Source organism: Pleurodeles waltl, chromosome 1_1 (genome assembly GCF_031143425.1).
Source record: "Pleurodeles waltl isolate 20211129_DDA chromosome 1_1, aPleWal1.hap1.20221129, whole genome shotgun sequence".
Classification (NCBI taxonomy): Eukaryota; Metazoa; Chordata; class Amphibia; order Caudata; family Salamandridae; genus Pleurodeles; species Pleurodeles waltl.
Genome location: NC_090436.1, coordinates 109,539,246 through 109,611,334, shown reverse-complemented (window position 1 = coordinate 109,611,334; position 72,089 = coordinate 109,539,246).

The window sequence follows — 72,089 nt, the reverse complement described above, 5'->3', positions numbered from 1 at the left end:
TCTACATACACAGACCCACACCCCCATGCACCCACACAACACACAACACCCCCCATCCCCCTCCCCTCACGGATGATTGACTTACCTGGTCTGACGATCCTCCGGGAGGGGACGGGAGCCATGGGGGCAGCTCCGCCGACACCACACCACCAACAGAACACCGCCACGGCGAATCACAGGACGTGATTCGCTGGGCAGTGTTCTGTTGGCGTGGCGGTGGAGGTGGAGCAACCTCCACTTCCCCGCCGCCCGCCAGTATGGCTGTTGGCGGCTCTCCATCCGTAAAGGGACGGAGAGCTGCCAACGGTCATAATAGGCAGAGCGGAAAACCGCCTGCACTGGCGGTCTTCCGCACAGCGGTCCCTCAGCGGTCTTTAGAAAAGACCGCTGAGGTCAAAATGACCCCCTAAGTGTTTTTTTTCATGTGTGTAAGTATTAAGCGTGACTACAGTGGTATTGCATGAGCTTTGCATGTCTCCTAGATAAGTGTTGGCTGCTCATCCACAGGTACCGCTAGAGAACCAGGCTTCTAGGCACCGACTACACTACACTAATAAAGGATAACTGGATCTGGTATAAGGTGTAAGTACTATAGGCACCCACCACACACCAGGCCAGCCTCTTACAAAATGTAGAAGGCTTTAGCTCTATAATGGCATGAAAACTTGTCTAACATAATTTACACCTTAAATAATATAGTGTCACCTGCAATTGATATTATTCAGAATGACAACATAGACAGAGGCAGCTGAGTTCCATCATGCAGCTAAGTTCGACACTGCAGGTTCTCATAACTCGTGCCCTAAGTTAATTGTAACCCGCGCCCTCACCATGCACTGTTAATTACCCCAGATATTACATCATTCATTACATCGTCTATGACATCATTGATAATATCACTGTAACATTTGCAGTAAAATTATTGATGAGAAAACTGTGCATGGCGAGGGCGTAAGTTATAGCTACACTAGGGCACAAGTTATAGATAATTAAAATAGCTCTAACTTTAAACAGATGCAATTTCTAGGGTTTTGTGTGTCTAAAATTTTAACCTAACTATAACGTCACTGTAACCTTTGTTTTTTAGTGAATATATATATATTCTCGTATCGCCCTCTAACCCGTAAACTCACCCACCCCTACACCCTAAGAATGCCCTTCCTACCCAAATACCCTCACCACCCAAAAACCCTTACCAACCCTAAAATCCCTAACCGCCCTAATACCCATACTCACCCTAACCCTAAAAGCCCTTACCTTCCAAATACTCTTATCCACCCCAAACCCTGAATGTACCCTTATCACCCAAATATGCTTACCCACCTTAAACCCTAAAAATACTCTTACCACCCAAGTACCCTTACCCATGCTAAAGCCTAAAAATACCCTTGCCACCCAATACCCTCATCCACCTCTAAACCCTGAGAATACCTTTACCACCCAATACCCTCACCCCCAAGCCCTAAATATACCCTTACCACCCAAATACCTTACCCACCCCACACCCTAAAAAAGTACTTAGAATCCAATACCCTTACCCACACCAAACCTTAACAAGCATTTGCAATGCAATGGGTCTCACATTTGCTCGGGTTAAAGCTATTAGTTTTGTAAACTCCTAACCAGACTTTTCTTGCCACATAAGCTGAAAATGAAAAGTAAAACAGTTTCACATAACTAACAGGACTTTTCTTGCCACATAAACTGAAAATGAAAAGGAAAGCAGTTTCACATAAGCGAGTCAACAGCTGCCATAAGTGCAAAGCAGACACACAAAAGGAACCAGAAGTTCGCTTGCAGTGAAACTTATCAGCAAAAGTGCAATTATCCTTGTAACTGGCAAAAATGCAAGTAGCCATGTAACCGGGTCGTATGTCATTCAAAGCGCTCGACTGCTGCCCAGCGAGATTGCGCATCCTACGAATTAAAGAGAAAAAGTAGTCCAGAAACCATTCAAAAACTAATAGCCTTGTATGTTTTCAGTATTTGGCCGGTGCATTCCAGGAGGGCTAAACACCGGAAAAGGCATGATGTATGCATGTCTTTCACTAATTAAATCAAGCGAATTTTGAAAGGCAAGCCCACGAACCAACCAAACTGATGGGCGTGACATGGCAGTGGTTAAAAGCGCACAGAGAGATTACACAAGGGACAGAGCGCTTTGCCCGCTAGACCGTAAAAACACCCTTTCCCATAGTCATAAGTGTACTTAAGAGTTGGTCTCAGGGTCCAGTATTTAGACCTGGTCCAGGACTTTGAAGTGGAGGAAACTATCAGCCTACCCCACATGTGGTTTTGGTTCTTTACTTCCCATGCCCAGGTGCCAAGTAGTACCAAGTAGTCTGCGGTGAGAAAAGGCAGGTGTCAAGTCCCTTTGTCAGTGTGCTAGAGGGAGCCCTCTAAAATGAGAGTGAGTCAGGGAAAAGCTCACCCCTCCCATCCTGGCAAAATCTAATCCCCCTTTGTCTCACTGTCTGGAAGGAATACACAAAGGTCATGTGCCAAGTTATTCACTGTCATGTGACCCAGTACACAGGCAGCAGGCATCAAATGGTTAGGACAAGAAAATGGCAACTTTACAAAAGTGGCATTTTCAGAATTGTGACTTAAAATCAAAATGTACACTGAAGACTATTTTAAATTACAATTATTTTGAGACCAAACATGACTTACCTGTTCCCACTCAAAAATGATCTCTTATGAAATGTGATACAGTAACTTAATGTTATGCTATGGGAGAGGTAGGCCTCCTAGTAGTGATAACTGAATTTGTGAGTTTTTCCCTTCTAGGAAATGTAGCACTTTAAGTACATGTCCAGCATTTTGATTACAATCCACCCTGCCCTATGGGCTGTCTAGGGCCTACATTGGGGGTGACATATGTACTAAAAAGGGAGTTTAAAGCTTGGCAAGAGAGTTTTTTGCCAAGCTGAATAGGTATTTTTAAAACTGCCAAAAGGCTGAAATGGCAGGCTGGGGGCATGTTTTAAGTGCTACTCAAATGGGTGAACAATAATTGCTGCAGGCCCACTAGTAGCCTCTAATTTTTCAGTCCTTGGTATACGGTATATCACTTTACTAGGGATGTATAAATAGATTAGGTATGCCAATAAGGTATAAACCACTTTTAGGGAGTGAACACAAGCACTTTAGCACTGCTTAGCCGTGATAAAGTGCAATGAATCCCTAGCGTGAAGGCAAAACGTTTGGGGGACAGCCAGCCTAAGGCTAACAGGACTACATTAAGCAATTGAAATCTAGCAGTTTTGAAATAAACTAGTGTTAAGAAGCACTCTGGGGAGAAGCGTCCAGTCTTTAATAGCAGTATCACAGGATGTGCCCTTCTTGGAACTAATAAGCCACTTTAACATATAGGCTCCTTTTCATGGAACTGGACATCTGTGAAGTATTGAGGATGGACAACAAATCCATGTAGAAAGTCATCCTATGGGTTGTGCAGAGTGAATCAAAAATCTTCCACAAAAAAACACATAATATGTGTCTGCTCGTTTCCTTTTGGACACTAATCTAACTTAAAGGTTGTCTAGAGAGGTCACAGTGAGTTCTATCATGTCCTGCTCTCTTTTTGGTTTACCAGTAGTTCATGCTACATTCTTGTAGGCTCCCTTAGAACACTTTTTGTAAGAATAGCCGAAAATATCCTTGTACTGACTTTTCTTTTGTTCACCTATGGATTGCCTACTGTTCCTATGAGACACTACTATGCAATTCATGTGTTTAAAAGAGAAAGCTGCTGGGTGTCGTGCAGTATTTTATTAACCTTCCAAGAATACACTGCTGTCTATAGCATTTTTTTTTCTTGGATCCACAGGATTAGAGCTTTGTGACCTGGTAATCCCACAGATTGTTTTGTGTAATTACCATTCTGGGTAATTACATGATTTAGCAGGTGCGAAACTGCACCTGGGAATGGCACCTGTCGTATATTTTCCACCTTCTAAAAGCAAATGGAAAACGTGAGCGGAAAAGGGAAACACATGCATTAAAGGACCCTTTAAATCCAGGAGCTGTTTATTATTCCCCATTCCAGGCCTTACATTTTGAATAGGGTGGTAATTCTGGGCAGTAGATGTCACAGTAGGCTCGGTATTAGCACCCCATTCTACGGCCAACGCGTAACGAGGACCTATGCGGTCTTAATGTTTTCGAAGACCCGCCCTTGATTCAGACAGATTTTATAAAGGAAACACGAATATACTCTCTTTTTTCTTATGGAGATTTTCTGTCTCCAACACCAACTGTTGTATTTGCCTTACCCTAGTACGATGGGAGCCTTTTAGAGGTCGGTAGCGAACCCTGCTTGCCCCTTGCGACCCCTAGCACTGCATTTGCGACTTCTGATCTCAGATGAGGCAAAATCAGTGCCAGGAACACAGGGGGAGCTCGTCTGTATGGATTTAAGATGGAGCTCCGGTCTCTGTTTTTTCTCACTTTTTTATTACACTGACTTATTCACTATCAGGGTGATAAAAATGGAGTGCATTCAGCTGGAATATGACCCTCCCTGGCAGCAGAGGTAAGTAAACATAGTGCATACGTGTAGGTGAGAGGTGGCTATGCGGGAGAGACCGTGTGTATATGTGATTGTGTGTGTTTGTATAAGCATGTGTATGAGCAAAGGTAAAGGTCAAATGGCTTTTGATGTCACTTCCACTACCCCGGCCTTTTGGTGAATTGACATTCATGCCTAGCACTATATTTATTTGCCGAGTTTATTCTTCGCGGGCTAACGCTGGTTTTATGTGTGCGCTAATTTGTTCGACGTCTACATTGCAAAGGCAATCATTATTTGAGAGATTGAGTAAATTAATGCAGATTTGCAAGCTGTTCCCATTTGTTAAATGTCACCAAAACACATGCAAGTCACTGGCTTTAGCACTTAGCTGCCAGCTGGCTCCGACGAAAGCCGGGGCCAAACGATAGTCTATCAAACAGCATGTATCCAACAGCAGAACCGTTCCAGACCTGCATCAGCAGTGGTTCTTTTAACAAGTCAAGCAAAACAAGAAACCTGCAGGAGTCGTTCCCACCGCAAGCGGCGCACAGTTTACTTTTTCGGAGAATTCGTAATTCTATTGATTCGTAATTGCATTTGCTTGTGCTCTTCGCCAGTTCTGTAAGTCATTTGATCTCATTGGATTTGCTGCTAAAGATTTTCATTTTGACTGATACGTTACATAGTTCCCCATTACTGGTGGCACGGAAATTCAGATGGGCTTGGATAAGAAGTTACTTGGCTTCGTGGGATTGCAAGTTGTTTTTCTCTGGTACACCTCAGTGTGACAGACTGAGAAAAACGTGGGGATCGGCACAAACATTCTGATTACTGTTACCCAGTGAATTGGTACCCATTCTGAATACCTCCACTTCTTCTGTAACCTTTCCAGATGCTCAGAAACACGCCTCTGCCCTCCATTTGTTGAAGAAATCCTCTGTGGACCATTCAGTGCTCGCCAACTACAGACAGATCTCCCTGCTACAATTTCCAGCCAAGGTCTTAAACAGACACCTCAAAGACTACCATCTCCTCCTCAATGACTACCAGCTCCTCAACATCACTCAGGCTGGTTTTAGACGTAGCTGCAGCATGGAAATTGCCTTCATCCCTGCCATGTATTATAATCGCATGACTCTGGACAGAGGAGACACGATGGCCCTCATCCTTCTGGATTTCTACGCATCATTTAATACAGTCTCCCACCCCATCCTCATCCAACACCTACACAACATCAGATTCTAAGGACATGCACTCCAATGGATCTGCTCCTTCCTGACTAGAAGGACCCAGTTAGTCAGTCTGGTATTGTACACCTTGGATGCCCGCAATCTCATCTACAGAGTTCCACAAGGATCCTCCCTGAGTCCGACTCTCTTCAACCCAAACATGGTCCCTGTAGCCAGTATCATCCGCTTTCATGACATCAGCATTCTCTTTTATGCCGATGACATGCAACTAATGACGCTCAGTACCCAGATCAAGTTCAGTCCCTGCATGACTGAAATTGCCCATTGGATGAAGACCCACTGTCTGAAGTTGAACACCAACAAAACTGAAATTGTGATCTTTGGGAAAAGTACATCAACAGAACTAGGACCAACACCCACCTCCACTACCCATGCCAAGAATGTTAGGATCATCATAGACAGCAAACTCAACATGACTCCTCAAGTCAGTGTTGTCATCGCCTCATGCTTCTTTATCCTGAAGATGCTGACAAAGATTTTCAAATGACACCCAATCATAACCTGGAAAACTGTTATGCACCCCCTGTTCACCATCAAGCTGGACTATCGGAACACCCTCTGTTTCAGAATCAACAAAAGACTCACCAGAAAGCTGCAGAATATTCAGAATTCGGTTGCCAGAATCACTGTCAATGCCCCACACTGCATTTACATCACACAATACCTGACGGGTCGCCATTCACAAAGAAGCACAATTCGGGCTCTTCTCCCACACTTTCAAGGCACTATTTAACACTGACCCAGCACAAATGCATCAACTTTCACAAACCTTTCAGACACCTTCTCTTGTCCGGTCTCCTACTTGCACAAATCTCACGCATACAGAAAAACAGGTCTTGCGCTTGAACCTTCTCTTACATCGTTTCTAACGTGTGGAACGAACTACCACTAAACACGAGAGCCTCCACCTCACTTCTTGAATTCTTCAAAAAGCTGAAGACCTGGCCTTTTGAGTAGTCCCAGTAGGCCCTAAGTGTGGCTAGACACACACCTGCTCAGCGCCAGGATATGCTCCCAGGTGATAGTGTGCTCTACAAATATAAATAACATAGGGGGTCATTCTGACCCTGGCGGTCGGAAACGACCAAAGCACAGCCAACAGGCTGGCGGTGCTTTTTTTCCCATTCTGACCGCGGCGGTAAAGCCGCGGTCGGACCGCCGGGGCCGGCGGTTTCCCGCCATTTCTGCCCCGGCGGCGATAATCCGCCAGGGCAGCGCTGCTTGCAGCGCTGCCCTGGGGATTATGACCCCCTTACCGCCAGCCAGTTTCTGGCGGTTTTCACTGCCAGGAAGAGGCTGGCGGTAAGGGGTGTCCAGGGGCCCCTGGGGGCCCCTGCTCTGCTCATGCCACTGGCATGGGCAGTGCAGGGGCCCCCTAACAGGGCCCCGGACAGCTTTTCACTGTCTGTCTAGCAGACAGTGAAAAGCGCGACGGGTGCAACTGCACCCGTCGCACGGCCGCAACACCGCCGGCTCCATTCGGAGCCGGCTCCTGTGTTGCGGCCTCATTCCCGCTGGGCCGGCGGGTGCAAACTTGGTTTGCGCCCGCCGGCCCAGCGGGAATGTCGGAATGGGGGCCGTGTTATTGCAGCCGCCTGGCCGCCGAATGGCGGTTCCTGCCTGGCGGGCGGCGGTAGCCACCCGCCAAGGTTGGAATCACCCCCATAATGTTTAGGAGAAATGGAATGCTGAGGCAGCATGTATAACCTTCAGATCACACCAGATACCAGCAGCGAGTACTTAACTCACTGATTACCAGCACTAACGATTATACAGAGGAATTTATGAAAATATAGAAGATAGATTTTGCTCTTTTGTTTCATAATTTTCAACAACTAATATGTCAATTACAAAGAAAGAAAAATCTGACAACTGTACATCAGGAGTATATGAGCCTGCTTAAGAAAGTCAGGGCCACTTTAAAGCTACAGAAATATCAGAAAACAGAACCTCAAATATTTGAGTTGCTATGTGGTGTACTTCGTTGTATTCCACAATATCAAAAACAGAAATATCTCAACCAGAATATTTTGACGGTAGGTATAATTAGGCAAAGATGGGTTTCCAATTCCTTGATTGTTTGATTTGATTTTGTGTGACACTCCACCCCTCACGGGTCTGGGGTTCCAGAAGGAGCTACTGTTGTATACTGTATATATACACACACACACACACACACAAAGGCAAAAAGTTTGGAGGTGATATACCTATAGATATAGATATATCACCTCCAAACTTTTTGCCTACCTCCTCCTATTTTTCACTGGATTTGTTTTTGTTAGCTGTAGGACTCTGCACTTTACCATTGCTAACCTGTGCTAAAATGTTGACACTCTCTCCTTAAAACATGGTAATATTTGCCTATCACCAAGTGCATATTTAATTTACCACCAAGTCCCCGGTAAAGTGCACAAAATGTGCCCAGGGCCTGTCATTTAAATGCTACTAGTGAGTGCTACAGCTCTGGCGGTACCCCCCATTTAAATAGCCCTTGAACCATGTCTCAGGCCTGCCGTTGCAGAGCCTGTGTGGGCAGTTCTACATTACCATGGTGACCTGGCAAAATAACCCTTTTCCCAGGACCAAAACCTCCTGTTTTAGACATATAAGTCACCCCTAAGTAAGGCCCTGGATAACCCAGAGGGCAAAGTGCAATAAATTTAAAAGGTAGAATATATATAACCATTAAATGTCCTGGTAGTGAAAAAGTCTTAAATTCCTTTTTCACTACTGCAAGGCCTGTCTATCCCATAGAATAACATTGGAGTTGCCTTATGACACTTTTTAAGCGTAATTTCCAAATGGGAGTAGATAATTCTTTCAAGTTTGGTATCTCCGGAATCACAATTGAAAATCCTAAGTTATGGTAAAGTCATCTTTTAAATAGCAATTCTGAATATGCCACTTTTAGAAAGTCAGCCTTTTCTTACTTTAGCCTTTTGGTGCCTGCTGCCTGTCTGTGATCACACGTCTTGGGTGGGTGACAACTGGGCTTTGTGTATTCCCCATATATTCCCTCTAGATAGCCACACACAATGAGAGCTTAGGTGTGACTTGCTGGGGCATCCTGGCAGTATGGGAGGGAGGAGCTGGACCCAGCCTCACTTATGCCTGCACAGGCTGTGTCCTGTCCTCACTCAAAGGGCTGCATACACCCTGTAGTGAGTCTGGATCCATAGCAGGAAATGAGGATATTTGTGCACTTCAAATGCGTGTCTTTGAAGTCTCCCCGATTTCATTGGCCCAACTGGATATAAGTACTGGACCTCAGACACTACCATTTCAGTAAATTTCTGGACCTGTGGATAATCTAACAGGAAGAAGAAATGCTGCGCTGCTGAAGGACCACCACTCTTCTGGACTGCATTCTGATGGACTCTTGCTTTGCTGTTCTGACCTGCTGCCTGCTGTCCTGTGCCTGGATCAGAAGGTCTGGACCTGCATCACTTGAACCTAGAATCCAGAGTGCCTCTAAGGACTAGTTGGCTGGCCTCCTGATCTGAAGTCTCAGGGACATAAACGACTTCCAACCACACAGCTTCCTCAACTGGACTCTGCCATCTGTGAGTCTACTTTGCTAAGTGGGCCCTTGGAAGTGGGCCTAAGGTGCTTGACAGCAGAACTATCACATTGCCTTGGCTGTGTGGCACATCTTTGATGCAGATCCCTGCAATGCCCCACAACCAAGAATTAATTTGGTCCCTGTAGTCAGTTGGCCTGAACTTGTGACTTTGTCCTGGTCCGGTACGACCATATATCCTTAATAGCACTTTGTGCTTCTTGGTGCAATTTTTACTTAAAACTTTGAAATTCAATATCTCTGCTCTACCAATTGGATTTGTGTTGTTTTGGTCTTGTTTTATATATTAAATATTGATCTATTTTTCTAACCTCATGTGGAATCTTTTGGAGTGGTGTTGTCACTCTTTTACAGTTTAAAGTGTGTATAAATACTTTACACACTGCTCTATGGTAAGGGTAACTGCTCTGTGTCAAGCTACCAGAGGGTGAGCAAAGGTTAATTTAGGGTTTATCTGTACCTTAACCTGAAGTCTGTCTTTATACCTGAATCCTAAGGACCATATTTATGGCCTGGTTTGTTTCGCTCTTACAGCACGCAACTTAGAGCAAGAGTGACACAACCCTTTAGTGAGATTTATGAAGCCATGAAGGACGCCTTACATGGCCCTACTGGCTTCATAAATCTTGAGTAGCGTAACGCAGTTCAAATCACTGAGTTAGATTACCAGGGAGGCGTTCACTGGGTGTTGCATGGATGTTCCCATGCAACATCCATTGATTTTGATACATTCCCAGATTTACAAGAACGTATAGTCCTGGGAATGCACCCAAAAGATACACCTCCCCAGGAGAAGTTTAACAAGGAGAAATATGTTCCCCATTTTTAACTCTGCAGCACACATAGAAAGATGGTAATGCCTCTCAGGATTTTGTGTATGAAGGTGCCCCTTCCTGCACAATAACAATCCCGGTTGCAACGAAGGCACTCTTGCACCATGATGTAAGGGTGCCTGCATTGGCGCTAGGCTGCCAAACAGGTGCCAGTGCAGGGGGAAAGGACAGGAATGCGCTGCATTGGATAAATATGGTGCACTCCTGTTCTTTCCGTGTGATGCAGGAAAAAGCCCCAAAAGCCCAAAAGTTTAGACCTAAAATCTAAGGCCCATATTTATGGGCTTTTGGCACAGGACAGTCCAGCAAGTCACCTTGCTGTACTGCCTTGCATAAAGGGAAAGGGTAGAAATGCACCGTATCTGTGGCATACAGCTCATTTCTGTCCTTTCCTACCGTGCTTGCCCCGTTTTGGCAGCCTAGCGCCAAAGTAGGCACCCTTGCACCAAGGTGCAAGGGTGTGTGTGTGTTGCAAGCATTATTGTTTTTGTGAAGGAAGGGGCATTTTGCTTCACAAAAACAATCTTGGGAAGCTTTTTTCCTATTTCTATGTGTGCTACATTTTGTAACACACATAGAAAGAGTTAAAAACAAAAAGAGATATTTCTCCTCATTGTGCCTCCCCTGGAGAGGCATAACGTTTTGGCATATCCCAAGGTTTACAAGGACTTGTAAATCTGTGGATGCGCCAAGATCCATGGGTGTTGCATGGTTACACTGACTGCAATGCCCATGGAACACTTCTCTGGGGCAGAGTAAGGCAACGCAGCAATTTGCACCACCTTGCTTTACTCCAAATCTATTAGGCCAGTCAAAGCCACACAACGTGGCCTCATAGATATGATTTCAAGGTTTGCACCACAATTGCTTCTCAAAAAGGTGATGCAACAGTGGTGCAAAGGGCTCATAAATATGCCCCCAAGTTTAGAGCAAAAGTCTAACTTAGGCCAAAAGTCTACCTTTACTACTTTTTGGTATTTACAAAGAATTCTTTCAGAGCAAACTTAGACTTCATTTCTAAACTTAGGGCCAGATTTAACAGAAAATGACAGTGCGCAAATTTGGCAACATCGCGCACTGTCATTTTCAAAATGCCCAGATGCGCTGTATTTACTAGAATACGGCACACCCCTGTGTTTCCCCCTGTGCCGGTGCTAAATTTGCTGCTGTGCGCCAAGGCAGCAACCCCTGCACCATAGTGCAGTGAAAATCCAGAATATCTGTTAGCGCTATATTCTTAACATACTTATACATACTTGGACAGTACATATATTGTGGAGTTAAAAATATTAAATCTATGCTTACCTACATATAGTTTCATTGGAAATATAGTGGTAGTAATATTCTGCTATCAATGTGAAAAACTCTAGAAATGTGAAAGAACACACTGCTGAGAGTGGTAGTTAAAAAAACAAACATCTAAGAAAGCAATTTGCTTTAGTAAGACTTGAAAGTGCCTTGTGTCACTACCACACCTATGATTGTCGTGGATTCTGGTTGCACTGCTTTTCTAATATTTTCAATGCAGTTCAAACTGTATGGCTTTTTGTTAGACCTGGCATCCTTGGCGTAGTCTCCTCTGTCTTTTTTGCCTCTGCTTCCTATATTTTGACTGTGTGCTGGACTGTGTCCAGGACTTTGTTTTTGCTGGTTTTGGTGCTCTGGGCACTTTACCACTGCTGACATGCTAAAGTGCAAGGACTCCTATGTAAATTACATGTGTAATTGGCTTGTCCATGATTGGCATATTTGATTAACTAGTAAGTCCCTAGTAAAGTGCATTAGAGGTGCCAGGGCCTGTGAATCAAATGCTACTAGTGGGCCTGCAGTTTTGATTGTGCCACCCACATGGGTAGCCCTGTAAACATGGCTCCGACCTGCCACTGCAGTGTCTGTGTGTGCAGTTTTAAACTGCCAGTTCAACCTGGCAAGTGTACCCACTTGCCAGGACTAAACCTTCTATTTCTATACATGTAAGGCACCCCTAATGTAGGCCCTAGGTAGCTCCATGGACAGGGTGCAGTGTAAAGGTGGGACATGTACTGCTGTGTTTTATAGCTCCTAACAATGAAATACTGCCAAATTAGTTTTTCACTGTTGCAAGGCCTACCTCTCTCATAGGTTAACATGGGGGCAGCATTTAAAAAACATTTAAGTGCGGTTTCCCTTTGGGAGCAGATAGAGATGTAGACTTTGAGGTCTCTGACTCACAATTTAAAAATGCATCTTTTGGTTTTTAAATTGTCTGGTTAAAAATGCAACTTTTAGAAAGTAGGTATTTTCTTGCTTAAACAATTATGTGACTCTGCCTGCTTGTGTAGTCTGGGTCAGACTGACAGTTGGGCTGTTTGTGAATTTCCACTAGACAGCAACACAAAGGGAGCTGGGGTATAACCTACATATCCTGATGGGTCATCTGGGCTAGAGTGGAGGGAGGAGCTGACACTTACACCTGAAGAGGCTGTGCCTGCCCTCACACAATGCAATCTCCAACCTTTTGCTGTGAGTCCAGAGCTAGGCCTGGGCAAGGCAGGATCTTGTGAACAACAGAGACTTTCCTTTGAAGTTTCCCTGCTTCAAAGGCAACCAGGGGTATAATTAGTGAACCCAAAACCCCAGATTTTCAGATTACTTCTGGACTGAAGGGGAACCTCTGCCAAGGAGAAGAGCTGAAGGGCTGTAGGAGTAGTACTGCCCCTTTGCCTGTGACTGTGCTTTGCCGGGTTGACCTGCAGTTGCTTCTTCTGCCTGAAAGAGGTCAAAGACTAGACTTTGTGGTATATTGCTGCCTGTGAAGTGTCTCCAAGGGCTTGGATTGAGCTTGCTCCCCGTTCTGAAGTCTCAGGGCCATAAAAGACCAGCACCTGGAATCTCTGTTGAGACTCCTACCCTGCTAAGTGGTGCCTAATCCAGTCCTACAGCCCTTGAAAGGAGAAACTGGTGAAAAACCAAGAAGAACTAAGTGAACTGACTTCGGACGACTCCAGACTGATGCTGTTGTGGGATCCTGTGACGCTGCCTGCACTGAACTGAAGCTGTGGTCCTCACTGGAGTGCGACAACCCCGCAGGCTCGACGCCGCCGCAGCATTACTGACGTCCACGACTCCATGAGTCCCGAAGTGCTGTGTCACTGACATCCGTGGCACCTGACTTTGCTGCAGCACACCGTGACCACTGGATCTACCCCACCGGAAGTGCACAGATCCAACGCTTCGCACCGGTGCTGCCTCACCTCCGCAGCAAGGACCTGATGCCTCGCACAGATGCCTCCCCTCCCTCAGTCCACAGCACCAGAACCGACGCAGTACCAGATCCAGTGACTCCTCGATCCCCGACTCTGTGCACCGGCTTGTTTCCTCATTTTCAAAAGGTAGTGTACCTGAGGGTCCGTGTGACTTCGTGACCAGTGTCACTAGCGTTGGATTGTTGGGAACCGCTCCGTCACGTCTCCGTGCATTTGTGTTTTTTGAGCGCCATATTGAAGTTTAATTTTTAAAAATTGCTGAATTTGCTTGTGTAAGTGGGAATTTTGTCGTTTTGGTCTTGTTTTACTCCGATAAGTGTTGGCTATTTTTCTAACCTGGTGTTGGGTCCTTTTGTGGTGCTTTCACTGTGTTACTGTGTGTGATTGTACAAATAGTTTACACATTGCCTCTGAGATAAGCATGACTTCTTGTGCCAAGCTACCAAGGGGATGAGCAGGGGCTATCCTAGGTGTGTATCTCCCTTACCCTGCCTGGAGTGAGGGTCCCTGCTTGGACAGAGAGCAAACTGAATGCCAACCATTGGCCCCATTTCTAACACTTTACTTATCACAACAGTACAAACAAAGGCCCAGATTTATGTTAAAGTGTTCCAGTGCCACTTTAGAAACACAGAGGTGCACTGTATTTAGAGGAATATGGCACACCCATGTGTTTCCCCTGTGCTGGTGCTAAATTATGCTGCCTAGTACCAATGCAGGTATCCTTGCACCATACTACAAGGGTGTTTGTTTTGAGGGGATAGATTGTTTATGTGCAGGGAGGTGTCCTTTCCTGCACATAAACAAACTAGAATGGTGATTTTACACTTTTATGTGTGCTGCAAAATGCAGCATACATAGAAGTACCAAAGCGACATTTTGAATGATTGTTTATTTACAGGAAGGTGTCCGTTCCTGCATGTGTACAGTCATCCATGCATTTTGCTTCTTTCTGCATTCTGCAGCGCACATCGAAAAAACTAAAAACGAGGAGGAATAAAAGCATTCCTCCTCATTTTGCATGCTAACGCCACCCCTGGGGTGCCGTTAGTTTTTGGTGCTGCCTCAGGTTTCCAACAACTCGCAAATCTGAGGTGGCGTCAAAAGCAATGGGTCTTGCAGTGGAACGCCCACCGCAACACCCATTGCATGCCCCTCTCACACAGAAATCTATGTTTTAAGGGCCTATATTGCCTAAATTCACAAGGAGGCGTAACGCCACAAAAAAAGTGGTGTTACCCCTCTTTGTAAATAAGGAGCAGTGCTTAGCGCCACCGGAGGGTCCCAAAAAGAAAGAGCTGCTAGTTGTTGGAGCCTTAAATTGGTTGATCTTCAAGGACTGTTGGTATCAGCGTAAATTTCAAGTCTTCCATTGGCAGTCATTGTGCATGGTCTCTTTAGGCACGAAGAGATGGTCTCACTGGAGTTTCGCATTGACGGTCATTGTGGGTGGCAGAGTCTCTGTGTGAACACTCCTGCAAGGTTGCAGCACTCCAGCAGAGGCCAGCAGCAGTTCTCAAGCAGGTCCAGTTGGTGCTGGTCATCTGGGCAATTGCAAGGAGTCCTCTTGAAGCTTGTTGTGTCCCTGTAGCTCACACAAGAGGTCAGTCAACTGACCCTTGGAGTAACTCTGAATATCCTGGGATTAAGGTAAGCAGGCCCAATCTTCCTTATTCAGACAGAAAGGAAGTCCTTTCAACAGTGGGGCAGTCCTTTTGGCAGTATGGAAGTCCTTCTTCTGAATCTTCCACAGGCCCAGGAGTCTTTTGATGAGGGGTTATGAAGGTCCTTCTTTAATACCTGGTGCCAGCCTTTGCATGGGGGAATTACCTGACCTACCCCCAAAACTGGTTCTGGTCAGTTGTACCCATTCCCCTAGGGTGACAAAGGCAAGGGCAGGCCTGGTGTCTGGTTTCTTTCTGTGTGTTGTGGGAAAAGACATTTGAACTGTAATCAGGGAAGGGTACAGCTCCCCCCAGCCATCCTGCGAGGAAGGCCCTCTTTCAGCTACACTCAGGTCCCATTGTTCACTATCTGGGCCCAATGCACTTTCATGATGCATTTATAGTATCCAAAACACACAGATTAAACTGGGAAATTCTTCAAGTTAGTGTTTGAACTCCAAACATCACAGCTTGGAAACAATTAACAGTGATTGCCTCTCTCTGTTTTGCTTTCTGCAGTTCATGAACTTGCTCAGAGAAAAATAGTGAATAAAATACATCTGAGGCACTGCAAAACAACTCAAGTGCCCAGCTCGTGGAAAGGCCTTACAATGTATATGTTCCTTCCTGTCCAGCAGAACCCAGAGAGTCAGACTCCCGCCTTACCTGTCAGAACCTACGGCGATCATCTGTGGAGTTCCACAGGGCTCCTCCCTTAGCTCCACACTCTTCAACATCTACATGGCCCTGCTCGCATCCATCGTCAGGAACAATGGACTGAACATTGTTGTCTATGCAAATGACACCAAGCTGATCATCTCTTGGACTGAAAAGCCCACAGCAGCCTGGAATAACACCTGGTGGCCATACACCCTTGGCACCCCCCCCCACACACCCCTACAGATCACGCATGCAACCTCAGCATCATCCTGGCTCATCGTTCACTGTGACCTACCAAGTCAACTAGTCACATCCTCCTGTTTTTACTCTCTCCAGCTGCTCTGAAAGATCTACAAATGGATCCCAAGGGACTGCTACAGAACCATGACCCATGCCCTGGTTACCAGCAGACTCGACTATGGCAATGCCCTCTACACTGGCACCACCCAGAAGAACCTGAAGAGCTGGATCACCCTGCCCCTGCACCTCAGGCAGTCACTATTGCTGCATCAGTTCAGGAAGGACCTTAAAACCTGACTTTTCCACTGAAGCTCAGATGACAAATCCCCTCAGCACCTCAGCGCTGTGAGATCCCTATGGGTAAGTAGCTGCGCTTTAAAAACATTGATTTGATTTGATTTGCACTGAGCCAGAGTTCATGATATTGCTACTGGACTCTTGTGTCAACAAGTGCCGTAGTCTTTGGTATACCTGACAAGCAGTGTACATGACGACTCATCTTTCATCATCTGAAATGAAGACTGACATCAATTCAGTACTGTTGTTGTATAAAACACTCTTTATACCTTAAGTGTCTCCTCCCCGATGCTGACCATTATTCTGACATTTGGTGCAGTTTAAACCTTTATAAAAAAAATTTCACAAAATTCATCAAGGCCATATATGCTTCCTTTCAGCCACATGTTGTGATTTGTATAGTGCAAACCTAGCCAAAAGAACAGTGGAGCACTGTACAAGGTCAGGGGCAAACATACAGTGAATACGTAGTAGCTTTTCGTTGGATTGTTGCTGGATTGTGATGTAGTGTTTTGTTTTTACACTTTTGTCTTCAGTCTGTTGGTGACCTGACTGTGGGTCTTCCAAGAGCCACTAGAGGTGTTGAACTTGTTTGCTAGATAACGGAGGGTGGTGGTCATGGTGTCTATGTAAATGATGCAGCTGATTTTTGACATAGTGGCAGCCTGCAAGTAGAGCAAATAGTGTTGAGTCAGGATGGGTTGATATGATCATATTTCTTCCAGGCCAGGATGAGCCATGATGTGGCTTGTGGGATGCCTGTACAAGATGCCAGTGTTGAGTCTGGGAGTTAATGGAATGCAGCATTATCACCATACAGATGCAGGATTATGAAGGTTTGAACAGCAGTTCTGAAAGTGCTTTGCAGAAGAAGTGGTTTCTCATTCTCTAGAACAGAGAGCTGGTTCCAATCCATGATTTTGTTTTAGCAATATGCTCCTTGAGGGTGAGGATAGTGCCCAAAGCGACTGGCATTTGTTGATAGTTGGGGTTGGCAGCAGTAAAGGTTAATATCATTGAGCCAGTTTGCACTATTTCTTTTTATTTATTTTTTTATTTTAAATAACAGGAATTCTCTCTTAGTTGGGTGGAGCTTCAGGTGTGTCCTAACATCCATCCCTGGATGAGGTACAGGCAGTGTTTGAGGAGTTAGATTGTTGGAGCAAAGCAGACCTTCAGGTAGAGTTGTGTCTGATCAGCATATTGGTTAGTCGTTCTGCTATTATCTGTGAATATCCTGTTATTGTAGTATTGCTACTTACAGAGCACACAGTCATCATTTCTTATACAGATACAATTTTGAGAGGGAGCACAAATTCATATTACTCTGTTTAAATAGCCAGGTTTTTAGCTGTTTGTGGAAAGATCCAAAATTCATCTTCTGCTGCATTTTATCTGGAAGGGGGTTCCAGGTATAGAGAGCCAGCAAGGAAACACTACAGTCCCTGGTTCTCTGTTACAAATGTTTGGGCCAACAAATGGTTTGTTTTTGTAGATCACGTGTTATGGGAAGGTAAGTATTTATTCTTTCCATCAAAAAGCTGGGTGCAGTCTTATTCAAGCTTTTAAACACAATGCAACACACCTTAAAATGAATATGTTTCTTTATGGGAAGCCAATTTAGTTCTCTTAGTTCAGGTGTAAGATAGGTGTACAGAGGAAGGAGAAAAATCAACCTTGTGGCCTCATTTTGGATGACCTGAGGTTTGTCCAGGACAGTATGAAGGAGTCCCGCATAGACAGAATTTGAGTAAGCAAGTCTTGAAATAATTACTGCAGTCACAATTCATTTTCTTGCCTCAATAGATATCTGAGGTACAACTTTCTTAAGCCTTTTAGTAAAACAGAGTATTTACATACTGTTGGTCTGACCTGGTGATTTAATGTGAGGTTTCCATCTATCACATCCCCAAGGTTCTTTGCAGGGGTTGGAGGAACTGTTGTTGAGCCAAAATTACTGATTTATTGCCATTCAACTGCAATAAATCTCATGGTGTTCTGAAACTTTTCATAAGATGAAGGAGTTTGATCCATGTGGAGTAGGAATTGGGACTAATCTGCTTAGTTATATACCCTCCAGTCAAATGCATTCAGGGTTCCTATCAGACACTTTATATACAAACTGAATAAATTAGGTGAAAGTGATGAGCCTCGTGAAACTCCACACTCTAAGTCAAATGCTTTAGCTGAGAATTCTCCTAGTTTTATAGGCTGCATGCGATACTTTGGAAAGAGCAGAATCCACTTGAGAGGTTAGCCCTGCATGCCTGCCTCAATTACCAGGTTGAACAAAAATCCTGTGATGGACACTGTATAAAGTGGCAGACAGATCTAATAGACCCAATGCCACATCTTTCCTTCATCCACCACTTGTGCAATCACAGACTCTATGTTTTGGAAAACCTTAAAACCAGTTGGGGCTCTATTGAGGAAAGCAGAGTTCTTGATCAACATGTGCTTCTAATAGCTTATCTGGAAATGGAAGCAATGAGATATGGGCAGTGAAGTTTCAATACCATTGGGTCTTCCTCTGGTTTTGTCTGCAGGGAAATCACTTCAGTATGTTTTAAGCCTTTAGGCATGAATCTTTATTGAGTTGATTTATTAACTAACATTAGTAGATGACAATTGCTATTGCCATTTCTTTAAAATAGCTGGTAGGCAAAGGTCCTTTGAAGATACCGATTTACCCTTAATAATTATTTAATTCAGTCTGTTTTCCTTGATTTCCAGAAACTGGCAAATATAATATGTTAGACCTGACAGCCTTAGGGTGGTCACCCTCAACTTGTTGCCTGCCCCTTCACCTTTTGACACTTTCTTTGCTGGTTTTAGGACTCTGCGCACCTTACCACTGCTAACCAGTGCTAAAGTGCATTTGCTTTCTCCTTAAAAACATGGTGACATTGGCTCATACCCAATTGGCTTTTTAATTTATAAGTCCCTAGTAAAAGTGCAGTACATGTGCCCAGGGCCTGTAGATTAAATGCTACTAGTGGGCCTGCAGCACTGATTGTGCCACCCATGTAGGTAGCCCCCTAACCATGTCTCAAGCCTGCCATTGCAAGGCCTGTGTGTGCAGTATCACTGCCAATTTGACTTGGCATTTAAAAGTACTTGCCAAGCCTGAAACTCCCCTTTTTCTACATATAAGTCACCCCTAAGGAAGGCCCTAGGTAACCCATAAGCAGGGTGCTGTGTAGGGAAAAGGCAGGACATGTACCTGTCCTGGTAGTGTAAAACCCCTAAATTTGATTTACGCTGCTTTGAGGCCTGCTCCTTTCATAGGCTAACATTAGGGATACCCTCCTATACTGTTTGAGTGGTAGATTCTGATCTGAAAGGAGTAACAAGGTCATATTTAGTATGGCCAGAATGGCAATACAAAATCCTGCTGACTGTTGAAGTTGAATTTAATATTACTATATTAGAAATGCCACTTTAAGAAAGTGAGCATTTCTCCGCACTTAAATCCTTCTGTGCCATATCATCCACATATGGCTGGGTTAGTTGACAGCTCCCCTGTGCATTTCACTTGGACAATCCCAAACACCAACACCAGATGCTCAGTCACACCTGTACACATCTGCATACTCAATTGGTCTTCCTGGGGAGGGCCTGACTCTTACATGTCAAAGGGCAGTGGCCTGCCCTCACACAATGGACCGCCAAGCCCCCTACTGGGACCCTGGCAGACAGGATGGAACTGAAAGGGGACCTTGTGCACCTCTAAGCCACTCTTTGAAGTCTCCCCCACTTCAAAGGCATATTTGGGTATTTAAACAGGGCCTCTGACCCTACCAACTCAGACACTTGTTGACAAGATACCTACTGGGAAAGGAACTCTGAACCAGAACCTGCAACCTGCTAAGAGAAGCTGCCTGGCTGCCCAAAGGACTCACCTGACTGCTTTGTTGAAAAGGACTGCTGCCTTGCTGCCCTCTGGCTCTGCTGAGAAGTGCTGTCCAAGGGCTTGGATTGAGCTTGGCTCCTGTTTTCTGAAGTCTCAGGGCCAAAAAGACTTCATCTCTGCAAAGAACTCCTTGTGTGACGAAAAATTGATGCACAGCCTGCCGGAATTGACGCACAGCCTGTACCGCAGTGAGAAAATCACCACACGCCGAACCTGAGCGATGCAGCCCGGCTCCCCGAATGGAGATAGATGCAGCAGTGTTGCGACTGGAACTTCGACGCACGGCCCACTGGATTGATGCACAACTGAGCCGGAACGATGCAGCCCGACTTCCTGTGAAGAGTAATTGACGCAGCGCCTGCCATGTGACAGAAATTTCCCCGCAGCTCCCACTGGATCGACGCAGCTTCTGTGACCTCACCCCGCATGCCCAGGCTTTCTCTGCATCGTCCCCGGGGTGTCCAAATACCCTGCAACCTGATCCAAGTCAGTACGCCATAAATCGATGTAAGGCCGTTGCTGTGTGCAAAATATCGACGCATCGTCTGTGTGTGCATCTGTGTGCATTTCCCACGCATCTCCTCCTCTGCGGTCCCTTGCAGATAATTTAGAAACAAGCCAAGTACTTTGTGCTTGCAAGAGACACTTATTGCTTTTGAGAACTTAAGACTTCTTTTATTATTTTCTCAAGTGATATTTCAAAGTGTACTTATCAAATCTTGATCATTAGCTGCATTTAATCAGATAAATATTCTATATTTTTCTAAACCTGGGTGGTGTATTTTTGTGGTGTTTATACTGTGTTATTGCATGATGTATTGCACAAATACTTTACACATTGCCTTCTAAGTTAAGCCTGACTGCTCAGTGCCAAACTACCAGAGGGTGGGCTCAGGATAATGTGGACTGTGTTTGACTTACCCTGACTAAAGGGAGGCTCCATGCTTGGACGGGGGTAACCTGACTGCAACCAAAGACCCCATTTCTAACATAATACCATTAGACTCCTTCATTAGCTCTGCGAAACCAGAGTGAATAGACAGCATAATACTGTCCTTAATTGCCTTTAGTTTGTCTATGGAAAGCAATTAAGTTCATCACATAGATTCTGGGAGGCTTGCACCTTCAGGGTTACCTTTTTTGAGGAGGAGAGATCTAAAAATTTACCGATTTATTTTTGCTTATTTGTAGCTTCCATGATCATGTCAGCATAATATTTAGTCTTCGCTTGTTTGAATTTAGCTTTATATTCTAATAGTCCCACTTTGTATAACATTTTACAGTCTTCCTGGATCATGCTACGCCATTGGTGCACAGTCTGGCACTATTTAAGTGTAATCTCCTGAAGCTCTTTGGTTTGTCTAAAGAAAGAGTATTAAGATACACCATATGTAGTGTTTGTACCGTGGGGCCTCCGGTTTGATAATTACTAGCTAAGGTTTGTGCAGTGGTTATGGCCGCCCCCTGCTCTGTTTGAGGGGTTAATGCTAATAGCCCATGTGTGTTGAGATAAGTGGCAAGCTCCCAATGTGCATTTAGTTTTACCTTATTAAGCTGAAGCAGTTCCTGCTTTGCTTAGGTAGATTTCTGAGCATTATGACTGGCCCCGGTCCTGGCCGGGTCAGAGGGGCTTATATGGGCATGCCTTTGGTGAGCCACTAGTGCACCAGCAGCATGCCAGAGGTAAACCTGCTGTGTGCAACTGCTGCACAGTCACTCTGCCCCTTCATTTAAATGGCCCTTCTGTTTGATAAGTCCTAGAGGAGCTGAAATGCTAACCATGCTAAATTCCATGTCTAAAATGGTGGTACAAGGAGGTGGCTGTAAGTACAGGCCCATCAAATTGCAAAGCAAATTACTACAAATATGCCAACACACTGATTCCCATTGCCCCCCTAACAATTCATCATCCCCCATATTGAAAAAACTGTTATTAAAAAGTAAAAACACAATCCCAATTGCAGCAGTCAAAATTTAACAGAGTTTCTATCCCATTTGAGCAGTGTATTGTCTGTGTGGATGTGCTTCCTGTCCGTTTAAATAGCCCTCCTGATTCTTTGTCATAGGCTGTAGGGGAGCTGGAATGCTAGCCACACTAACTGCTGTGTCAAAAATGGCAGCACCCGGAAGTAGGTGCAAGCTGGGGTTCGTCAAAATGCAAGTGCAAAGCCAATGCCTAAAAATACTCAAACACAATGGTAACCCCTCTAACAATTCACACTTCCCCATGTCTAAAAACCATTATTAAAAAGTAAAAACACAATCCAAACTGCATTAGTCAAAAATGATCAGTTTCTCTCCCTGTTGAGCAGTGTATTGTCTGAATAGATCTCCAAAGGGCTCCATGTACCAAGTTTATTGATTTTCTGATACATACATACAGGCAATCATTTAATACAGCTGTGCATGTAATACAGAGATATATTTTGGCTTGTGGGTGATATATGCACTAATATGCATTAGGTGTGAGGCAGGAGTTGCTGGTTCAAGATTTAGCAACATTAAGAGCTGAACTTGGAAGTCGAACAAAGGAAAGGAAGTAAAACTTCAAGAAATTAAAGGGAGAGTAGTGAAGCTCTTTTGCATAAAGTGGCCAATAGGTATGTTATGTTAGACAGCAACACTGCATTCAAGCGTCAGTTGGCCGGGACACAGATATGGTTAAAATTCAAAGGCTATTTCAATCAAATTTCGGTGGCATGCAGGACATAAGTAGTTGCTGTCAATGAGTCCTGGAGCACTGGATAATAGACGGCTCTGACAGGGAGATATTGAAAGAACCAAAGCCCTTACCATGTTGGATTAGTTGCAAGTGAACACCATGGGGGTCATTCCGACCCCGGCGGTCAAGGACCGCCGGGGCCGGGGTCGGCGGGAGCACCGCCAACAGGCTGGCGGTGCCCCGCAGGGCATTCTGACCGCGGCGGTTTGGCCGCGGTCAGAACAGGAAAACCGGCGGTGTCCCGCCGGTTTTCCGCTGCCCTGGGAATCCCCCATGGCGGCGCAGCTTGCTGCGCCGCCATGGGGGATTCCGACCCCCTCACCGCCATCCTGTTCCTGGCGGCTCCGATCGCCAGGAACAGGATGTCGGTGAGGGGTGTCGTGGGGCCCCTTCGGGGCCCCTGCAGTGCCCATGCCATTGGCATGGGCACTGCAGGGGCCCCCAGACACTGAAATACGCGACGGGTGCCACTGCACCCGTCGCACATCCTCCACTCCGCCGGCTCCATTCGGAGCCGGCATCCTCATGGAGGGGTGTTTCCCACTGGGCTGGCGGGCGGCCTTTTGGCGGTCGCCCGCCAGCCCAGTGGGAAACCCAGAATACCCACGGCGGTCTTTTGACCGTGCAACGGTATTCTGGCGGTTCCCTCCAGGCGGGCGGCTCCCGCCGCCCGCCGGGGTCAGAATGACCCCCCATATATGTAACGCTCAGAATTGTACTTGCTCTTGGTATGTTTGCAATTCCTGCATGTACATGTCCCATCTGCTCGTGGTTGAGACTCTGCCCAATTCTCCATCCTCTTCGCACTTGAGTGCCACCGTTGCAGCTTTGCCCCATTTCAGCAGTGCTGAACACCAATGGTGGATAGTCGGAAACATGGGTGATTTCAATTCATGGTGATGGCTGATCTACCAATAATTAAAGCAAAGTCAATAAAGCAATTAGTTACCTTTGCTTGTTTGGGACAGTTAAAGAGGCCCAGGAGGGTACTTTCAGCAGTGTAAATTTCAGTGCGTTCAGTCAGTTCTGCAAGGGTTTCTATAATTTGAAGCCAGAAGCCACTCGATGTCCAAGGGGCTCCATGTAAAGTTGAAGATGACAGGAAACAGTATGGAACACTGAGGGAGTTTGCAGGTGACAGGGATCTTTTGGCACGTGGAGATGCTTGTGTGAAGAAACTGGTGTTGATTGAAAAGGTCAGAAAAGACCCAGTGAAGGGCATTGCCATTAAATCCCACTGGAGACTCCAAGGTGAGAATAAAGGTTGGATAGTTGACTGTGTTGAAGGCAGCTAAATGGTCGAGCAATATCAGGAAGCAGGACATATCTTTATCTGTGTTCTTTTACAATGTATGAGATACTGGATTTCATGGTTTGATGCCAGAGTGGTAGGCATTCAGGAGATGGTTAGCTTAATATGATTTTGGAGTTGAGCATAGACTGATTTTGTAATTTTCTTGCTGAGTAAAGGTAGATGAGTGATGGGCCAAATGTTCGCGAGTTCCTGTGTGCCTTGAGGATGTTTCTTTAGGAGTGGGAAGATCTGAGCTGTCTCATGAGCTTGTGGAAGATGCATTGAGTAAGGGACGTATTGACAATTGTGAACATGCGTGAGAGAGAATCTCAAAGAGAACGTTGATGAAAAACCAGGGTAAAGCATTATCTTCATAGTAAGTGGCATTGAGGGAGTTGAATATGTCAGCAAGATCTGTGAAAGACTGGGCTATGAAGGATGACCATTGTAGAATGTTATGATTAGGCATGTGTGGAATAGGAGAAGGAGGCTTGATGTTGTCTGTGTGCTGTCTGATCTTTATTTTGTCACTGAACAAGAGGTTAATGGCAATGCACCTGTCTGTGAAGTTCTGCTTCAAATGGCTGATGTGATGAGCTCTCTGTGTTTTGTGGAAGAATGGCAATATCAGGAGGTCATCAAGAGTTCTGTGTTTCTTCCATTTTCTTTTCTGTCTGCGTATGAAGCATTTACTGATGGTGAGATCTTCAGAGTACCAGGGTACTGAGGGTTTTAACTATCACTTGCATGTTTTCATTGGAGTACAGATGTTTGCATAGGTTTTCAGAAAGGAGCTAAAGTTGTTTAGAAGGGTCTTGGCAACTGATGTAGAATATGACAGGGGGAGAGATGAGTTCACACATTAGAGACTAGTATTGATGGAGAGTTATTTGAATGATCTGAAGATTTGTTCTTCTCTTTTGGGTTGTTGTCAGTTTGGATGGTGATCAGAGACAAGATGGTCTGTCCAGTCCAGCTGAATGGGTGGTTTGCATTGGATTGTCAGCGATGTTGAAAAGACAAGGTCGAAGATGTGGTCTTTGTAGTGTTTTTGCTGGGTGATATGCTGTACCATGTTAACTGTTTAGATGGTTAAGGGTTTTTCTTGTGTTTTGTTGAGTTTGTGTTATCTGAGAGGTTGAAATCATCTAGGAGAGTGTCTTGGGTGTGTTTTATAGATGAGATAGTGGGGCGATACAAGAATTTGTAGGTAAATTTGATGTTCTGGGAGGCCTGCACATGAGAGAGTGAGAAGTAGCTTGTAAGTAGCACCAACGTGTTGAGCATGTTACTCACCATACTATGGAGGTCAGTACGTCCTGTTATTCTGGCAAGTGTATCTGTGACCTCTGACCAGATGCTGCCAACCAGCGGCGAACTCCAGAACTTGTGCTTCATGTCCACCCTTGTCTCCGTACAGCGTGGGCAGATTGATGCAGACCCAGGGAAGAACCTGTAGAGCGCTGCTGGGGTGAGGTTAGCCCCATGAAGGATGTTGTACTGTGGATACTGAAAACAGGCTTTGTGGGAGACCTTTCATAGGTGTAATAGAGCTCTATCTAATTCTTTCTGGGTGAGTCCCCAGCATATGACACCATTCCAGGTCTTTCTAAGGGATCCTGAAACATGTGGGAGAAGGCCCTTGTCAGTCAGGTTATCATTTGGCAGTCATCCCCACTTGTGTGCACTATTTGTAGGAGTGGGTGTAGGTCAGGTTCTGTGTGAACTATGTTCCATGACACCAGTGGGCACAGAGGCATGTATTAAATCTGCCCAGGTTCCCCCCAGTTCGGAGAACGGAGCTTGTGACTGGGGTATAGTGCTCAGTAGCGCTGTAGCCTACAGCAAGAACCACCTTTCCGGCTGGGGTTGTGGCAGGAGGGCCACCGACACACCAGTGCACCTATATTAAATTTGCCTGGGTGGAATAAGCACAGGAGGTCGTTGGGCATGTGCCCAGACGAAGACCAGGCCAGAGCGTATCAAGAAACCTTTCAGGTGACACAGTGATAGTGAATTTTCGTAATCCTGCGATAGCGTAGGACATCCTAAACCAACCCTGGGATGGTATGATGAAATCAATCCCTCTGAAGATTTTGCCACTTGGTTATTTCTATAGGCATTTATGCCTAGTCACATCATAGGATAACCAGGTGAAAAGCTTAAATAGTGTCCAGAATAGGCTTTTCTCCAATCTTTTGGTACCCCTCAAAAATCATTTTTCAGCCTTGTCCGATTTGATGCAAATTGATTGATGCCAATCAGGAAACACTGGTAATTTATTAAGACCATTAGACAAGGATGATATTATACATGGGTACAAAACCCCTTTCCAGGATTGTGCTACAGTAATTCCGAATGAGTCAGCTCCAAATGGGGTTAGCTGGGGTATGTTTCTCTTATCCTGGAAATTGCGGAAATTAGAAGCAAATTGCATGATGAGGATTGGCTGGATTTTATAAAGAATTATGATGTGATTTGCCTTCAGGAAACATGGGCATTTGAAAATATAGATATTAGTTGCTTCAAGTCTTATTGTATAGGTGTGATTACATCAATCGCTGGCAGAGAAAAGAGTGGTTTAGCAGGTTTTGTGACAAATTCTATAAAGAATTTGGAATTTAAACTATTAGATTTGAGGCCCGGTTATCAGATTTCACATTTTCATTTGCCCAATCAGTTTAAGATTATGTTAATACATTTTTATTTTTATTGTTTTGGTGAAACCGACCTGCATTATTGAAGAGCTAGGGGAGCTGATCACGTTGTATGCTGATAAGGGAGATAATCTCAGCTCAATAATTTGGGTGGGTGATTTTAATATCCCTAAATGTCCCTACGATGGGGATCGCATTTGTGGTTTTACTGACCTTCAGGAGTGCAATACGGGACACTTTTTACATACTCCTTAGGGCAAAGTTTTAAATCAGTTGAGATCATCTCTTGATTTAATTTTGTCATCAGACATTCAGGAGAGGGGAAATCAAGGTCAATATCCACCCACCTTCTTTGGAAGTGGCAATGGCTCTACAAAAGATGTTTTCCTAATATTGATAGATTTGGTTCAGGATGACCTAGAATATGAGGTTCTGGTGTTACCTTTTAGTGACCATAGCCCTGTTACAGTAAAATTATTCTCTTGTAAAAGGGATAGCCCAGCTACAAAAGTAATGGCACTAGTTAATTTCTCTGTGAATATGGAAGTCTGCCTCGAAAGTTCCTTGGAAATTTGATTATTAATAGCTCCAAAGCGATTTCGGGCTTTCTCTTTGAGTCGGATGACCCAATAAGCACTTTGGACAATTTTGAGAGGCTCTGTAGTGCGATGGCAGGTGCCTTAACTTTAAATAAACCGTTGAGAGATTGTATAGGGCATCGCTGATTCTCTAGCGAATTCACAGCAGCAATCCAATAACTTAAATTAGCTACCAATTCTATCTCGTCAAATGTTAACCATATTAGGCTTTTAAACCAGAAAATAAGGAGGCAGGTGATGGTTTTGAAAGTGGGCACACTTTTGATAGAGAATGGGTCACTGATTTTGTGGATTTGGCTTCTGTAACAAATGCAGTAATGTGTGCCACAAGTGGTAAGGCCCCCAGGCAAGATGGGGTCACAGTTCATTTGTATAGATCTGACTTGGAGTACTGGGCTCCTATGGTGACAAATGTATTGCAAGCTGTAGTGATGGTGGCCCAGCCACCTCTTGGATAGAGCCTATAATAGTTCCCATTTATAAAAAAAGGCAGCTGGAATATGCCAGCCTGCTATCGCCCAATATCCTTAATTGACTCAACAGTGAACATCTTAGGCTGAGTTATATTATGGAAATTCAAATCTTGGGCAGAGGAAACCTCTTTCTTTAGCCTGTTGCAGTATGTTTGCACCCTGGATTAGGGATTTTAGAACAAGTTTTGAATCCCCAGCTCATTACTGGAAAATATGTGAAGGCCGGAAAAGGTTTTTAACACATGGCTTTTAAGGACCTTCCTTGTGCCTTTGATATGGTAGATAGGGACCTCTTGTGGGATGTGATGAAGCATGCTGGAATTGAAGCCATCTTTATTAGTTCTTATAATGCATCTTCATCAGGACTCCACCACTAGAGTTCGTTATTCAACAGCTAGGGATTGTATGGGCCCAATTAGAATGGTTAGGGGTGTTAGACAGGGCTGTATTTTAGCTACTTTTCTTTTTTGATTTTATATAAACTCCCTAGATGTAGTACTGAATAAGTGTACTGAATATGTCCCTGAAATTAGAAACTAATCAGTTTTGCTGTATGCAGTTGATGCAGTCCTTCTGGGATGTACAACAAACAGTCTTCAAAGACTTTTAGATAGTTTTAATGATTTTACGCATAGTCTTAAGTTAAAGGTAAAGCATCAAAAATATGTTATAATATCATGCGGCCCAATTTTTTTTTTACATCAAAAATGTTTTAAATGGGGGCAATTAATAGAAAAAACAACTAATTATAATTATTTAGCCATTTTATTTAATGCAAATGGACATTGGGATAGACTTTTAACTTACAGGGCACAAACATGGGGGCGATGAATGATGCCATTTTTAGATTTGCCAAACACTTAGGGCAAAAGCTTGTGTGAGACTTGATTCAGCTCTATAATAGCAAATGTTTAGCAGTTGCTGGGGTTATGCTGTAAATAAGAAACTGCTGACTGCTGAAAATAGTTTCCTATGTAGACTTGTAGCCATTTCTAGAGCCACAGCAAATTGTATTATTCATATGGATTTAGGTATGGGTTATATTGAAGATCATACCAAACTGGCACCCTTACCCCTACAGCTAAAAATATGGAAAAGCCCACAAGCTAATTTTTCTAGGAAAGTGCTGTCTGATTGCTTATGTCAAGATAAAATGGAGCTAATTCCCTCATTGGCTTATCTAAGTTCCACCTTTTACAGTCTAGGCTGTGGATATGTTGTTGACAACCTGGGAAGTATCCCTATTAAGTTTAGAGTTCAATTCAAGGAGTTTTATGCAACAGCCAGAGAGGAAACCAGACTTGAAGGTGTTTTAGATAAACCTACTGTTACAAGGTACATGCAAATTACCATGTCTTCGAGCGTGGAACCATATCTGCTTTGGACAATAAATCCACAACACAGATTTTACCTCACTAGGTTGAGGCTGAACCTAGTACACCATTTAGTGTCCTTCCCAGCAAGTGACCCCTGGTGTGATTCTTTGCCACCTTACCCATGTGATGGGCTTACCAAGCAATCTACTTAGCACTTTTTGTTTTTTTGCACATTGTATACTTCTCCTAGACCGCATTTTTATGCCCCTTATTACTGAGCAAACATTTCTTATAAGGAAGGTTTACTATAATTACAGAGTTTGATGTTGGCGGATATGTGTGCATCTGCTCATAGTTACATAATTGCTGCAATTGCTGTAAGGTGAAAATATGCATTTTAATTGATTTTAGTTTTTATTCAGTTATCTTTGCGGCTGGAGCCTCCTCTTTCTGGTGAAATTATTTTTGCTGCTACGTATAATGTGTACTTTATAGAGATTTTATGGGGGTGGACAGATGATTTGATGAGAAGGGGTGTAATTGTATTAATTGCTGATAGCTGTATCTTTTCACGTATATTATATCTCTGTGCCCTTTTTTGGCCATATAGTGGCTGAATAAAGTTTATTGGCTGACTGACTGAACAGATCACCATGAAGCAAGCAGGAACTTCAATGCCTTGAGACCGTCATGGGTAAGTTGCTGAACTCCACAAACCCTTGATTGATTGATTTGGTGACCTCCTGTTTGAGCTACAGGAACACAACAAGCTTCCAGAGGCCTTACTGTAACTGTTCAGCTCAACAGCACCAACTGGACCTGTCTGAGTCCTGCTGCAGATGTCTGCTGGAGTGAGTCTAGACCAGCAACAGGTGCCGCCAGATCCTGGATTCTTGGCGGGCATCAGAGTGTACTCCTCCTTCTTCAAAAACAAGCTCCAGGTGAAAACCAGAAGTTTGGGTCTCTTAGAAAATGTGAGCGAACACCTCACATCAGCAACAGTAGCCACATTTCCAGCCAATGCAATGTTCAGATGAAGATCTGCTCTTCATACTAAACAGCGACTGCCTGCAACTTATGGCAAGGCAATTCTCCAGCGACGACTGCTCCTTGTAGTCACAAAATATTCTTGCGGCCCCCACAGCTAAGGCTCCTCGCATGGAAATTGACTTAAAGAAGGTAACCTCATCACCAGGATGAACCTGGAACCTGTATCCAACTAATACTCTATTGCGGTTGACCTGAACTTGTGCCTTTGATCCAGACTTGAGTGCTCTTTTGTGATATTTTCACCTAGAAATTTAAAAATTCATAACTGATTAGAATTTTGTCATTTTGGTGTCATTGTATTTATTAAATTTTACTCTATTGTTTGGAATGCTTCTTGTATTGATTGGTGACTTTAATACTGGGTGGGATGGGCTGACGGCGCTCTGAGTTGTCCTCAGGCATGTGATTGTAAAGATATGCGTTGTAAAGGCATGCATCTTAAAGATGCATTCATTGTAACACTTGCGATGTTACAACATGCGTGCTTTGGGCTGTGTTTTGAACACTGTTTTCTGTGCCTGGGGCCACAGGGGGCCCCTGCCCTGCACTGCCCATGCCAATGCTGGGGCCCCCTGCCCAACAACATCGGAGTTTGCACTGTCTGCTTTGCTGTTGCTGTTGTGCTACAGTATTGTTCTTCAGAGCCAAGACCAATATCGTTGCACTGTTCCTGCCGGTCAGCCAGACGGGAAGGTTATAATAAAATGTTCCTGCTGGTCAGCCCTGTGGAAACATTGTAATATGACTGGGGGGACGCCACCAGAATGGGGGTGGCGTCCTCCCCGCAGCATTGGCGGTCCCGTGATGAGACCACCAATGTTGTAATTAGGCCCACAACTTCCTAAAAACTTTGAGCCAGATGTATGAAGCACTTACAAACTGTTAGTTGGTCACAAATAGGTTAGCATCTACAAAAAGGTAAGTTTCAGATTTTCAGATTTATTCAAATGTATTTCTGTCCCTTTTGTAAAAAAAAAAGATGCAAAACAAATCTTACCAGCTCACTATTTCTGTCACTGGAAATTGCAATTACCTATTAAAAACACAGCTTTCCTAATTGGGAATGTTTTAAAGTTTTGCAAATTGTGATTGGTCACAAACCTGTGTGTTAGCAATCATAAATTAGCATTGAGGGGGTGTAGGTGGTAATTATGTATGAACTATAAAAGGAGAGGAAGCACTCTTTTTACCACAATGGCTGCCCTGTATGCTATGCATGGGCGTCGATTCACCAAAATGCCAGGGGTAGCGGATGTGACATCATACACCATTTATTCTTAATGATTTCACAGGAAGGAAGTGATGTCACATGACCTTAACCTTTATGACGTCACAATACATGCGCTCACTCTGTTTCTGACTCACTCATTTGCACTCTCACTCACAAATATATTCTCACTCACTTTCACACACACTATCCCACATATTAACATACATGCTCACACATACTCATGCTCTGTGACCCAAATCCACTCTCACACTCATGCACTCACATAACATAAACTGAAAAATATTTTAATTTACTTACTTAAGCTGGCAGTGACTTTTCCGTTTTAGATCCTCCTGCTCCACTTGTTTTAATTATATTTATAGTGAAAGATAGATTATTAATCACTATTATTATCATAATAAATTAGAAGAAAAGGAGGCTGGAGCCTGATGCTGTTGATGCAAGCCTCAACTGTGTTTTTGGCACTAATTGTTCCACCCCTGGGGTAAGGATCACAAAGACAGTGCAAGGGGTCACAAAGGGCACGCCAGGGGTCTCAGCTCCAACCCCTGGTGACCTCTAAATGACGTCCATGATGCTATGACAATGAGGATGAGGGTTTTTCAGCACACCAGCAGAGCAAAACAGCAAGACAGGAGTGCATTTTCAGAGTCAGAGTGACTTTATTCTAGCAGGCTGAGGAGGAGATTTATGATAAGTATAGACTAAGCAGCAATGTAACTTTAAAGCTCATTGCTGAATTAGACTCAGTGCTGTTTAGGACCATACACAGGAGTATGTCTATCCCCACACATATACAAATACTTTGCTGCTTTCACCTGTTAGCCTCATGAAGCTATCATGGCGTTGTAGCCACAGCAGGAGGGGTTTCACAGAGTTCACTTTCATGTTTTTTAGATTTTTTTTTATACAATGCTGCTTAACATTAACAGTCTTACTACGTTTCTAAATAAGCCTCAAGATTTACAGCAAACTAAATTTGTTTCTTTTTCCTTTTGACACATTTTCCTGAGGTTATAGACCTGGATGGCACACGTGTAAATTTGTCCCCCAAGTGCCAATGAATATTTGTATTGGAATATGAAAAGCTGCCACTCTTTAAACATACACATGGTCTGTGATGCAGGCTGCTTAGTTACAGACCTTTTTGTAAACTTGTCTGAATCAACATGATTCAGTTATCTTCTGGCACTGTGGCATACGCAACCTCCTTTCCAGAGAAGAGTTTGGTTGTGACTTGGTTTTAGGTATTTTTTACAGTATAATATAGATTGTGGTATTCTAAAATATTGATTTGCACTGCTTTAAAGTGTACCATTTTGTTTGTGTTAGGTGACAGTGCATATGCTCTGTGTATTTTGATTATGACCCTATACCTGAATGCTACTACACGTAGGTCCAAAATTACAGAAAATTATATTATTTCTTAACTAGCCCTTTAAACATGTCTCAGGCCTGCCCTTGTAGAGCCTGTTTGTGCAGTCTGTGCTGCCATGTCGACTTGGCATTTAAAACCCCTTGTCAAGCCTTAAACATCCCTTTTATTACATATGGCACCCCTAAGGGAGGCCCTAAGTAGCTCATATAGAAGGGTGCTATGTATTAAAAAGGTAGGATATGTACTTTTAGGTTTTACATGTCCTAGTAATGAAAAAATCCTCAAATTCATTTTTCATTACTGTGAGGTTTACCCCTCTCTTAGGATAGAATTGGGGATTCCTTATTACATTTAATAAGCTGTATTATTGATTGGGAAGGGGTAGACCTGTCATGTTCAGTGCCTATGGAATTGTAATTGTAAATTCTCTTTAATGGTAAAGTTGGATTTACTATTACAATTTTGACAATACAACTTTTTAAAAGTTGATATATTCCTGCTCATAAGCCTATGTGTCTACAATCTGTCTCCAAGACACATCTGGGGTGGGAAGACAGCTGGGATTGTCCATTCCCTTTAGACAGCCACATACAAAGGAACTTTAGGTGTGACTGATGTGACATGCTGGGCAAGATGGGAGGGATGAGTTGGTCACAGCCTCTCACATACCCCTGAATGGACTTTGCCCTGTCTACACACATTATGCCTAACAACTCTGTATTGTCACTCCAACCAGAGGAGGAAGGGGAAGCCACTGTCTAGAAGCTTTTCCCACCTTCCAGAACAGAGCACAAAAGTATAAATACTAGACTTCAAACGCAACCATCTCAGCACACTTCTGGACCTGAGGACATTCTGCCAAGGAGAAGGACTACTCTGCTGCTGAAGGGATTGCCACTCTCCTCGACTCTGATGGAGTTTGCTTGACTCCTGCTTTGCTGTGTCTGGCCTGTTGCCCTCCTTACATAGTAGAAGAAAGGACTGGACCCCCCCACCAGACCTCTCCGCTCCACTCAACAAGCACTAGCCACCATACCCCGCATGCAGAAGGCCTTGGCTGGTGGAAGGTCCTTCACCTATCTTGCGGCAAAAAGCTGGAACACCCTGCCCCTGTGCCTCAAGCAGTCACCATCTTTACTTCAATCCAGGAAGGACCTTAAAACCTGGCTCTTCCACTGAAGCTCAGAGGACAAACCCCCTTAGTGCCTTGAGACCCTTACGGGTGAGTAGTTGCGCTTCATAAACCCTGATTTGATTTGATTTGACCTGCATCTTCATATCACCATAACCAAAATGCCTCCCAGGGCTTACTGGCTGACCTCCTTTTCTGAAGTCTCAGGGAAATCCAAGACTTCACTCAACCCTGCTACAGCCTTTGGGCTCTGCCAACTGTGAGTCGTGCACTGCCAAGTGGTGACAATCCAGTCCTGGGCTCTTGGAAGTGGGTTCTTCAGCTGTTTATGCCAAAGATCTACTCATCACTGCCATTCTGCCAGTCAGAACTGACACATCTTCCCTCAATGCCATCAAATTGCTGCCGCAGCTGAGGGCACGGGCATCGCATCTCTGGTTGTGTGGCTCAACAACTGCACATCACCTTCCTTGCAAACGGTGGATGCCGCACCACTGTTCTAGGACATCACATTGACAACTGCGCAGTTCGATGACAACACATCCCTGACTGCATGGATTGGAACCGATGCATCACCTTCACATCATCCCCTTGTGTCCTCGCATTGGATCTTCGATGTCGGTGCAACCCTCCCACAAGGTACTTTTTCAGTTGGACAAGGTTGGTCCCTGTAGCTAGCCCGCACTCCACCATGGTCAGCCTGAACTTTTGAATTTAACCTGGTTTAGCTCAAACAGATAGCCCGAGTTGGCGCTTAAGCTTCTTAGCACTACATTTGCGGATATAGGTGGTCATTACAACCCTGGCGGTCGGTGTTAAAGCGGCGGTAAGACTGCCAACAGGCTGGCGGTAAATAATTTGCAATTATGACTGTGGCGGAAACCGCCAACAAAGACAGCCACTTTAACACTCCGACCGCCACGGCAGTACAAACAAACAGCGTGGCGGTCACCGTCAACAAACAGGCGGGAGACAATGTACCGCCCACACTATTATAACAGGCCAATCCGCCACCTTTTCCGGGGCGGGTTCACCGCGGATAAAAACACGGCGGAAACAGGAATCCCGAAGGGAAAACGCTCACCTCTACACACCCCACGAGGAACGAGGACGCCATGGATCCGGAACTCCAAATTCTCCCTGCAATAGTTTTCCTGCTCCTCTACCAGGAGCACAAACGCCGGCGGCAAAGACCACGGTGAGTACTGCACCTACGACACAGGGGAGGGAAAAAACAGGGACACACACACGCAACACCCCACCCCCACCATCACCCACTACAACACACACACTAATGCATATAAATACATCACAGTTACACCCCCAAACCCCTCGGAAGAATGCAAAGACAATAGAAAATGAGTGTAACCATTGGAATATATTAAAAGCAAGTAGGCAGAAATATATATATACACCATGTACAAAATATATACCAAGCACAGTAGTCCAGGAAAGTCTGTGGAACACTGGGACCACACGGTATGGGCGAGGCCCACACAAGATCCCCGACCATGACGGAGAGAACACTGCAGGGGCATCAGAGAGCAACTAAACAGGCACCTCAGGGGGAGGGAAAGGGGGGGGCACCTCAGCCGCTTGAGTGCACAATGCCAAATCCACGAGGGAGCCACATGCCCACTGGCCAATCCTGGGGAGTGCAAAGCCACAGTCTCTCAAGTCTCACAAGTGGGTGGGTTGCCCACTGCTCAATCCTGGGGAGTGCAAAGCCACAGTCTCTCAAGTCTCTACAGTGGGTGGGTTGCCACTGCCATATCCTGGGGAGTGCAAAGCCACAGTCTCTCAAGTCTCTACAGTGGGTGGGTTGCCCACTGTCCAATCCTGGGGAGTGCAAAGCCACAGTCTCTCAAGTCTCTACAGTGGGTGGGTTGCCCACTGCCATATCCTGGGGAGTGCAAAGCCACAGTCTCTCAAGTCTCTACAGTGGGTGGGTTGCCCACTGCCATATCCTGGGGAGTGCAAAGCCACAGTCTCTCAAGTCTCTACAGTGGGTGGTTTGCCCACTGTCCAATCCTGGGGAGTGCAAACCCACAGTCTCTCAAGTCTCTACAGTGGGTGGTTTGCCCACTGTCCAATCCTGGGGAGTGCAAAGCCACAGTCTCTCAAGTCTCTACAGTGGGTGGTTTGCCCACTGTCCAATCCTGAGGAGTGCAAAGCCACAGTCTCTCAAGTCTCTACAGTGGGTGGGTTGCCCACTGTTCAATCCTGGGGAGTGCAAAGCCACAGTCTCACAAGTCTCTACAGTGGGTGGGTTGCCCACTGTCCAATCCTGGGGAGTGCAAAGCCACAGTCTCACAAGTCTTTTCAGTGGGTGGGTTGCCCACTGCTGTATCCTGGGGAGTGCAAAGCCACAGTCTCTCAAGTGGATAACAGTCTCCACTGGTTCTGGAGGGGGCATGGTGCCCAGAGTGCTTCATCCTGCCAAGGACAGAGGTAGTGGATGGATCTCTACACTGGTTCTGGAGGGGGCATGGTGCCCAGAGTGTTTCATCCTGCTAAGGACAGAGGTAGTGGATGGATCTCTCCACTGGTTCTGGAGGGGGCATGGTGCCCAGAGTGCTTAATCCTGCTAAGGACAGAGGTGGTGGATGACAGTCTCCACTGGTTCTGGAGGGGGCATGGTGGCCAGAGTGCATCATTCACCCCGTGACAGACTCAGTTGCGTCAGTGCCCCTGCCACTCATGTGCTAGCGGTGCTTGAGACGGCGGTGCCCTGTTCAGCGGTGCTTGAGACGCCGGTGCCCTGTTCAGCGGTGCTTGAGATGGCGGTGCCCTGTTCAGCGGTGCTTGAGATGGCGGTCTCCATTGCAGGATCTCAGCTGCTGGCGGTCCTTCATGGCCCAGCGGGGCTTTTGCTGGCGGTCCTTCATGGCCCAGGTGGGGGACTGTCTGTGCTGTGGCTCCGTGCCACACTGGCTGCCCTGGTGGCCGGTGCACTCCAGATTCCGGTGACTACAGGCACCACTGGTCCCGGAGATGTGGCTGAGGTGCTAGTTCGGGACCTATGAGACGGACGGGGTGGGTGAGGTGTGGGAAAGAGGTCAAGGTTGGACAGGAAAAGTTTTTTGGACACACTGGAACGGGTAGCTGAAGGGGGTTTGGGAGTGGAGGAAGAGGTGGTGGTTGTAGGAGGTGTACGTTTGGTGACTTTGGGTGAAGGTGCATGCGCTGGAGGCTGTCGTGAGGTGGATGACTGTTGGGTGGGTGTGTGCCTGCGTTTGTGTATCTTGGGAGGGGGCGTCATAGACACACTGGGAGAGGACACAGGGGACGTGTGAATGGTAGTGGGGGTGGTGACTGCACGTGAGCAGGGTGTGGTGGTGGGTGTGCTGTAGAGGGACGTAGTGGCTGTAGAGGTAGTGCATGCAGGTGTGAGTGTAGACGAGACTGGGAGGGAGGAGGGAGATGAGGAGGAGGGGGACACAGTGGAGGCAGTGGATGTTGGTGTGTCTGCATGTGTGTGATGCTTGCGTGAGTGCCTGTGGGATGTGTGGTGCTTATGTTTGCTTGAGCTTCCCTTGGGTGTTGAGGTGTGTGCATGTTGGTCTGTAGGTGTGCTTGGGATAGGCTGAGGTACAGGGGATTGGTTCGGGGTGGAGGAAGTTGGAGGGGGGAGGCTAGAGACGGGGACAATGGCCAGAGTCTGAAAAGCTCGCTGAAGGGCCACCTGACCAGAATGAATGCCCTCCAGGAAAGCATTGGTTTGTTGCAACTGCCTCTCTACACCCTGCATGGCATTCAAAATGGTAGACTGCCCAACAGTGAGGGACCTGAGGAGGTCAATGGCCTCCTCACTGAGGGCAGCAGGGGTCACTGGGGCAGGGCCTGAGGTGCCTGGAGCAAAGGTGATGACCATCCTCCTGGGTGAGCGGGCACGGGGCAAAGGCTGAGGGGCTGCTGGGAGGGCGGTGCTGGTAGGGGGGGTGGCGGCTGTACCTGTAGATGCGGGGGGCACAGATGTTGCCGCCACAACAAGGGAGTTCCCATCAGAGGACGAGTCCGTGTCGCTGATGCCAGCTCCTGTCCCCGCCGTGGAGCTCCCCTTGCCCTCCGTCACACTGGTGAATTCAGACTCAGTAGTGTCGCCCTCCAGGGCCATGTAGGATGCAGGTCCCTTGTGCTCCGGTGCCACTGCTCCTCCGACTGATGATGCTAATGCACACAAGAACAGGGAGACCAAAAAAAGGGGGGGGAAGACAGAAGAAAGACATGTTGAGTGCATGCATTACCGCTACAGTTGGCGGACACAACAGACACAGAAGCCCCCTGCACTACGCCGCGCTCTTGAGCTCCACTGTTCAATTCCTGGGAAATGGCCTACAAGGCTATGGAGGACATATGCACACATAGATGACACAGTGGCATGACTAGGTGTACTTGGCACTCTACAGAGGTGGGCTGGGGTGCCACATGGCCTGCCTTAAGGAGGGGCCTTGCCTACGGAACTCGCCCTGGCCTAGGGAAACCCACAGCCCACCTCCCCCACCCAGACCCCTCCACTGCGCGCAAAGTGAGCAGAATGAGAGTGCACTCACCCCGTTAAATGCCCATCCAAGTCCGGGTAGGCCACCGCCAGGATCCTGAACATCAGGGGGGTCATGGTGCAACGGGCACCCCTCCCACGTTGGGAGGCCATGCCCAGTTGAGCCTCCGCCATCTTCTTGCTCCAGCGGCGAATGTCCTCCCATCTTTTCCAGCAGTGGGTGCTCCGTCTGTGGTAGACCCCCAGGGTCCAGACGTCCTTGGCGATGGCACAACAAATATCTTTTTTCTGGTGGGCGCTGACCTACACGAAATGTACAGGGGAAAAAGAGAAGTTATTACCAACTGCACCGTCAAACTGATTGGCCCCCATCCCTACCCTTGCCATGTGGCACATGCATTCACCGTCTTTCATGCATGCAGCACTCTCCCCCCTTCCTTCTTACATCCAGCCCTCTCCACACAGGCATAGACCATAAAACATGCTCTCTGTGTACTTACCTGTTTGTCTGGAGGACCGTAGAGTAGCGTGTACCGGGGAAGGACCCCATCCACGAGCTTCTCCAACTCCTCCGATGTGAAGGCAGGGGCCCTTTCACCAGACACTCGAGCCATAGTCTCTTCCAGACCAAGGTCACAGCAGCACTTGCAGTGTAGGTCCTCTCCTGTCGAAGATCAGATATCGAGTGATTGAACAGATAGAAAATGACGGTCACGTCCGCGGCGGTGCGTACTGTCACCGCCAGCGTACATCGTCATTGGCTCCTCGGACCCATAGGGTCCAATGTTAACCAATGCAGCATTGCGCCGCGGTCTTCGACCGCCTACCGCGACGGTGTACAACGCCAGCGCAGTTACCTCTCATCCCAATGTCCCACTTTAGTGGTCAGGCAGCTGCCATTTCAGGGCCCCACATGGCTTCATTTCCAACTGCGTCACCCATAACTAGGCCTAGATTCAACACACATACAGGCCACCTTTTGTGTATGATTGGTGTTCTGGGTAAACTGTGGGTACGCACCTCTGAGTTGTTTGACTCTGTGGTCGCTGTTGTCCTTCATAGGCACCGTCCCCTGGGACATGTGCGTAGATGGCGGCATCCTCCGGTGTACCGACCGTTGGTGGACCTGTCGACAATGGAGGAGCGACATTTGATTATCACATACAGGCTTGACCGTGCCACAATCCAGGAACTGTGTACCCAGTTGGAGCCAGACCTGATGTCAGAAATCCACCATCCCACAGGAATCCCCCCTCAAGTGCAGGTGCTGTCAGTGCTCCATTTCCTTGCAAGTGGGTCATTTCAAACAACAGTGACCATAGCATCAGGGATGTCCCAGCCTATGTTTTCCAACGTATGGTCCAGAGTGTTGTCTGCCCTTCTGAAACACATGCGGAGCTACATCGTTTTCCCTCAGGTGGAGGATTTGCCTACAGTGAAAGGGGATTTTTATGCCCTGGGACACATCCCCAACATCATAGGTGCCATTGATGGGACCCATGTGGCTTTGGTCCCCCCCCCCTACAGGAGTGAACAGGTGTACAGAAACCGGAAGAGTTATCATTCTATGAATGTACAGATGGTATGTTTAGCAGACCAGTACATCTCCCATGTGAATGCCATGTTCCCTGGCTCAGTGCATGACGCCTACATCCTGCGGAATAGCAGCATCCCTTATGTGATGGGTCAACTCCAGAGGCACCGTGTGTGGCTATTAGGTGAGCAGCTGGAGGCAAGTCAGTGGGAATGGTTGTCTGTGTCTGGGGATATCCCTCCAGGTTAGTGCGTGTCTAACAGTTGTCCCTCACCATTTGCAGGTGACTCTGGTTACCCCAACCTGTCATGGCTACTGACCCCAGTGAGGAATCCCAGGACAAGGGCAGAGGAACGCTACAATGAGGCCCATGGGCGAACTAGGAGGGTGATCGAGCAGACCTTCGGCCTCCTGAAGGCCAGGTTCAGGTGCCTCCATATGACAGGTGGATCCCTATTCTACTCACCAAAGAAGGTGTGCCAGATCATCATGGCGTGCTGTATGCTTCATAACTTGGCTTTGTGACGACAGGTGCCTTTTCTGCAGGAGGATGGTCCAGATGGCGGTGTTGTTGCTGTGGAGCCTGTGGGCAGTGAAGACGAGGAAGCAGAGGAAGAAGACATGAACAACAGGGACTCAGTGATCCAGCAATATTTCTAGTGAGACACATGTAAGAGTACAGACCTGCCTACTACATGTACTTTAACACTACTACCTCTCTACTGTCTGTCGTTTTCACCCCGTGTATGGTCACTGAGTTGTCACTTTCCCTTACGATTTCACAGATGTGGGTCCCACTGTGTGACATCTGCTTAGATTCCTCATGGACTAGAGTTGTGCGACATAGGTATGTTGACATTACAATTGAAAGAGCATTTTGTCACTGTAATTGCTAATACACTATTTCGAAATCACAGACAGACTCCAGATTGTTTTGTGCTTTAAGTGTGTTTATTTAAGTGCTCAATATTGGAGGGGGTAGTGAAATGGTGAGGGGTGATGGCAGAGGAATGCCCATGGCAGAGTCCAGTCTATTAGTCTCACAGGTGCATTGCCCAAATGGGCATAGGAAGTGGAGCTGGGGCAGTTAAAGTATGGACAGGGTGACAAAGTGGGACAGTAGGATGACAATCAGGGTGGTCTCATTCCTTGGTGGGGGTCTTGGCATCGTGCTCTGTCTTTGTCCTGGATCTCAGGGACCGTTTGCGGGGTGGTTCTCCCTCTGCAGGGGATGGGGTGCTGGTGTGGTGGTCCTGTGGCAAGGCGTCCTGTCCACTAGCGCCGGCGGAGGTGGTGGGCAGTTCATCGTCCATACTAGTGTCAGGGGCCCCTTGTAGTGCCACAGTGTCCCTCCTGGTGTTGAGTACTTTCTTCAGCACCCCTACGATGGTGCCCAGGGTGGAGCTGATGGTTCTGAGTTCATCTCTGAAACCCATATACTGTTCCTCCTGCAGCCGCTGGGTCTCCTGAAACTTGGGCAGTACCGTTGCCATCGTCTCCTGTGAGTGGTGGTATGCTCCCATGATGGAGGAGAGGGCCTCGTGGAGAGAGGGTTCCCTTGGCCTGTCCGCCCCCTGTCGCACAGCAGCCCTCCCAGTTCCCCTGTGTTCCTGGGCCTCCGTCCTCTGGACCGTGTGCCCAATACCACTGCCCCCAGGTCCCTGTTGTTGTTGGGGTGGTGGGTTATCCTGGGTTCCCTGTAGTGGTGGACACACTGCTGATTGACGTTTCCTGGGGACGGAGGTATGGGCCCGCTGGGTGGGTGCTGTGCTGGTGTTTCCAGAGGAGGGAAGGTCTGTGGTGGCCTGTGACTGGGTGAAGGGAACTGACTGTCCCGAGGTCCCCGATGGGCCGGGCTGGTCATCTAGATCCAGGTGGACAGAGCTGCTGTCATCACTGTGGGCCTCTTCTGTTGGTGGTGTGGACATGTGTGGACCCTCCTGTCCGGTGACGTTGGGTAGGGGTCCTGCAGGGGTATAAAAGGATGGTTATTACATCTGTGTGCGTCATGGTGTGCAATGGGTGGGTGACCGTGTACCCCAGTGCTTGCATTCCTGTGTGGGACCTTGTGTGAGGATGGTTTAGGGGGTTGTATGGGTATGTGCATTGACCATGCTTTAGTGATGGGTGTCCATGCTTTGTTGTTGCATGCAGGGCTTGGTGCGACGATCTCTCCACCTTCTTCTACCAGAAAATCGCAGACATCCACGACAGCTTCAACACCTCACCTCCGCCAGACCCCACCCCCAACAACTCCTCCCACGCCTACCGCATCACCTCCTGGACTCAAGTAGACGACGCCGAAACCCGAAAGACCATGAACTCCATTCACTCAGGATCTTCCTCTGACCCCTGCCCACATCACGTCTTCAACAAAGCCGACGCCACCATCGCCCCCAAACTCCGCAAGACCATCAACCTCTCCTTCAACACTGCCACCTTCCCGGACAGCTGGAAGCACGCAGAAATCCAACCCCTCCTCAAGAAACCTAAGGCTGACCTCAACGATCTCAAAAACCTCCGACCGATCTCCCTCCTCTCTTTCCCAGTGAAAGTCATCGAGAAGATCGTCAACGCACAGCTCGCCCACTTCCTAGAAGACAACTCCATCCTAGACCCCTCTCAATCTGGTTTCAGACGAAACCACAGTACTGAGACCGCACTCCTCGCTGCCACAGATGACATCAGACAACAAATGGACAACGGCAAAACCTCAGCCCTGATCCTCTTGGACCTATCAGCCGCTTTCGATACAGTCTGCCACCACACCCTACTAACCGGTCTCCACGAAGCCGGCATCCAAGACAAAGCCCTCAACTGGATCTCATCCTTTCTCTCCGGCAGAACCCAGAGAGTCCGACTCTCACCCTTCCGCTCCAAAGCCACCAACCTCATCTGCGGCGTCCCCCAAGGCTCCTCACTTAGCCCAACGCTGTTCAACGTCTACATGGCCCCCCTCGCACAACTGGCCCGCCAACACAACCTCAGCATCATCTCCTACGCCGACGACACCCAGCTCGTCCTCTCCCTGACCAAAGATCCTCTCACCGCCAAAACCAACCTCCACGAGGGACTGAAATCCATCGCCGAGTGGGTGAGCAACAGCCGCCTGAAACTTAACTCCGACAAGACGGAAGTCCTCATCCTCGGGCGCACTCCCACGGGCTGGAACGACTCTTGGTGGCCCACCACCCTCGGCCCCCCACCCACCCCAGCCAGCCACGCACAAAACCTCGGCTTCATCCTCGACTCCGCTCTCACCATGTCCAAACAGGTCAACGCTGTCTCCTCTTCCTGTTTTAACACCCTCCGCATGCTCCGCAGGATCTTCAAGTGGATTCCAACAGGAACCAGAAAGACGGTGACCCAAGCCCTCGTCAGTAGCAGACTCGACTACGGCAACACACTCTACAGAGGCATCCCAACAAAAGACATCAAATGACTCCAAAGCATCCAGAACGCATCCGCCCGCCTGATCCTCGACATACCCCGCCAGTGTCACATCTCCCCCCACCTGAAGGACCTCCACTGGCTCCCAGTGGACAAGAGGATCACCTTTAAACTCCTCACCCTCGCACACAAGGCACTACACAACACCGGACCCTGCTACCTGAACTCCAGACTCAACTTCTACGTTCCCTCACGCCAACTACGCTCTGCCAACCTTGCCCTCGCCATCGTCCCCCGAATCCAGCGCAAGACCTCTGGTGGCAGATCCTTCTCCTACCTCGCCGCCAAGACCTGGAACTCTCTCCCCACCTCACTACGCCAGACCCAGGACCTCCTCACCTTCAGGAGACTCCTCAAGACATGGCTCTTTGAACGATAGCAGCAACACCCCCCCCCCCAGCGCCTCGAAACCCTAACGGGTACATAGCACGCTTTATAAATCTATTGATTGATTGATTGGGATGGGTGGTTTGTGATGTTGGGACATATGTGAGGAGTTGGGGTGCTGGGGGTGAGGGTGGAGGTATGTGATGGCATGCGGGTAGGGTGGGGGATGTAATAATTAAGATTTGTTTTACCAGAGTCCATTCCTCCACCTACTCCTGCGAGGCCCTCAGGATGCACAATCGTCAAGACCTGCTCCTCCCATGTTGTTAGTTGTGGGGAAGGAGGTTGGGGTCCGCCGCCAGTCCTCTGAACCGCGAGGTGGTGTCTTGAGAGCACGGAACACACCTTCCCACGTAGATCGTTCCACCTCTTCCTGATGTCCTCCCGATTTCTTGGGTGCTGTCCCACTGCGTTGACCCTGTCCACTATTCTTCGCCATAGCTCCATCTTCCTTGCAATTGAGGTGTGCTGCACCTGTGCTGCGAATAGCTGTGTCTCTACCCGGACGATTTCCTACACCATGACCCTGAGCTCCTTCTCCGAGAACCTGGGGTGTCTTTGCCGTGCCATGGGGTGGTGTAGGTGATGTGTGGGGTGGAGTGTGTAGTGTTAAGTGTGCTGATATGTAGTGGTGTGTTGTGTGAGGTGCGTGGAAGTTCTGTGGATGATGGTGTTGTGTGCCTGTGGATGCTGTTGTTCTTGCTAGTGCTATCTCTCTCTGGCCTTCTTTCTGAATTTTTGGTTTTGGGGGTTTGTGGGTGATGTGGGTGTGTGTTTTATATTGTAATGGGTGTGTGGGAGTGGTGTGTGTATGTGTATCAGGTGTGTGTATTTGGAATTGCCCAATGTGGCTGTGTTTTGTAAGAGTGTGTGTATTTTGAGTGTGGATTCGTGTGTCGTGATAGTGTGGGCGTACTTCTGTTGGCGTGACATTGGAGGTTTTGTTTTCGCCAGTTTATCACTGACCTTTGGTGTGGCGGACTTGTGTGGGTGTCTGAATTTTGGCGGATTCCGAAATGTGGGTCATAATAGCTGTGGCGGAATTCCACGGCTGCGGCGGTGTGTTGGCGGTCTTTTGCACGGCGGTAAGTGGCTTTTACCGCCAATGTTGTAATGAGCACCAAAGTTAAAAAATTCATACCTCAGCTTCTACTGATTGGATCTTTGCCGTTTTGATGTTTTTTTGTTCATTAACATAAGCTCTGTTTTCCTAACCTTGTGTGGATTACTTTTTTGTGGTGTTTTCACTGTTTTACTATTCTGAGTGTTGCACAAATACTTTACACATTGCCTCTAGAGTTAAGCCTGACTACTCTGTGCCAGGCTACCACGGGGTGAGCACAGGACACCCTTTAATGTGCATCTGACTTACCCTGACTAGGACTGTGGTTCCTGCTTCGACAGGTTGCATAACACTGCCAATCAGAAACCACAATGTCTAACATTCGTCTTCTTGGAGGCTCTCTTCTTTCACAAACTGTAGCAGGACCTGTAATGTCTGTTGGTGTCTGAAAATCAATGATGGATCTATTCTGACCCTCTACCCCTTAACGTTCTTCCACATGTCCCTCTGATTTGTTTGCCTCTATGTCTGTAGTGCAAGGATGTGAGAATAGTAGAAAATAATTGCATTTGTGTTTATATGCCATATGAGCATTTTGAAAATTAATTCTTAGAGCAATATATGTTTCAGTTTTGAAAGCAAAACAATGTTGTGCCACAAACCTTCCATTGAAAGCCTGGACTTCCCATCAAGCTTAAATGAACTGTTCCCCTATAGACTGGTGGGTGATCCCGGAAGCTTAATATATGGATATATGCTACTCCTCCCTGGGCAGTGGGTTTTTGTTTTAAAATCGGCGATGCCCGAGAGAGCACATCACCTCCTGACACACAGGAGGTGCATTCAGGACTACACCTCCCATCAGGCACATGGATGACGCTGCAATGTCAACATCAGCCGTGGCGTGCCTTCCTCAAATTCCTAAGTGGCCACTAGTTCTGGCAGTATCAGGAGGAGAATAGAGCATTAAGATAGGTAGTCTGGCAGGGGTTGACCTTTGATGAAGTAAGTCTTGGCATGAGAGATTGAATTACCGGGTGTAGGTTATGAGCGGTTTCTGAGGTACACAATTTAATTACCGCTTTCTCCCTTTGCTTTTTTCAGTGTGTGACTACAAGGCTCCCCCTCTCCGCTGCTCCATTCAGAATTAGTACCCCATAGTTTGGGTGAGGATTATTTGTATGTATGCAATGGGAGTGTTTACATCATTGTTTTCACTTTTCACCTATGTGATTCAAGCATTATTCAGATGCTGGAATTACACGAACATGAAATTCATACAGTGTGCAGCGAATACATCCGATTGGCATGATTTGTTTCACACAGGGCTGGCTGAGTATGGCTCACATCGTATTTCATAGTGTGTCATTGTTTGTTCCCTTTTCATCATAATTTTGTCCCTTTCATTTATGTCTTTTTGTATTGTAAATATGTATTTTTTAATATTTCTTCCATATGACCCCTTGCTAAAATCAAAAGCTTCCTGACTGAAGTAACCATAGATTAGTTATCTGGTATTGTATGTGTGTGCATGGAGAGAGTGTATGAGCATCTTTGTCAGGGTAAACATCCTTTTTTACGACTTTTTTATTACGAAAGTCGTGGTTAACGAAAGCGTATCAACGCTTTTCTTAACCACGACTTAGTATTTTTGTGCCTTAACTACGTATGTTCTGAACAACGAACATGCGTGGTTAAGGCACAAAGAAGGGAGTTGGCGAAGGTAAGTGGTGGGTTTAGGTTTTGGGGTGGGGGTGGGGGGTCAGGGGGTTTTAGGTTTTGGGGTGGGGTTGGGGGGGTGGGGCGTTTTTGGTTTTGGGGAGGGGGTGGGGGGTTAAGGGGTTTGAGGTTTTGCGGTGGGGTTGGGAGGGTGGGGCATTTTTGGTTTTGGGGAGGGGGTGGGGGGTCAGGGGGTTTTAGGTTTTGGGGTGGGGTTGGGGGGTGGGGCGTTTTTGGTTTTGGGGAGTGGGTGGGGGTTAGGGGGTTTTAGGTTTTGGGGTGGGGTTGGGGGGGTGGGGCGTTTTTGGTTTTGGGGAGTGGGTGGGGGGTCAGGGGGTTTTAGGTTTTGGGGTGGGGTGGGGTTGGGGGGATGGGGCGTTTTTGGTTTTGGGGAGTGGGTGGGGGGTCAGGGGGTTTTAGGTTTTGGGGTGGGGTTGGGGGGGTGGGGCGTTTTTGGTTTTGGGGAGTGGGTGGGGGGTCAGGGGGTTTTAGGTTTTGGGGTGGGGTTGGGGGGGTGGGGTGAGGGATGTAGGGTGAATGGTGCCTATTGCTAATGATTTTATCAGGAATGCCTTTACAACGAAATATCGTTGTTAAGGCATTCGTGGTAAAATCATTAGTAGTAAGGACGAGGTCGGTGTTCCGACCTCGTTGTTAAGGTTAGTAGTTGTTTTTAATTCGGTGTTCCGTCATATAATCCTTTGTCAGGGATAGAAATAGTGTCACAATGATTTTTGGCCTTCAAGAAAGCCCCGGAAGGAATACTGTGCTGCCTGTGCAATGCCACACTTACAAATCAATAGGATGCACCCTGCATTTACATAAAGAACTTCACACTAGTCTATTGTGCCTGCAGCCAAGCTGGCGCCAGAGAAGAGAAGGCAGAAAATATTATTCATTTCAAATGGAATCTCTATAAGCAGAAGGACTCTCAGAGGACTGCCTGCTGCTGTGGCTTACTATGCACAGATGACTGCTTTGCAGTACCTGGAACAACTACCTAAAGCCTGCCTTGAACCCTTAGAAGCCTGCCTTCCCGCATGAGCCCTATTCTACCTCTTGAATCCAGGACTGCCAGAGTGACTCAAAGGGCTGGTTGGCTGGCCTCCTGATCAGAGTCTCAGGGACAGAAGATGCTCCAACCACCCTGAACTCTGTCCTGCCTGCTGTGAGTCTTGCCCACCCCTTGCTGTGCCACTCCAATCCTGGACCCTTGCAAGTGGGCCAGAAGGTGCTCTGCCAGCCCAGCTGTGGTCTTTTGGGCAGAGTCAACACAGTGTAATGCATCTCCTCACACCTTCCCAATGGAACCATCACTGGGTGACGCATCCCCAACACAGGACCCTGCAGCTCTTCAGAACCATGGCTGTGGGCCACCTACTCAACCTCATATTGCAGCTCCACAACTCCTTGGAATTACTGCTCTGCAGTGCATACTTGACACAGGACCTTGCATCACAACCGGCACCTCATTGGAACTGCTGCTGTACGATGCATCATCAACATGGGCTCTTGCAATGCTCCACAACCAGGATTTAAGGTAATTTGTTTAGCTGGCTTATGTTGGTCTTTGTATCCGGGGCATGCTCCATTGCGGTTGGCCTGAACTTGTTACATTGTCCTTGTCTGGCATGACCGGATAACCACAGTTAAAACTTTGTGTTTTTAAGCACTATTTTTACTTGAATATTTAAAACTGAATATCTCAGGTTTTACTAATTGGAGTTTTGTCATTTTGGTGTCAAAGCAGTCATTACATTTTACTCTATGTTCTTAAGTCATTATGTGATTTTCCTAGTGTTGTGTGGAGATCATGCTGATTATACCATTTCTGCTGAAGCTGTTCTGAGATATTTTTCATCCTACTACCCACTTTCAAACTATTCTGAAGAGTTTGGAGGGAGAAATATTAACCAAATAATCTAGGACAGCTTTCTACATCTGGATGCTTGGATAATCTTGAGTAATTTTTACAAGTCCATTGACTTTTGTAGAAGGCAGCTGTTGTTAGCTGGATAGGTGGGGATCCTTGGGACATGCAATTGATCAGACTTGGATAAATGGAGTAGTTGGAATGCTGAATAAAATATCAAATTATGTTCTATATTTTTTGGGAATTGGATGATGACGTTAAGGGCTATCACACAGTGAACTTGCTTAAGTAAGCTACGTCAGCAGGACATTCCGTAACTGGTGAGGTGCCCATGGGTGAGCATCTCCTCGTTCGTAAGAGTCTCCTTTTTGCCCCATAGATTTGAAATGCATTCTGCAGGAGACACTATGGCATCCTATCCTTTTTTCTGCATAGAGGTTTAAACACCATCACAGATTTTGTAGATTGATCTAAATGGTCTACATTTACAAAATGTATATGAAGTCCGTGGTGGTTTTTAATGTATGTTATAAATATATTAAACTTAGTATAGTGTGAACAAAAGTTATAATTCTATTAAGGAAGTGGAGAAAACAATACTCAAACCCTTAGTTTACATATGGTGGAATTGTTGACCTCCTTGTGTTTGGATTTATGATTTGAGACATTAGGAATTACTCTACATAAAACATTGACTTCAATGAGTATCTGGGTAATGCACAGTGCTTTTATTGGCAAATACCTCATTGGTTTAGTTTTCTTCTAAAGTGGTTGTTGCTTCCTCATAGAGACATAGAGACTGACCACATGTATGGTTGAGTAGGTGCTTTGGCCCATCAGAAGATGGGATGCTGTAACGCTATTTGTATTCAACCACCGATTCAGTCTTGATCACTGACTCCATTTTGTGCTTAGCTTAGCTTCAAATGTCGTCACATTGGTGGTGCAGATATTTTTCCAAGCACAGCTTGTTTTCTACATTTAACGTGTTTTTGCTCTTCGCACCAGAGAAGGAAACATACCGTGGGGATGCGGTGGTGATAAGAGTGGCCCCACCAGGATGAGAATGTTTATAGCAGAGAAGGGTACGGTTCTGTATTAGAAATGGCCAATTCTTTTGTATGTTTTTAACAAGTACAACCATAACCTTCCTCTTGGGTTTGTTTAAAGTATATAAGGTGGGGAAACTCAGCGCTAGGGCAGAAGGAACTCATTTTTGATGGTGGACGCACTGCTCAAAAAACCAGAGTCCCACTGGGAAATATTTCTCTTTTCTCAGCTGTCCAGGGTTCCATGGCTTGACATCGGCAAGGACAAGAATGATGTTGGATCTGATTCCCATGGTGATGCATTTTTAATTCTTATTTATCTAGCTTTGCTGTGTGCATGCATAAATATATATAATAACTGCGTACATGTTCATTGCTGATGTATTGCAGTTTTTCTGCTTATTATAATTGAACTGCTGTGATTATTTTAGCATCTGCACATGTTTTGCTGGATTCAAGTAAAATGTTCACTTTAATATTTTAGTATGCCCTAGTTTGAGAACTATGAAGTGCCTTAATAAATTAATTACTCAGACTAAGAGTGCTGCATTCTTTGCATTCTTTAGCCTTGTTCCCTCTTAGTTTGAAGCTAAGCAGAACAATTTGGCGAAGTCATTTGCAGGATACAAAGTGAAAGATTTAAAAGTGAAAAATGTTTGGCAAAAAGTCTAAGGCGGTTTCCCAGGTTCCAAATGACATACCAGGGTAGACAAAAGCACTCTATGATGTTCTTGAAAATTAATGGTCTTATGGAACAGGATTATGTGAAAACAGGGCCGGATGTCTTATTGATGCTCAACCAAAAACAATTTTACTCTGTTTACAGAAAGTGCCAGTTGAACGGGGATGTGATTTATCTATTTTAGTCAGACTGGGCTGGATCCTGTTATATGCTTATAGAAAAATATATGAAAGGTATATACGGTTAGAACAAGAAAACCAGCATTTATATAGGCAGCTATTTGAAGCTGAAAATAGATATTGTAAACGGAGGGGTATAGTCAATCAAAAGAAAGTTAATTTAGGTATTGCTAAAGCACGGTTAAATTGGGATCCAGCAATCTGGGATGCTAATATCTAGGATTCCGCAGATTTTTCTGATTCCAGTGATGAGTCGGTTAAAAAAAGATGGGGGCCAGCTTGAGCCAGGCAAATAGAAAGTGGTTTGTGCACAGCCTATATTTAGACAGAAAATACAGGGCATGCCACAATACCCAATCGGGGTTGAGATGCACTCCCTAGAAAGTTACGCACAACAGGAAGTCAATGATACCATAGACAGATTCAAGCATAGATCTGGGAAAACATTATTTACATTGATGGTGCAATTATCTGACACAGGAGCCTCATGATTAATGTTAGATATAGGAGACGCTCCTAAGTTTTGTACTCTTAACACTGACCCCATAATACCGGAGCAGTTTAGGGGCTATCAGGGTAACCAACCAATCACCCTACTGCAGCTAGCAGTCGTGGGGTGTAATCATAAGTATCCTACAGAATCGTACTGGCCACAAAATGACAAGCCCTGGTACACCTTTAGAGATGCAATGCAGAGAATTAAGGAGGAGGGAATGAAAACTGCTCACAGTCTGTTAGAAGGACCACTCTCTGTGTTAATGGGAAATAACATTATTTGCCTTGCTCCTCTAGCTTACAAGCAGGTAATAATGACTCTCCTGATTAATCAGACAGGGCAGGCATTAAAAGATGTACAGGAGGCAGTTCGCAAGTCAGGAGAGGTTGGAGACTGGACAAACCCTGAGAGAGCCTTGAGATCTGAGGGTTGCACAGATAATAACAGAGTATCAATGAGAGACATGTTTATGGCATTACTGAAGGATGGAGATCAAAGGTTTGTGGGAGATGTACCGTAAGCGAGGGCCGGACAGAAAGGAGGGCATCAGGAAAATGAATAAGCAGGATAATAAATGAGTGAATCGGGGTCAGCCACAGATGCAGGAGGAAGGACAAGAGAGGGAGAAAAAGATTTTTTCACAAGGGAAAGAGGAGGAAGATTTGGACAGCGATTGGTTAGCTACAGAAAACAGGGAATGAGAGGAATTTCCTCACAAATATGAGAGCATGTATCCAGACCTGACTAGGGCAAAAGTTGACAGGTTTAAATCAGATTAGTAAACAGGCCAAGCCCCATTACAGGGATGGTCTCGTAAAGGTAACAGACCCCATGTTGATTTAGAAATTCACTGGAAGCACAACATTTTTCAAATGGTCCGGGCCTTAGTTGACACTGGGGCAGAGGCATATTTCAATTATGGAAATCCCAAAAAGTTTACAGGTCAGCACTACACCATCACAGGGTTGGGTGGAAAGCAAACCCTGCAGTGCAAATTACTGTTCAGATGATAATAGGGAGAATGCCAAAAAGAGAATATACTGTTTTGATTCTGCCCCTTCTAGATTATATACTGAAAATTTACATTCTGAAGGTGATGACTTTATACTTGGATGATGGTTGTCATCAGTTTGGATCAAAGAGATACATTTCAGTGGCAGCAGCGAGGGTGGGTCATCTGAAGATACCCCCAGTGAAGGTGACCCCAGCAACCAAGGTGGTTTGTTTGAAACAATACCGAGTTCTGGGAAGGCATAAGGGAATAAGTGAGACTATGCTGGAGCTGATGGAGGCAGGTATGCTGGCTCCAGTCACCACTGAATGGAGCAATCCTCTGTGGCCCGTACGCTGATTGGATCGAATTGAACAAATATATGTCCCCTTTGACTGCTGCAGTCCCCGACACCATCACTTTGATAGAGAAACTACAAAAACGTAAAAGGACCTAGCATGCAACCATTGATATTACTATACCATTGGCCCCTGAGAGTCAGGAGCTATTTGCTTTCCAATGGAACGGCAGACAATTCAGAATGCTAAGACTCCCCGAAGGGTATGTACAGAGCCCCATCCTTTGTCACCGACTGGTGGCAGAACACCTGGAAAAGTATCTGTCATTCCGGGGTGCAATAGTTTCATTATATTAATGATGTGATGATTCAGGGAGAGACACAAGAACAGGTGCAGACTCAGCTGGACAGGGTTGCACAGCAAGGGGTGGATGATTAACTCAGCTAAGACACAAGGACCCTCTCAAAATGTAAAGGTTTTAGAAATTCAGTGGAAACAGGGACATAGAGAGGTCTTGATGCAGGCAAAACAAAAGATACTAGAATTTGCCAATCTCCATAATAATCAGGAGACTCAGCGATTTATTGGAGACAGCACATCGCTCACTTGAGTCAGATTTTGGCCCCTTTTGTACAAAGTGACAAGAAAGAAACATGAGTTTGAATGGGGAGAGCAGCAGCAGTGTGTGTTTGACTTGGCAAAGGAGGCAGTTCAGTAGGCTTTAGACTTATGGCCAGTACAGGAAGGAGATATTGAGTTACATGTAACCGTTCAGGGGTAATATGCAAACTGAAGCATGTGGCAAAAACGGGGAAGAGAGTGCCCCTGGGTTTCTGGACTAAAAAGCTACTAGATGCTGGAGATCAATATACTCTCTTTGAGAAACAGTTACGTGCATGCTACTGGGCTCTGGTGGATACTGAGCAAACAACCATAGGTTATAGTGTGATTCTGAGACCTCAGAATCCAATAATGCAGTGGGTGATGAGTTCACCTCAAACTCACCAAATAGGACATGCGCAAGAAGCCAGTATAATCCGGTGGAAGTAGTACATACAGGACAGGGCCTGAGTGGGACCAGCAGGGACAGCAGCCCTGCATGAACAGGTGGCACAGGCCCCAGTACAGAAAGATGAGAGGGTGCAGGAGGTACCAGAAGTAAAAGAGTCACCAGTGAGGTCGGGTGAGCCATTTGAATCATTGTCCCCTGAGGATAGGAAGCTTTTATGGTTTACAGATGGTTCAGCCAAGTATGTGGGGGGCAAAAGGCTTTGGAAGGTAGTGTCATATAACCCAGTCACCAAGAAGTTGCTATACACTACAGGAGAAGGGAAGAGTAGTCAATATGCAAAATTGTATGCTGTATATCAGTCACTGAAACAAGAATTGCCTAGGACCTGTTACATTTATACTGACTCTTGGTCTACTTCCAATGGGTTAGCCACCTGGCTTACCACATGGCATGCACATGACTGGCAAATACACTCCAAGGAGGTGTGGAAGAAAGAATTGTGGCAAGAAACTTGGGAAATGCTAGAGCAAAGTACAGTTACTGTGTATCATGTAGGTGCCCACTGTCCCACCAACTCCCTAGAACGATTGTTTAATTTCCTTGCAGACGACAAAGCCAAAATCTCAGAGGCAGAAGGGGTGACATAGAATTCTGACTTGGTGGGGATGGCTAAGTGGGAGCACCAAAATGTGGACATTTGGGAGAGATGGACACTAACAGATGGGCAGAGATTAGAGGGATGCATATTCCCTTAGATTTGATAAAAACTGTGAACATGCAATATCCAATCTGTCAACACACATAACAGAGATCTGTCCCACAAACTGTCAGAGGTCCGTTGGAGAGAGGGAAGATGCCGGTGCAGAAATGGCAGATTGATTAAACTGAGCCACTGCTGACTAGTCGCGCGTGTCAATACGCCTGCACAATAGTGGACATTTTTTCTGGTTACTTGATTGCTGTCCCTTGCCAACGTGTCACTCAGTTTAACATCATCAGAACTCTCGACTTGTTAATGTTGTCTTATGGAGTCCCACTCCAAGTCCAGAGTGACAACGGTTCATAATTCAAAGGAAAGGTTTTGCAAAATTATTGCTCAAAGACAATTTTTTTTTTATTTTTATTGTTCAACATGTTCAACCAAACTTCATGAGGTACATCCAGTAGATAGCAAAGCTCACTTGCCGACTCCCAATACAGTTACATACATCATTAAGTACAACATGTCACATAAGGTCCCATACGTGGGTTGTTAGTCTGGTATCATTGTCATTATTTTACAAGACAAGGCCTAGGAGGCAGAGACCTATTCTCACTTGGTGCCTTCTGAAAATGGCCAAAGGGCGGCTCAGGGGTGGCTCTCTCCAGTTAGGGGTGTTGTGACAGGGGAGATTTGATAATGTTGGTCACACAGTTGCTTGCCCCATCGTGTTAGTAGCTGTCGTACTGATGAGAGAAGTGAGCCTATTCTGAGCGTGTAGATAAGGTCGGGGGCACCATATATCTCTGGGTCAGGAGCGTGGCGGCAGTAGGTCTCCGTACGTGTCTAATTGTTCTTGGCAATAGATGGCGTCTCGCAACCATGCGGGGACTATAGGGTTGGGAAGCCTCTCCCAGTGCATGGCCAGTCTCCTTTTTGCTAACAGGAGTAGCATGGCTATAAGGCATCTACTCTCAACAGGTACCCTCACAACGTGGCCCAGTAATGCCACCAATGGCATCTTGGATGGGCAATGTCTAGTTATTTCTTGTGTGTGTCTAAAAACATCCTCTCAAAATGACATTATTGGCAGAAAGAGGCATGCTAAGTGCAAAAGGGAGGCCTGCACGTCTCCACATCTAATGCACCTTGCACCTGGGGCTAAACCTATTTTAAATAGTTGGAAGGAGTAATGGTACAGGCGATGCAAATATTTCAAGTGTATGAGGCAAGTCGGTAGTTGGGGGAGAGTTGTTCCACTTGGCTGCAGCGATAGCCCCATTGTTCATCAGAGAGTGTTATGGAGAGGTCTTTATCCCACTTGGCTCGGGCACCAGATGCAAAAGGCGGGGCAGAAGCCTGAGTGGAGGTATAGAGACAAGTGATCAGGCGCCTAGGGGATGGGGACATTAGGATCATTTCTAGGGATGGGAGTGTGGGTGGTGGAGCTGGGAAATTGGGGCGTAAGGTGTGACACGTTGCCCAGAGTTGATAGTACATCAATGAGTCCAACAGGAAGTGGCATGAGCCCTCTACCTCAGGTAGTTTTGCAGTGAATTGATCTTCAGGATATAAATCTGTGAAGTGGAAAATGTTGTGTTTAAGAGCACGTGCCCTGGGCCAGCTTACTGAAGGGGTGGAATTGTAGGATTTTTAAACAGTCACTAAACAGTGAGATGGATGGCACATACAGTAAGGACAGTCTGAGTCGTCTGCACAACCTGCCCATGCCCATCAAACACAGGTGACCATGTCAAGCTTAGCCTTGGTGTCTTAGAAGGGCTAAATAATGCTGTCCTGAGAGGGCACAGTGCTGCTGTATCCGCTTCAACAGTGGTGTGTGGTTGAAATGGGATAGGATTCACCCAAAAGTGCAGATATTGAGCTTGTGTGCAGTATGCATAGAGAGTCATTTCTGGCGTGTCATTTCTGACCACCCTTTGCAGACGATAGAGTAAGAAGTTCCCAGGATGCCCGTGGTTGTTTGCCCGCCCATACTAGGGTGCTTTGGTTGGATTTTAAATTTTAAACGTTTAAAAGAAGCGACAGTCAGGGGAGAAGGATGTTGAGAAAAAGATAAAGGAATTTGGGAGTGACCACCATCTTCGCTATACAAATTCACGATGTGAGGGAGAACGGGAGGTGGGATCATACTGGTATCCTGTCCTCTACCCAGGTCCTAGCCCTCCCATAGTTTGCTTGTTACAAAGTGGTGAGAGCTCTGCTGAGCCAAATGCACAGATAACGGACCACCTCTACAGCCCAATGAAGGGAAAACTCAGAGGAGATGGACAGAGTCTCATCTGTAAGGGTGAACACCACCGATTTTCCCCAGTTTATCTGAACACCTGAATAGCATCCGAATCAGATCACCTTCTGTATCCTGGGATTCAGATTGTCTTGTGGGTCGCGGGTATAAAGCACAATGTCATCAGCGTACAATGAGACCACCAGAGATTTGGAGGTAAGGCCAATGTCCCTGTAAGCATGGTGTTGCCGAAGGCGTGTTGCTAGTGGTTCCATCGCGATGGCAAATAAAAGGGGCGACAGCGGACCACCCTGTCTTGTCCCCCGAGTAATCAGGAAGGAATCTGAAACAATCCCATTTGTACGCTCTCTTGCCAGTGGGAGAGTGTACAGTGTACAGGTCTGTTTTATGAATATGTGACTGAGGCCTATTCTGGGTAGAAGATGGAAAAGTAGTGTATCAAACTCCTTAGTGGCATCTAGTAAAGCTGTTGTTGCCTGAATATGTGGAGCCAGATGGTGCATGATAGCGAAAATAGTACTGCGTTGTGGGAGGTGGACCGACCCGGGATAAAACCAGCCTAACCTGGCCTAAGAATTTTCAGTAAGAGTGGCAGTAATCAGTTAGCTATCACCTTAGCGTATATTTTATTATCGACATTGATGAGGGAGAGCGATCGGTAGGAATTGCAGTGTGATGCTGGTTTGTCCAGTTTGAGAAAGGTGACTATCATTGCTTCACGTAGTGAGGTGGGGAGGCAACCTGTATTTAGTGAATCCTGGAACATGGCCAGGAGTTGAGGGGCAAGCAGAGGGGCAAATTCTTTATAAAAGGAAGTGGTGAGGCCACCTGCGCCCGGCACTTTATCACCTGGGAGATCAGCAATTACCTGGGTTATCTATTCAGTTGTAACAGGGGCCTCAAGGTAAGTGCGATGTACGCAATTCAGCCACACCAGTTATATTGTATCTCAGTATTTGGTAAGTTCCGGCCCATCCAGTACTGAAGTTTCTTGGTATAATTTAACATAGAATGTGGAGGAGGCTTGTGCTACTGCCGGTGTGGCGGTTACTAAGTTATTGTCAGGGTGTATGATTTCAGCGACATGGGAGGAGGTTGGGTTGGGACATAATAATCTCACCAGAGTTCTACCCGGTTGGTCTCCCTCACCACATCTGCACGCTTGGGTTTCCTTGTGCAGGTAGTGAGTCTCCCTGGTGGCTTCTTTTTGGAATTCTGTTAATTTGGAGTTAATATTAGCCAACAGATTAGCACTCTTTGATTGAAAATAGCGATTCTCAAGGGCACGGATCTCATGTTTGAGGTTGGCCAGTGACCTATGGATGGATTTTAGAACCCCAGCCTGCTTAGCTATACATGCTCCTCTTATCACCATCTTAAAGGCCTCCCAGAGGGTGGAGGATGATTTGACTGAGTTTACATTGTGGGCAAAAAAACTCAACAATCTCCTTTTGAATCTCTACGTGGAACACTGCATCTCACAGTACACTCAAAGGCAGGCACCAAGAGAATGGATGAGGCGTGGAATGGGAGAGCTGGAGCTCCAGCAAGACTGGTGCATGGTCTGATAGGGTATGAAGATGATGAGTAACACCAATCAACCATGACCTTACCGCTGAGGATACTATCCAAAAGTCTATACAAGATCCATGGTACGTGGAAATGCAAGTCTCCAGATGTCTTGAAGATGCTTATCAGTCATGTGGAGCATTTTTGAGGTGTGTGGATAAAGATCCTGGGACACACCCGATCTATCGTGTAGGTCCTCTAGGACAACGTTAAAGTCACCACCCCAGATAAGAGCCCACAGGCCCAGATCCTGTATCTTTGAATATAGTAAGGAGTAAAATTCAGAATCATCCACATTTTGTCCATATACGGCTGCCAGTATTACAGGATGTCCTCATAAGGAACCTGCAAAAAGTACATATCTGTCTTCAGAGTCGAGTATTGTTTGAGTCACTTGCCAGGACAGACTTCTGCGTAAAAGTATTGTGACCCCCCCGAGCATTATTTGAATAGGTTGAAGAGTAAGCTGTGTCTCAGCCTCTAACTTTCAGATGGGAGCATTTAGGGTCTGCCAGCTGTGTTTCTGGTAGGAAACAAATGTCAATTTTGTGTCTGTTTAAATAAGAATGCACAAGGCAAGCCTTCCTAGCATCATTTAGCCCGCGTACATTCCAGGTTAGGCACTTCAGGGTGGCCATATTGATGTGGTGCGTACTATCTTGAGGACCCTGGGTCCTTTATACATGCATTGTGAAGTGGTGTTGCAGTTTGTATTTGGGAAGAACTCAACCATGTACCTCAGCGGAAAAAACATAAAAAAGCTGTCATAATGAGGAACTATACAAAAAAAATCCGAAAACTACTGCGCCAAAATTCTGTAGAGATCAAGTGCCCTCCTCCCTCCCCGACGTCCCCACACCGACAAATAGAAAATAAGTATGGAAAACATCCCTTTGGATGAAGCAACTCCTGGGATGGGCCCAGCTTAGTGGTTGGGTGGCCGGACCCCGGATTCAAGACCATTGTGAAATGCTGTGCAGAGGTAGTATTGACATGGTACACCCAGAGTCCACTAGAAAGTGGAAGACCACATGAGCGACTCAGTCATTGTCACCTAGGGAGGCACGCTTAGCAGCCCCTAGCAGTCCCCCCACTGGGCAGCGTTTCTTGGGGGTGAGGTTAGCAAACTTTAGGGTCAACCCTGCTTCTGTGAAGAAATGTGATTTTCCATCGACGGAGATTCTGAGCTTGGCGGGGTACAATAGTGCATATGAAATTTCAGACTTCTGCAGAAGATTTTTCACAGGTAGGAATTTGCGACGGCCAGCCTGCATGTTCTGAGTGACGTCAGGGAAGAAAGAGATGACACTGTTGCGTGCTGCAACTAAACTTTTTCCCATGCCTAATGAAAACTGTGTTCCTTTCCCAGTTATTCATGAGTTTGGCGATTGTAAGTCTGGCCGGCACACTGGGACACGGCCGAGGGCGAAGCGACTGATGGACCTGTTCCACTATAAACACTGGTTCTAGATCCTCACCGAACAGGCTGTGTAACATATTCTCAATAGAGTCCTCCATTTTGGATATGGAAGTGGACTACGGTACGCCTGTGCTGCGGAGATTGCTGCGACAGGATCTTGGGCTAAGTCTTCGTTCTTGGCTTTTATGATGTTGAGTATCTTGTCCTTTTTTTAAAGTTGCTCTTTGGATTTGGCCTGTTGATAATCAATGTCAGATATCCATGTTTCCAGGCAGTCCAATCTGGACTCATGTGTGTCTATACACTGTTTGACCCGGTCGATGTGAGCCGTAAGGAGGTCCAACTTGCCATCTGTTGTTTTAAGACTGGATTTCCTTGAGATCTAGCTCATCAGGGTCCTCCTCCACCTGGGGGTTCATGGTCCCTCCATAGGACCTCTCGCCCTCCATATGTCAGATGCGCTTTTGCCCTCAAATGTAAGTTTTGCCAGCTTGGGGTCAGTCTTGCCCATGATCTCAGACTAGGGAGCCATGGCAAACAAGAGTCTTGTTCCTCGGCTTCCCCAGTTCGAGGAGCCTTCCATGTGTCGGGTGGGAGCTTCAGTGCAATGGCCCAGATGTCGTAGCTCGAGGGGCCCCGCCACACCCCACCTCCACGTCTAACCAGCTGCTCGGGCCAGGAAGCCATGCTGCAGCCCGCCGTTCCACGAGGCGTCACCATGCGCCAGAACGGCAGTCGGTTCCCCCACCAGGCTGTGCCCAGCCCAAACCCGTCTTAGCCACCCCTGTGACACCAGCAAGTGGCGGCACCCACCAAATTATTGCACATTACTTTAGACAACTGTTGTGTGTGCACAGCAAGTCCGAGGCCCTCCGTATGTGCGTATTTTGTAGTATTAATACTGCCGGCCTCGAGAGCCCTCTGAGGAGCGGCCATCTTGCGGCCTGGCAAGACCACGCCCCCACCAAAACACATCATTAAGTGAATTTATCATATTCCATATCATCCACAAGCTGCAGGACTGATTGAGAGAATGAACGGCTTACTGAAAGCCCAATTACGAAAACTATCAGATGGAACTTTGAGAAACTGTACAGATCATTTCAATGAAGCCCTCCAAATTTTGAATAACAGACCATTGACAAATGCAGAGACCCCTTTAATGCGAATGGTGACCCCAGCGTTACAGATAAAACCCCATGTAGAGACCAACACCATCATGTATTGGGAAATAAAACCAGAAGCCTTAGCTCTTTACCGAGCCACAGCAGAATCTGCAGGTCTTGATCTACATGCCTTAAACACATACTGGTTAAAGCCAAGAGACATGGCACTTCTTGAAACAAATGTTGGAATACAGATTCCCCTGGAGCATTTTGGATTGATTGCTCCCAGATCTGGGTTGACACTCAAAGGTATTAAGGTCTTGGGGAGAGTGATCGATGCAGACTATCAAGGAGAATTAAAAACTATTCTTTTGAATAGTGGAGGCACTGACTTTATAATACAACCTGGAGATAGAATTGCTCAAATTTGAATAATTCCAGTGTATGGAGTAATATTCCTGCCAATATAACAGGTGGAGCATGTGCTTTTATGCGGTTAGGACTCATGATGTTTCCATTTCACTCTGTTCATACTCACTATGCAAGGGAAACAGTTCAATTAAGTGAAGACGGTGACTCTGAAATTCAGTTATTATCTAAATCAGAATATGCAAGTTTACAAATTTCTATAGTAGGAGTTCCAGGATTAGCTGTTTATAATGCTCGAGTTATTAACAAGTTATCATGTTTGCTGGTTAAGAACATCAATCACACATCCATTGCATTAACTAAACTACTCCTTGATTTACAAGGTACTAGAAAAGCTACATTGCAAAACAGGGCAGCCATTGACTACTTGCTCTTGAAGCATGACCATGGCTGCTCAGAATTTGAGGAAATATGCTGTTTTCATCTATCAGACTACTCTAAATCTATCCAGTCTCAAATTGATGCTTTACATGAATTGGTGAAAGGAGAAAGACAAGATGCTGACAAAGGGATTTTGGGCAAGTACGCAATATTTTAGGTGGAATACACATAGGCCCTCATTAGGACCTTGGCTGTAAAAACTGCCTACCGTCGTGGCAACGGCCACCAAAAGACCGTCTCTGCGGCTACCAGCCATCTGCCGGATTCCCGCCAGAAGGATGATGGAAATCCGGCTGTGGCCATGCTGGCGGATGGCTGTAAGCTGGCACTGCTGCAGCACTGCTGCAGCGCCAAGCCAGTAGACCGCCGCCAGCCGTATTTTGACAATAATATGGCCTGGCGGTGTTCTGCTGGTGGACGTCCAGTCCCGTCTCCTGCTGGAGGACCCCTGAGTGAGGTGCTTTGACAGGGAGGGGTGTGGGGTGTGTTGTGTGTGTGTTTGGGGGTGTGTGTGTGTATGTCTGTGCGTGCGTGTATGAGGGTGTGTGTTGCATGTTGTGTGTGAGTGTGTGCATGTATGGATGTGTGAGTGCCTGCGTGTATGTTGAGTTGTGTGAATGCGTGTGTGCGTGTATGTGTGTAAGTGTGTGTGGGTGTGTGTGTGAATTGATGTATGCATGTGTGGATTAATTTTGGAATCGGTGTGTGTATGCGTGTGTGAAGGGAGGGGCATGTATGGGGGTCTGGAGAGGAAGAGGGGTGGGGAGGAAACCCATGAAGGGGAAGCGGGGCGGGGAAGACCCCTATCAGTGGCAGGGAAGGGATTCCCTGTCACTGAAAGTGCCCACCGCCATGGTTTTCGTGGCGGTAAGGATGCCACGAAAACCATGGCAGTAGGCGGGGTCATAATCCTGCAGGCGGGCAAGGGACTTTACTCTCCAGCCTGGCGATCATTACCGCTGTGGCGGTCAGTGTGGTACATTAGCCAAACCGTCAATGTCATAATATGGAGAATAGTACCGCCAGCCTGTTGGCAGTGCTTTCCTCCATATTAACGCCGACCGCTGGGGTCATAATGACCCCGATAGTGATTTGTATTATAATAAGCTATGTTGCTGTGTACAATGCATGCCTACCCTACTTACAACTTTTAAATAAAAAAGGGTTACTTTTAGACCAGTATGTTATGAGAGTCACCGGTTAAAGGGTGGAGTGTATAGCTATCTGTATTTAACCACATATTCCATCTTGACCACTGACTCCATTTTGTGCTTAGTTTAGCTTCAAATACCGTCACATCAGTGGCACAGGTATTTTCCACGCAGATCTAGTTTTCTACATTGAACATGTTTTCGCTGTACTCTCCAGAGAAGGGAACACATTGTGGGGGACGTGACTGTGATACGAGTGTACCAGGATGGGAATGTTTATAGCAGAGAAGGGTACGATTCTGTCTTGGAAATACACATTTGGATCTGGCCAATTCTTTTGTGTGTTTTCAACACAGACCAAATACTGCCAGTGCTTGAATTTCACATCTTACTCGAAGAGAGGCTGGCGGTTACCAGAAACTTCCTCTTGGATTTGTTTAAGGTATATAAGGTGGGGAAACTTGGCACTGAGGCAGAAGGAACTCATTTTTGAGGGTGGATGCACTGCTCAAAAAACCAGAGTCCCATTGGGGAATATTTCTCCTGTCTCAGCTGTCCAGGGTTCAACAGCCTGACATAGTTAAGGGCAAGGATGATGTTGGATTCGATCCCCATGGTGATGCATTTTTAATTCATAATTATCTAGCTTTGTTGTGTGCATGCATAAATATGTATATTCACTGCATACATATTCATTATTGATCTATTGCACTTTTTCTGCTTATTATTATTCAACTGCTGTGATTATTTTAGTATCTGCACATGTTTTGCTGCATTCAAGTTAAATGCTCACGTTTGAGACCTGGGAAGTGCCTCAATAAATTAACTACTCAGACTATGGGGCAAATTTATACTTTTTGCCGCAAACCTGCATTAGTGCAGGTTTGTGGCAAAAAGTATAGCGCCAGCTAGCGCCATTCCTAGACGCCGGCCGGGAACCATATTTGGAATGGCACTAGCTGGCGCCAAGGCCCTGTTAACTTCCTTTAAAAGGACACAAACAGGGCCTGTGGGGCTTAGCTGGGAACCGGGGCCTGTGCGCCAAATTATGGTGCTTCACTGTTTAGCGGCAACAAAAATTGCCTCTAAGCAGTGTAGTGCCGTTTTCTGGCACACAAGCCCCATGGACATGGCTCTTGTCTTTGTATAGACAGGAGCCATACCCACCACCCCAATGGCCATGCCCTGGGGACCAGCGCCATGCAGGGGGCCCCAAGTCAGGCCGCCGAGCGGCGTTGGATAAAGAAAAAAAAATACCTACCCGGACTTACCTTCGGATGGGTCCCCCATCCGTGGGTGACCTCCTGGTGTGGGTAGGGGTTTCCGTGGGGACAGGGAAGGGCACTTGTGGGCAATTTCCATGGTCTCCTTACGCCTGCCCATATCCAGGCGTTAAATAATGGCTCTAAGCAGACTTAGAGACATTATTTAAGGCCTCCCTCCTCCTGTGCATGATTTTTGCACAGGAGGATAAATAAGGCGCTAGGTCCTTAGAGGCATTTTTTGCCCCGGAACACCTACCTTGAATCTCATTGATGCAAGCTGGTTTTCTGCAGGCTCAAAATGTTGTTAACTCCAATATTTTTGAGCTAGACGTGTCTAGTGTCAAAATATAAATATGGAGTTAAGTTTGCGCCGAATTTGCCTAACAAAAATGACGCAAATCTGCCGCAAACAGAGTATAAATATGGGCCTGAGTGCTGCATTCCTTGTATTCTTTAGACTTGTTCACTCTTAGTCTGAAGCTAAGCAGAACAGATGTCAAGCCATTAGTAAAGCCTACTTGAATATGCAACTGCTAGTTCCAGTGTCTATTTAGGGAAGGGCTACGGCACTGCATAAATATCATAGGTTGGATTAAATGATTCTGTCAATTTCAGTTTTGGGGCTCCTCAATCAGCTATGAAATGAATAGTGGTGCTCTTTTGTATGATGATTATCATTAATGATACCTCTGTGCGACAACATATATTCCAGATATTGGCTTGGTCATTGAGGAATTGCAACAATATTTTGGGTACATCCTTATTGACTTATGTACTGGTACGAGGAGGTCTGGGTTTGGCTAATGAATATATTAGTTAATGGTAATCTTCATTACCTGAAATCTTAGTCCTAAATATCCCAGTCCATGATTCCTCCCTGCCACCCTTTTGCCTAATTTCTCACTGCAGCTTGATAATAAAAACAGAAGTGACTGAGCAAAAGGTACATTTGTAGAGTATTAGAAATTGTGTCTCTAGTTGCCAGAGGCATGCACCCTGTGAAAGGGACCAAAATCCTAGTCAGGGTTAGTCACAACAAAACCTAAATTATCCTGTTCTCACTTTCTGGTAGCTTGGCATAGAGCAGACGGGCTTAATTTAGAACGCAATGTGTAAAGTACTTCTGCAATACCTTGTACTTTAACACAGTGAAAACACCACAAAACGGCTCCACACCATGTTAGGAAAATAGATTATGATTTTAAAAATAAAATGAGACCAGAATAACAAAAATCTACTGAGTAGAAGTTGAAATAAGAATTTTCAAAGGATAAATACAAAATAGCTGAAATGATGATGGAATAAGTCCTCTTCATAATTAAAACCTCTTCAGTTTATTCAAGATAAAGGTACATGAAATACCCCAGCCAACAGACGTGCTCTCAGTAGCTCCCTCTTACTCAACCGTCAGATCACCCTTAGTTACCGTCACAAGATTCCTGTGATGTACATTCTATGCACAGAATGCCACACATCTCCCTCCCTTCGTCAACAAAAGAAGAAATGCAACATTAACAACAGTTAAGGACACCTAAGTAAAATGACAACATCTAAACTTATAAGAACACATAAAATAAAGAGGCATAAATACCAAACAAAGTCATCTAGAATTTTAGGGCGTTTGATCATTCTTGAAGATTTCCTTGGTATAAAGTGATTGTCAACAACATTGTCTTTTTTTCTCTACACCAGCTCCCTCAGATTTACTTTCTCCACTTGCAGTTTTTACTTTGACCACTCTCCCAATATTCCACACTTTGTGATCTTCAGTCCTTACAGCATTTCCCAGAACTTTCTTAACTTTGAGGGGATTAGAAAATTTCAAATGTTCTCTTGAAAGACCAAAGCGAGGATTTTTTACTCTGACAAAAATCACCTACTCGAATCACCACTTTCTTTACTGCTTTCCACTTATCAAACCTGATCTTTCTTTCAGAAACTTTCTTAAGTTCTTTCAAACATTTCTGGTTATCATTACATAGAGTTTCAGATTTTGAACCAACTTTGTCATTTACCCACGAAGGACACACCAACGTGTTAGGTTTTCTCCTTCTGAACAACTCAAAAGGTGAAAAGCCCGTAATAGAATAAGGGGTCAACCGATAAATCCTGATCTTACATGACACTTCCTCCTTCCAACATTTATTATTTGCTAAAGCCATTTGAATAGTTTCCTTTAGTACTCTATGTAATCTCTCCACCATACCATTGGTCTTGGGATGGTAAAGAGAAGCCTTCTTATGTCTAATGCCCCTGTCACTCAGAAAGCGTTCCATGTCTTGTGAGACCAATTGTACACCATTATCTGTGAGTATAGAGGATGGAAACCCTTCTCTGTCAAATTATCACATCACGTGTTTCCACGAAGGTAGTAATCTTGATTTCAGGCCACCTTGAATACATATCCATTAACACAATCACATATTTGTCAGAGCTGGAATGCCTAATCGGACCCAAAATGTCTAATGAGATTTCTTGTCAAGGTTCTTTTGGTAGATCCCTCACTTTCATGGGGTGAATTCTACAAGTTAAAGTCTTGTCAGCCTTGGAACACTCTGCACACTCCCTAACACATCTTTCGATTAACACATCCATACCTGGCCACCAATACATGAGCCTCAACCTTTCTTTTGTTTTAGAAATGCCAGGATGGCTCACATGGGCTATGGAGATTAACTCATCTCTCAACTTCTTTGGTGGAACAAGCATAGTTCCTCTCAGTATGAGATCACCATGAGATGACAACTCATCTCTCACTCTCCAGAATCCGCATAATTGCTGATCATTCTTTTCAGTACCATCCCATCCATTTCTGATTTTTTAAAGAACTTTCTGCAAAACTTCATCACTGATTAACTCCATCACCCACTCACTCTCCTTAATTATACCATCCCTGATCATACATACATCAAAATCATCACTACCATACATAGAAACATCTTCAGTTTCCGAAACATCACTTACTAACCTTGAACAACAATCTGCAATGTTGTTTTCAACACCGGGTATGTACTGAACACCAAATGTGAATTCCTGCAAAGCTACTACCCACTTTCTGATTCTACCAGATACAGCATCTAAACCCTTTTTTTCAAAGATCTCTTTTAACGGCTTATGATCCGTTCTTACTAAAAATTTACTACCCCATACAAACTTTCTTAGCTTATTCACCGCCCAAAACACAGCTAACGCTTCCTTTTCAATAACAGAATAGTTTAATTCTGCTCCCTTCAAGCACCTCGATATGAAGAGTATTGTTCTCTCAACTCCATTATGCGTTTGTATTAAAGCTGACCCAAGGCCCTTGGCACTAACATCAGACATTATCACTGTATCATGCCCAGGTTCAAAGCATTGTAAACTAAAAGCAAATTTCAATCTTTGCTTCATTAAAACAAACTCCTTTTCACACTCACTACTCCATTTAAAGGTGACACCCTTCCTCACTAATTCCCTCATACATTTAGTTTTGTCAGCAAAATGGTCTACAAATTTTCTTTAAAACTCCGCCATGCCAAGAATGTTTACCACCTCGTCTTTTGAGGATGGACTGGAGAGATTAACAATTGTGTCTACCAAATCTTTCTTGGGTTCAATACCCTTGGAAGAAATCTTGTGTCCAAGATAGTCAATTTCATCAAGATTAAATTTACATGTTTCTGCTTTTAAGGTCAGACCACTCTCTTTCAGTTTCTGAAGGACTCTACGTACCCTTTCATTATGTTCTTTTCCATCCCTACCATATACTAGAATATCGTCTTGATTCCTTGAAGTCCTTCTAGCACTCTTTCCATGGCACGTTGAAACACAGCTGCGGCTGAAGCCAGGCCAAAGGGCATGCAGATAAACTTGTAGATACCAAAAGGAGTGATGAATGCTGTTACATTTTGAGAATCTTTATGTAAAGTAATTTGGTGGTAGGCAGAAGTTAAATCTATAGAAGAGAAGCATTTTGCATTTCCTAATAAAGATAGCATTTCATTAATGTTGGGCAAAGGGTAATGATCCACCACTAAACATTTGTTTAATTCTCTCAAGTCAATGCATAGTCTTGGTTCACCATTGGCTTTTACAGCCATAACTACTGGGGCCAACCATTCAGTGGCTTCCACTTCTTCGATTATGCCGTTCTGTTTTAACTTATCTTATTCTGCACTCATTTTCACCTTGACCATTAAAGGTACACCTCTTACTTTACTGACCACTGGTGTGACATCTTTCTTCATCTTAATTTTATGCACATAACCTTTCATACATCCAAGTTTGTTTTGAAAAAGTTCTGGAAATTCTTGCTCATATGATGGTCTTGAGCTGTTAGTAGTGATATCAAAACACTCTTCATCTTTCACACTATAAATACACTCGTCATCTTTCAATCTTACGGAAGGACATTCATTAGGATCAAGATACACTCTTAAATCCCTGTGGTGAAACCAGCTAATGAGGGAATCTCCTCTTATAGAAACATAGATTTTCCCAGCTGTAAACCTATTTTTGAATTGAATTGAGCCAACAAAGTAACCTAATAACTTAATTGGTTTTCCACCAGAACCTTTGGGCAAAATGTCAGGATTGAAAAGTTTTACTGAAGCTCTAAGATGTTTTTCAAATAAATCCCTAGGAATAAGCGTAATCTTTGCCCCAGAGTCAAACATCATGGGAATATGTACTCCCTCAACTTGTACTATTTCTATTGGGCCACTGATACCATTTTTGACCTGTAAAACAAATTCCTCTGAAAAGTCATCATCCTCTAAAGTTATTTCCTGAACCTTTTTTTTTTTATATCTGCACTCCTGCAGCAAGAGGTAATATGCCCTTTCCTACCACAATTCTTACAAGAGGCTTTCCAACCAACACAGCCCTTGAAGTTAGCATAATGACCAATCTCTCCACACCTATAACACCTTCCTTGGAAATTTTCCTTTTCCTTATTGACTTTCGAATTCTCCTTCACCATTTTCTGAGGTTTCACTTCCTCTTGTGAATTCTTCCTTTGACTAACTAGGTGTACATCACACCCTTTCTCAGTAAAATTTGTCCTCTTAATTTCTTCAAGACAGGCTGAACTATGTTCATGCATTTTAGCAATTACAATTACCTCACTAAGAGAAGGGTTATCTTTGTTCCAAAAGGATTCTCTTGCCTTCTCAATGCTACAGCATAACATGAACTGATCTCTTAACCTTTCTTCTTTATTACCCCCAAAACTACATGACAAGGCTAGTTTCCTTAGAACAGTGATGTACTCCTCAACAGATTCACCTGAGTGTTGAACCCTTTCCCCAAAGTGATACCTCTCCAAGACTGTGGAAACTTTAGGTAAATAATGCAAATCAAGCTTCTTAACACAAATCTCAAAATCATTGAGCTTGTCCGCATCTTCAATAGAAAGTTCAGGAAGGTTCTCAAAAACTTCCTGACCTTCAGCCCCTAAACAGTGTAACAAAAGTGACATTTTCCGTTCAGCACTCAACGAGGTGCCACAAACCCTTGCATAATGTGCAAATACACATTTCCATTTCTTCCACGGAATCTGTGGTTCACCAGGAGAAGGTAAGAAAAGTGGAGGACAGGTCACGTTCTGCATAATGAATAATAATAATAAATAATAATATTAATACAAAGTCTGCTTTTATGCCTGTACTGAGTTGCTTAGTAACAGGAAGTACGCGCTGAACAAAACGCGCCGGAAATTCCTATATGTTCGCACTGAGTTGCTTGGCAACAGTAAAGACGAAGGACATGTTGGCTGCAGCCATGTTACTATTAATTGTAGGGAATCACCCAGGGGAAGAACACGTTCACTACTTGTTTCAAAATGCCTGTATAGTATATGTGTATATACAATATATTTCCTTTTAAGTTACTAGTACCTATAAAACTTTAAAACTTTCCTACATGTCATACAAAATACCCTGCATTATTGAACCTGCAGTTAATGCTTTACCCCTGTGAGGCATAAATCTACCCAAAACAAGACAGTCTTTTTTTTTTTAACCGGAGCCCGTTTCTTCCTTCTTCAAAATTGGCTTCTATATACTACAGTCTAGTACGTGATGGAAGAACTCAATGCCTTCAAAGTTCACAAGACTTCCTTGCTCCACACGCCTTCAGCCAGGAAAGTACGCTACCACGCTGTGACTGCAGTTCCGGGAAGCACTTTTCCACGGCCCCAGGACCTCCTGCTCACCGCCGCGTCACCATCCGGCTCCCGGAACAACTTATGAAGCAACAGACTTCCCGTCAAGAGATCTCTCCACAGATCGCCGCTCAGCTCCTCACTTAATCACAAAGCGGGGTAGGTGAGCACTAGTCAGTGCTCGATTGAAAAAAAAATACCGTGCCACCACACGCTAAAACCAGCGTCAACTGGAGCAATCTTCCACGCTTTGTGGCTCAACAAAATTAACTGCCGTACCGTGCCGCAACACGTCGTTTTCACCGCAGGCACTCTAACGGCAGAATCCGAGGGTACTTCAGCTGCCACTGGAAAATTGGATCTCGCCACCTTCTACTGCCCCTTGCGCAGCTTTTACAAATCCATAAAAGGTGAGTTGGGGTGTTCACGCCTCACTGATATTCTGGCATGGACTCCGATGGGTTCTTTTAACTCGTCGCCAGTGAAATGATGATGGAATAAGTCCTCTTCGTAATTAAAACCTCTTTAGTTTATTCAAGATAAAGGTACATGAAAAACCCCAGACAACAGACGTGCTCTCGGTAGCTCCCTCTTACTCAACCGTCAGATCACCCTTAGTTACCGTCACAAGATTCCTGTGACATACACTCTATTCACAGAATGCCACAATAGCCTCTTAGAATCAAATAGCACTCTTAGGGGTTACTTTAGGGTACGCTGGGCAGGGGTAAACTCAAAGTTCAGGCTGACCGTGATGGAGCACAGACCAGCTAGAGGACCCACACAGGGCGCAGGGAACAAAATACCCTTCCTAGTTGCAACAGGGAGATGTGCAATGAGATATGTTTATCGGGTCCATGCCGGGATGGTGATGTGTCAGTCTGTCCCACATAGTGATAGTGATGCGTTGAATCCGAAGACAAGCACTGGAGCCAAGATATGTTGGTTCCAAAGTGCGATTTGCAGTGTTTTTCCCAACAGTTGAGGAATGTGTTGGTCTCCGTAGACTGCTCCAGTGGCGAAGATCGATTCCGATATGTCAGGTCCTTATTGCAATGTGTTGTTTTCAAGAGCAATGATCTAATTCTGCTCCTGCAACCTGGTCAATGTGCTGGTTCTACTACTCTCAGACACGAGATTTGTTGATTCCCATGATGCAAGTATGTGGGTCCACTTCCAGTGAACCAGGTACAGAAGCAGGGGTAGAGACTTTGATATCCATGAGTCTCAAGCAACAGGAGGCAAGCCAGTAAGCCCTTGGAGATCACTTATGGTGCAAGGCAGTGTCCACTCTCCCTCAGCAGGGCCAGAGAGCAGCAGGGCAAAACAGCAGAAAAGCAGTCCGTTCAGGGCAGCAGTCAGGCAGAGTAACAGTACTTGTTGCAGCACCAGCAGTTCTTCTGACAGATCCCAGTTGTAGGTCCAGAAGTAGTGTCTGATTTAGTGGGGTCAGAGACCTAGTACTTATACCAAGTTGTGCCTTTGAAGTGGGGGAGACATCAAAGAGGGTTTTTTAAGTGCACAGGGACCCTTTCTTCTCCACTGTGGCTCCAGACTATCAGTAGGGGGTATTCAGCCCTGTATGTGGACAGGCACTGCCTATTAAGGTGTAAGTGTTATCCCCTCCCACTCTTACTGACCAGGAAGAGCCGTCAGAATGCAGATGAGTACTCAGACACACCTACTTTTCCTGTGTTTGTGGCTGTCTAAAGGGATGCATAATACAGTGTAGCTGTCATCCACCCCAGACGTAAATTAGAGTCAGGCTGCAGGCACACAGAGTTGTAAGAGCAGAGAAATACCTACTTTTTAAAGGTGGCATTTCTAAAATAGTGATGCTAAATCCAACTTTACCATTAAAGAGAATGTAATATTACCATTCCAAAGATATGAAACATAATGCACCTACTACTTTCTGATGAGGAATTACAGCTTAAAGGTGTATTGAGGAAATCACAATCCTAGCCTATGAGAGGAGTAGGCCTCATAGTAGTAAAAAATTACTTTTGAAGTTTTTCACTACCAGGTCATGTAAATCTCAAAAGTGCATATCCTATCTTTTAGCTACATAGCACTCCGCCCTATGGGCTACCTAGGTCCTACCTTGGGGTGATGTATATGTGATAAAAGGGAGATTTAAGGCTTGGCAAGGGATTTCAGATGCTAAGTCGAAGTGGCAATAAAATGCACACACAGGCCCTGCAATGGCAGGCCTGGGACGTGGCTAAGTGGTTACTTATGTGGGTGGTACAATCAGTGCTACAGACCCACTAGTAGCATTTAATTTATAGGCCCTAGGCACATGTAGTGCACTTTACTAGGGACTTATAAGTAAAATTAAATTTGCTAATTGGGTATGAGGCAAGATTGCC